At 42.4% G+C, this 61,416-nt stretch overlaps 3 protein-coding genes across 4 annotated transcripts; 2 read left to right on the top strand and 1 right to left on the bottom strand.

Annotated features, from left to right (window-relative positions):
- Positions 1–3,079: 3,079 nt before the first annotated feature.
- Positions 3,080–13,420, bottom strand: nap1l4a (nucleosome assembly protein 1-like 4a). Of its 2 annotated transcripts, none has more exons than XM_086208388.1 (14): positions 13,293–13,420; positions 12,340–12,377; positions 11,347–11,422; positions 10,324–10,468; positions 9,714–9,800; positions 9,322–9,456; positions 9,161–9,232; positions 8,500–8,639; positions 8,227–8,372; positions 7,108–7,127; positions 6,890–7,009; positions 6,693–6,728; positions 6,537–6,587; positions 3,080–4,733 (listed from the first exon to the last, which is right to left on the bottom strand). In XM_086208388.1, exons 2-14 carry the CDS (start codon positions 12,353–12,355, stop codon positions 4,695–4,697), a joined length of 1,083 nt encoding a protein of 360 aa, XP_086064514.1. In that variant the 5' UTR covers positions 12,356–12,377; positions 13,293–13,420; the 3' UTR covers positions 3,080–4,694. The 2 variants fall into 2 exon arrangements, with proteins under 2 accessions (XP_086064514.1, XP_086064515.1); XM_086208389.1 differs by lacking the exon at positions 3,080–4,733 and adding an exon at positions 5,088–5,122.
- A 15,156-nt stretch (positions 13,421–28,576) lies between these two features.
- th (tyrosine hydroxylase) lies at positions 28,577–34,334 on the top strand. Its single transcript, XM_086207709.1, has 13 exons — positions 28,577–28,721; positions 29,362–29,565; positions 29,638–29,812; positions 29,934–30,022; positions 30,111–30,178; positions 30,260–30,310; positions 30,920–31,065; positions 31,237–31,372; positions 31,984–32,053; positions 32,131–32,187; positions 32,276–32,371; positions 32,482–32,615; positions 33,691–34,334. Exons 1-13 carry the CDS (start codon positions 28,638–28,640, stop codon positions 33,848–33,850), a joined length of 1,470 nt encoding a protein of 489 aa, XP_086063835.1. The 5' UTR covers positions 28,577–28,637; the 3' UTR covers positions 33,851–34,334.
- A 1,443-nt stretch (positions 34,335–35,777) lies between these two features.
- Positions 35,778–43,505, top strand: igf2b (insulin-like growth factor 2b). Its single transcript, XM_086208387.1, has 4 exons — positions 35,778–35,987; positions 36,785–36,935; positions 38,500–38,681; positions 40,075–43,505. Exons 1-4 carry the CDS (start codon positions 35,913–35,915, stop codon positions 40,312–40,314), a joined length of 648 nt encoding a protein of 215 aa, XP_086064513.1. The 5' UTR covers positions 35,778–35,912; the 3' UTR covers positions 40,315–43,505.
- Positions 43,506–61,416: the final 17,911 nt, after the last annotated feature.

Genomic DNA, 61,416 nt, shown 5'->3' with positions numbered 1-61,416 from the left:
TGAGGCGATGGCGGACGGCTTCATTTAAGGATAATCCCGGCTGCCTGAATACTTGTCTTTGTCATGTGGACCCCCTTTGAGTGCAACACTGATATCTTTTTCCTCTCCTCTCTTTTGTTCATTAACATCCCCTCGGTGCCTCACACACAAATGTGCAGAGGACGCTGGTCACTTCTTCTGCTCGTCCTGCATTCAGTAACACTTTACATCATAAATGGTCCACATGATCTCACCTTCCAGCATCACACAGGAGGGCAGCCTGCAGTCGAAATGTCTCAAGTCAAAAGAACTTCTAATGATATAAACTGGATTCTATTCGAACTCAGGTAAAACATGGTGCCACAATCCCAATGTCCAGACACGTCATTTATTTACTATTATCTGTCAGAAGGAGCACAAGAAAAAAACCTCCTGCAAAAAAAGATTCAAAACCAAAGCTGTTAAAATGTTACTAATGAACTAATACAAAACAATTAATGCCACAAGTCCATGTTCCACGTTAAGCAGGATTACAGATTTGTGCACAGGAAACAAAGGATTTTGTCCTCCAGTTTTTCATCGGAGCTCAAGTTCTTCATCTCTGCCTCGAAGATTTAGAAAGTCTTGAGAGGTCAAAAAGAACCACGAAGAGGTTCTTTGGGACACCCCTAGCAGCACGGAAGAAAGAATAATTGAACTGACCTCCATGTTTGTTATGTTCTGGATTCACATATTTTCTTTTGTATTTCTGAACAAGGCTCCACTGCTGTCAGTATAGAGCAGGGCTGGGCAATTAATTTCCACATGGGGCCATGTGGAATAATCTAAACTGTGTTGGAGGGCCAAACGAACAGTAACTTGAACTTAATTCTGCCCAGTATTATACATTTTGATTAGCTGCTACCGGTAGTCACAAGTATAAGTATATACTTATACTTATATATAAGTATAAGTACATATATATAAGTATACAATATATATTCTGTAAATATTTATGTAAATTGTGGTGTAGGTCCAAAAGGAAAATAACCCTATGAAAGTATAAAAAAAAACAAAAAACAGTTTTAAACAAAAACAATCACTACATCGCTGTTTCATTTTATTTTTAACTCATCAGTCTTCACAAATGCTGAAAAGGTGTTTTGCAGTACGTTAAAGATAAGCAGCTGATCAACTTCATACAAACAGCAATAAGTGCTTCTGATGTTTGCAGTTCAGTTTACTTGTTCAGTGAGAAAAATCCAGACTGTGGCATGGCGGCGATTCATAACTCTCAGACTTGTGGATCACAAACTACTGTGAAGAAACATTTAGCAGTCCATGTCTTGTTGAAAACGGAGCATTCAGAATCAACTTTTCTTGTTTTGACGGGAGCCGACATTTTTAGGGGGCCAGGGTTAGCTGGCTAGCATCGCCTGTCGCTGTGCAGGCAGACTGACACAGACACGTGCCTCCATGTGGAAATGATAAAAACCCCAGGCTTTTCAAAAATAAAAGCAACACAGTTGTATTGCATACACAGCATAAATACTTGCTTGTTTGTGTTTATGACTGACATACCACAGGGATGCCCAAAGGGCCAAACGTAGCCCGCGGGCCGTACAATGCCTAGGTCTGGTAGAGAGCAACATTAGCTGGCAACTTATTTGTCAGTCATCAGTTTTTAGTATGAGCTGCAGCTCCATTTCCCCCTCGTCAGACACAATTAGACTCCTTGTTCCAGTGAGTCGCCCAACGAACCCCCACGCAGCAGCGTCAGCATGAATAGCGCGTTGTTCAAGTCGGCTGAATCCCCCTAATACCGCTCAGAGTCTGTAGTTTGCTTGCTGTGGGAATTCACCGTTTCCTACTGGTCCCACTCATAACTAGGCTTCACTGTGGCTTGGTGACGTCGGTGATCGGATCCAGATCTTTTCACATGTTGTCACCTCAGTTTCCACGAAGACAGAAGTGTCGCTGAAGGTTAGAGGATAAGAAAACCATCTCTCACCACACAGAGGAAAACCTGCAGGTTGCCAGGACACAGACTCGTCGCTCTCCTCCAAGAACTTTCCAGCCATTATCTTCCATAATGCATTACAAGGGTCACTCAGAGGAGCGTACATACTCTCCCTATCTGGGAAGCAGAATTCTTGACATTCTAACTGCCTCGCCTGGTATTTGGCCAGACCATGAGTGAATTCTTCCAGCCTGGATACCGCCGAGCTGTGTGTGGAAGACGCTCCCAGGAGAGTCATGGTTCGCTTTTGGCTCAAATCGTGATTGTTGATTCCTGATCGTACAGCTGGATAAAGATCTGGATTGTACCAGTTGAACTGGACAGTATTGATGTTTTGTGGGACAGTTTTTCTGTTGTTCACAGTCAGTAGCTATGGGTCATTATTAGCTTCAGGCTAAATCCACGTGTCTGTCTCTTCCTGCATTCTGGAGTCAAGAAGTATTGCAGAGGTGAAAAACTCATCTTTATGAGATGAAGACATTTATTTATACATACATATATATATATATACACATACACACACACACACACACACACAGACGGAGGGGGGGGGGGGTGTTTAACACGCGCAAGTAAAAACGAGCAAACTTATTAGGGCCTGAGCCTTGAAGGTACCCTAATAATACAATGAATGGAAAGGAAAACCCCAGGTTTTACTGACATTGGTGACATTGAGACGTCACCTTCCACCCAAATGTGGATCAGGATGTTATTTAAGAGCAGAAGGATGAAACATTTCATTTGTGCAGAGAACAAGCGCCACTAACATTTTTCGCATTCCTCGCACCGTTGACATACCACAGGCTTTAACGTACCAGCTCAGCATGCAAATCAAAGCAATTAAAATTAATTCTGGAGTCTTGCATCGCATCAATTTATTTGCGCTTGTTAGCGCTTTAATAAAAGGTCAGGCTCTCCTGAATGCTCTAAAACATGCAACACCTACAGTGGGGAATGGCAGCCGCCAGGTAATAATGGACACATTCCCTTGACTAAAACTGCCATTATGTTTTGTCCTCAGACAGACAGATACTCCCCTTCTGCTGACTTGGTCCTCCTTTCAAAATGACACAAAAAAAGACAGAAAACACAAAAGCACACTCATGTTGCACAACTTTAATAGAATATCTTAACTAACTCTGTACAAATTGCAAAGAAATATTGCCCAAGTAACAAATTGAGAATAAGAACCAGTTAAGGCCATTGCTAGCTCACGATCCAATATGGTGGCTTTGAAGACGCCAACCGTGGCTCTGAGATCTGTCCAACAGGATCTACAATCGTTCTTTCCAGAAGAGAGATGGGGATGGGTTGTCATCACTGCTGCAGACGACCGGTCACCGGGCCGACGGCAGACCAACATACATTGGCAACGAGTTGCATGTTTTTCACAAACATTCTATTGAATCAGTATACAATAACAGAAATATTTATATATTTTTTTAACAACTTGAAATTCTGAATTAGATTATATTGTGTTAATGAGAATTGGCAAACAATTCCAAAAGAGGACGGTGTGTTTTGTCATGTTGGCTTCTTGGCAACAGAAGTTTCAATTCCTCCTTGTTAACATTTGATCCAAAACCACCTGCACCCTGTCACATAACGGAATCTGACATTAGAGGAGAACTGCACCAACACCTGAGGGGATTATTAACAACACGAGGTTACGGGTCACACGGCGTCAGCTTCAATCGGTCATCACCGGGGATCCAATGTGATGACTGGGCTACAAATGTCTCCATTTTACAGACAATTGTCGTTACGCTTGTTAGCAGTTGAAAGAGCATTCAAGAGGGTGATGGAGAAAAGAGGGAAGAGCCACACGTGACAGATGTATGCCTCTGCACACGGCTGTCACACGGCGGGAATAAGCGTTACACGTGTCCACTCAAGTGCTCAGTTTAAATGCTTGTTGAGCCCAATACACTTGGACAGAAGTAGGCAGAATCACGGAGAACAAATTCTTCAAGGTTCAAATGGCATTTAACAATTAAATAAAAACTTGGCAGTATACAGGTTTTGTTGGCCAGCAAAGCCAAACCAAGTTTTGAGCCTATGAGGAAGGAGCCTCCGACAGTGGCTGGGACTCGAGAGAGTTCCCCAAAATGCACCACTTCCTACAGCTGCATGACACCAGAATAAATAGTCCAATGACATGACAATGAATATTAAAAAAAAAAAAAAAAGTAAATTAAAGTCAAAATGATACAATGTATGTCTTAAAAAAAAACAACAAAAACAAAACACCATAACAAAAGAAAAACACTTCAGCAACCCCAGTGACAGATTAGGTCAAATTTGTTCAGCAGTTTCCTGTAAGCTAACGTCTCTCTTGTTGGCATTAAAAAACCCTGAGTAACAGATTTATCTCCATGGAAACTAAAGTTGGAATCCATTGCTTTCCTACCCTTTCCCTATGATGATGATGGATGTTCTGAGGTGCTTGGCGGTAGGAACCTACTCCACCTTACCAAAGACGACAGCGCCTGTGTGAGGAGGCTACGGTATTTTTATTACAGTCACTTCTGCTGTGAGTTTGAATGGAACCAAACAAGAGAGGGTGAGATGGGCGCAAGACAAAAGAAAGAAGGTCATGCACATAGTAAAAACGCAGTTTGATTTGCGTCCTATTGCGTTCGGATGAAAGTTCGTAACTGCAAGAGTAGAACTGATTTGATGGACAGCAAGTCTCCACGTCCAATGATCGCCATGGTTACTGCTGTTTGCATTCGGCAGGCTGAGGTTGTTCTTTCTGTGGGTTGGGGGGGAGCAGAGAGACACCACTTTAGAACAGGACACCACAGGGCATCTACACACAAGAAGAGGCTGACAGGAAAGCAGATGCTGGAAAAGGAAAGGAAACTAGTTTAACCCCCGTTTGGTACAGCCTTAGAAGCCTGGGAGAGGGACTACAACTAGATGACGAGAGAAGAAACAGGGAAGGGCGGGGGGTCATAGGCCACATCTACCCAGGATGTGAGAGGTTCCTAAACAGCTTGGACTACAGGAAGACTTAAAGATGCAGGCACAGAGAGAGAGACAGCCATAACCATGATATAAAGCCAGTGTATGTTGCAAGGGGACGCCGCCCTCATTTCTCCCTTACCTAGAAATGCATGAGATGAGAATGAGTGATTATGCCTGAAATGGGGAGGGGGGGATCCGGGGGGAGGAGAGACAACGTTATGCACAAGTTTAACGTCACATACAGACACGGCATGATGAGCACAAGGAATCATTGGTGAATGAGAAACCTGAACTCTGACGAGCTGGAGTGCCACAACAGGCTTTTCATCTTAACCAAGAGCCCAAATACAAAGAGAATGAACGGCTTTGTCAATGTTTTGACAATAATTTAAGCATGTTTGAACAGAAAAGCAAAGACCTTTTGAGAAGACTGATTAAAAACAGAATGATTGACAGAGATGGACACAGAAATTAATGCCAGAAACTTTTTTTTATGGTTCTTTTCCAACTAATGTTTATATTAGTTTCCAGATTTTGACTGACGCCTGTGCACTCTTTTTTTTTTTTTAAACCAAATTTACCAAGGGTTCAATCTAATATGGTACCGAAGGCTCGACATAGTCGCACTCGTCTTAGGGCAGCACATGAACATTCAGTAGTTTGATCGATAGAGAAACAAACAAACAAACATTGTACATCTGTTGTGAATTCAACAGTGTCCACAATTTACCCATGGATGGAGTTTTACAAAGGTGGCAAAAGCTGGAGAAAATAAATGTCCATAAACATATTCATGGCTATTTCAGATGCAGTAAGTGATTTATGTTATGATTTCCGTTATACATTAGTAACAGCAGTCTTTCACATACTTGAACATTAAAATGTATTATTCAAACCTCTCACAGCATCTCAAATACTTTGAGTTTTGTTTTTTTGTTTTTTAAACAAAAGGTTCATATCTTGTCCATGAGGGGGTCCTCTGGCTTTACTTTTGTAGCATGCAGGGATGGCTATGGCTGCACCTCTGGAGTTTTAGATGTTTACTAGTAAAGTAGGTTGCGCAACTCAAGTTTAAAGTCTAGTCGTTTTTTTCGGGATGAAACTGAAAGTGATGTTAACTTTGCTTGCATTGCCTGGAGAGCCACCAGCAAGCAGCGGCCAGAGAAATGTTACAAAAAAAGAAACCCACCAAAAACCCCTGTGTTTCAGGGAGAGTCACATGAAGGCAGTGGCCCAGTCACATGAAGGCAGTGGCCCAGTCACATGAAGGCAGTGGCCCAGTCACATGAAGGCAGTGGCCCAGTCACATGAAGGCAGTGGCCCAGTCACATGAAGGCAGTGGCCCAGTGACACAGAGGGAGTGGCAACCCACCTTTGGCTTGGGTAACTAAGGAAAATCCCAGAGTTGAAAATTCCTTACACTTCTCTGAACTCTCCCTACTTCCCTGAAACTTGTTCTTTCAGTTTTGCTGGATGCTATGAGAGGTAGTGCTTTGAGTTCACCACTGAGGTCATAAAGCATTGCGCTAGCTGAGCTGTGTGATCACTTTACAAACTTGGTTGACATGACAAATGAACTTATACAGACCCTTGGGTCAACGTCTCCCTCATCATCGTCCTCCTCCTCTTCATCCTGCTCCTAAGACAGAACAACAAAAGCGTTGTTCGATGTTCAAGCAGCCACGTGTTGGCAGTGATTGACTGATGTGTCATAGTGGAGTGACAAACATGTGCAGATACACACCTCTTCATCTCCCTCTTCTAATTCCTCCTCGTCAAACTGCAATTGGAAAAAAAAAAAAACAATGGTGCAAGCAAATTCTGACGACAAGTTAAGCTTTCGCTTCAGTCGGAAAACGTCACATTTTGTGGTGTGTGTGTAAGAACTTTTCTGTGTGTAAATGTAACAAGTGTGCGTGCGCAGCAGGAAAAAGCACTCACGCTTTCATCATCCTCCAGGGCCTCTCCGGTGAAATACAGGACTGCTCTGGGAACTATTCTCTCACGGAAGAAATGACCGATCTCAAAGTCTGTGGCTAGGGTGAACTCAGACTCCTCATCCTGTAACAAAGAAGACAAAGAGTCAATGAAACGTGCAGCTGTGAAGGAAAACTCTCATTTTCGGTGCTTTATTCATAGACAAGTCACATGTTACTCACCATTTGTCCATCAGGTGAAGCTGTGAGTGGAAAAAAAAAAAAAAAAAAAAATCAAGGACACATTCATTCATGAATAATCAGTTAAGCCTTAATACTGACACAGGTCGACTTCATGCTTTTGTTTTGTTTTTATTTCACATTTAAAAATGAACATAATAAACACAGTGGAAAAGGATTCTCTCAAGTTTTTTCGAAGACATCAAGGTTCTGTTCACGTGTTTTACTTAACATGCTTTCAATAATACGTCCTCACGTATGTCGATTGCACAAAAACGCACTTCTGAGGGCAAATGTGAAGAATGTCTATTAATGATTGTTTTAATGGCAAAGACTCGACCAGGTCACCATGTTTTCATGTTGTTTCACTCAAAGCAACATTTCAACAAAACACACGACAAACCGGTACATATTTCAGGAGCAAATTCAAATTCTTTGGTCACGTTTAAATGACGGGTGGGTGATGCTCAACAAGTAACAGACAACCACACCCCAAAGATACACACACGCCACACCTGATAACACAAAGCGAAGTGCTATTAATATTCACCGGTCTCAACCTCGGACTGCGACTGCACTAACAAGACAAAGGCTTGATCAGCCGATGAGGTCAGTTCAGAGTAAATCCAGGAATGTCTGCCAAGGAGAGGCTGACTGTATACTGAAGGTGCACGCTGACTAACTAATCCTTAATGGATAGCAGTCGTTAGCTGTCTGCTGCTCTCACATGTCTGCCCTTCAGTCAGTTGATCATATGTGAGTCATTAACTGACTCTTTGGCACCGCTAACACACCAAAATACCTAGAGCTAATGTGGAAAACCTGTTTTGGAAAGTAATGGTAAAGCCGGTGTCGAGTGAGCGCAGCTTTGAGGAGCAAAGTTCAACTTCAGTGAACTACAGACATTCTGACACTTCCGTCCACGCGCCAGGAAAGAGCAACTCTTGGAGAAGAAGTTTGGCGACACCTGCTGTTGATTTCAGCTCAGTGCAGTGGCCACAGTGTGTGTTCACACATGCTTCATGGAGCTACAAGGAGTTCCAACACCATGGGGTGCAGCCACGTTTCTACTCTATCAGGGGGAGACAACTGAGGTGTGCATCCATTTATGTGATTTCTTACCTTTTACAGGGTTAAAGAAGTTGAAGAAGGAGTCATTAGGAACCTGCTTGGTAACTGTGCGGACAGTGCCACGGCCTTTATGCTTCTGCTTCTTCTTGATAGTTTTCACCGTCACGTCCTTCCCCTTGTGCCAATCTATCTGACAGCTGGAGAGAGGAGGCGTGTGGAAAAATAGGAGGGAACACAAGAAATGAAATAGGAAAATCTAAGAAGTTGAGAGAAGTGTCACGAGGAGGCCGATTCGTGTGGCGTGATGTGCCAGGGATTTCTCACCCTTCACAGTCGATGATCTCTGGTCCCTCGAAGGAGAAGGGGTCCGAGGTTTCAGGCTCCGACTTCATCTTGTAGACTTTAGTGAGGACTGCGTTGTTAAAGAAACCATTGGGCTCAAAATGGAACTCTAATGTGAAACTCTGCAAAAGAAGCCGAGACAGATCATTAAAATATTGTTTTGATGTTTAGAATTAAAAAATTGTGAACAGGATGTGTGAGATGCATGAGTGCGTTCATGAGTGTGGGGGGGGGGTTTGCATCTGAGAGGAATCCATGCTGAAATGTATCATTTTTATTTTACTAAGACTAATGACGTTATGTTTCATAAAGCATAAACATGGATCAAAGTAATTCCATATTAACCAAAAGAGATTTCTTGGTCGATGTTAACTGAACTACTTTAGTGCTCAGGTATTTGTGATTTCCATCGCTTTTCTAAAATATCTGGCCTTTATTTATTTTGCAAAAACTTCTCCAGGACTGGAAGTTGATAGTTTCAATATCCATGACTTCCACAGGCTCTTTTATGGATCCTTTTGAATGGACATTCACTGGTTGTTTGAAAAGAAAAGGGCTGTTTTACAAGCACTAATTTTACTTAACTTATGATTAAATTTTTGTCCGGTGGATCATCAGTTTGATAACAGACGTTGATACTGACCATAGGCTGCCCAGGCTCTGAAAACTTGACTTGAATATCTTTCAGGTGCTTTAGGATTGGCTCATCATGTTCCTAACAGGAGACAAAACAGTCGGGTTTAATAGACAACGGTCAAACATGTGATGACATGCCTGAGCCGGAGATGAGTCACCGAGGCATACCTGTAACATGTCGCTGAGCATGTCCACACTCTTGAATATGGTGAGCCAGAACTCAGGGATGCCTTTTGGGTCTTCTGCCGGTGCTGGCTCCTCTCTCTTTGTATCTTCAATAGCAGCTTTTTCCTTCACTTCCTCCTACAAAACACCAGACACAGCACTCCTAGGAATTCATTGTTCATTGATATCCATGTTTATTTTGTTAAACCTGAGGGGAAGTTCTATTGAAATCTAGAGTTCTACAAAACCAAAACGAATGTAAACACAATCTCAGTTTGGTACCGAAAGGGTTTCAGGTCTCTAGCATGGTTGAAGATAATGTGTTTTCCTTCAGTGAGGAAAAAAATTGGGGGTTGTAGAATGCGGCAAACTGATCAGATTGACGCTGTACTCACAGCTAGCTCCTCCTCTTCCTCTCTGTCACTGTGCCACTCACACTCCTCATCTGTGGGTTCCACTGTGCCTGTGACAATGTCTCGCCGCTTTGACAAACACCCAACACACACAGTCACAGATAATTAATCATTTCAACTAAGTATTCACAAGTGAAAATGACTGCACATAAACACATTTCATTTTTCTCAGATATTTTAGCTTGCACACTGAAATCGGGGGCATGTGTTAGAGACAGGGACACAGACACAGACACACACACGCGGTCCAACGTACAGACAGGTGCTGCAGGATATCAGCTGCCAGTATAGTGCAACTATGAAATGCTGGCTTCTTGTCACTAACGCTGGAAATAGCCTTGACTGACAAAAGGACAGTTGGCTACTCGTCGTGGTAGTTTTCAATGTTGCACCAAGGATTTGTCCTCGCTGAGCTCAGTTTGAGCAAGAAAGACACACATTAGTGCAGGGAACGCCACAGTGGATTGAAGATCTTTTCGTTGCATCTTTTGCATGACCGTGATATCAAAAAAAAAAAAAAAACTTTAAAAAGTTTCTCAGCCGAGTAAAGTAGTGATTTCATGACATTTTGTCAAAGAAACATTTAAATTACCTTGTCAAAATGTGGCTGATAGAGGGCAGCATACTTCCTCTCAAGCTCATGGACCTCCTCATAAAATTTGGCCTCGATGTTGGCACACTGCACCTGTAGCCTCTTCAAGGCATGCACTCGCCTTTTCACTGCTTTGGGGAGCATGCTGTCGAAGACAAAAATACATGGGAATCAATAGAAAAACAGCAAAGGCTCCAACAGAACTGCAACTATAATGAAGCGTTTCGTGGTATAATACTTTGAACAGGCAAATCTTCAACATAAAACTGGAAACAACCAAAGCATCACATCATGTACTTTTTTTTTTTTTTTTTGCAATTAGAAAACTTACTTGCATGGTTGTGACAGTTGTCTTATAGCAATCCTGTACCAGTTACCAACAATGCCTTTGGTTAAATGACGGCAATATTGTGATACGAATCACTTCAAGCACTTCTAATCCGAATAATTGCTAATTAACTGTTGATCGACAAATCAATGACAACATGCAACATCATGCCTAATCTAAGATTAGGTGAGGTGATTAAAAATAAAGACGATTGACTTTGTGACCTTGAGAAGTGAAAATCAAAATTAAGACGACTGAAGATATTTATGATCTGTGGGATCCCTGGGTCTAGGTGTTTTGTCTATCTGGTCTGAAGAAACCGCCACTCAAGACAAAGTCGGCGGCCTTGCTGATGCTGCTGAATCATGCTGTTTTATGATTAATAGAACCAGACCAAATATGGCAAGGTACGCCGCTTGTTGCTTCCCCATGTGAAACTGTTCTCCATCTCAGAGAGAATAAGGTTTTAAAAATGGATCATGATTTTGATGAATTGTTTTTTGGAAACAGTGTGAATAGCAAACCCTGGGTTTAAACTTCTGAATGAGAAATGGAATGCTAAATAGTGAGTGAAATTGGTGTGAAGCCTTGCTTGTAAGGATGACAATCTTTCCGCTGTTATACAGTTTCAACCAACTCGCTCTTCTGCTGAGAGCTCTCCTGACTCGAAGGATGCCGGCTTTGCTGCTACTAACCTCTCCATGAAGTGGAAGCTGACAGGTCTGTCCGTCTGCCCGCCTGGATTTGGCATTGCGTGATCCCCTTTACCTACTGAGGTGACATGGAACTTAAATGAACCTGCAAACACTTTATATGATCATGACAAAAATGCCACTTCCATTTCTTTACGTTGCAGCTGAACTTGCCTCACTACAATAAATTCCAAAATCATACCCAAAAAAAACCTCTTCTGAAAATGTGTCCATTTCTTAGGGGTGCAATGGTACACGTATACTTAACAGATCATTTTGGAACAGCGCAGATGCATACTGAAGAAATGCAACTCTAATTTCTTTAACACAAGCTCCCGCATGAACATATTGACTGAAACACTCTGGGTCCATCCACAACTCACAATGTGATTCAAGTGATGTTTGGCAATTTTTCCCCTTCAGCCTCAAACACACTGGAGAAGTTTTGAATCAGGGGTGCTGAGCGAGGTTTATAACCACCTACATTGCATCAGCTTGCTCTGAACACACACACACACATATGTCTACAGCCAAATAGCAGCAGAGCTGTTTTGATGGAGACTGTCATTTTAATTGCCCGGAGGACCTTGCCATCAGAGGATGAGGAAACAAAAATAGACCTATTCTGAAAAAACAAAAAAACAGATGTCTTCCAAATGATAATGATTTGTGACTGAAGCGGCAGTCACTATGCTCTCACCACACGTCACAGCTGAACCCGCAGTATTTCAGGCTTAACTGTACGTAAAATAAACAGAGGTGTGGCGGTAAAGAAAGAGATTTTAGTACATACCAAAACACATAATAGTGTAACATTGCAGCCCTAACATATAGTCTTAACAGCTTATGAAGATAATTGAATGTTCCACCTGAGATGTACAAGACACACAAGTATAGAAAAGCCAAGTTCTAACTAACGAGATAAAGCAACTTTTCCCTTGTATCTTCAATGTAGTGAAGTATCGAATGCAGTAAAGTAAGCAAATATACATTTACCTTTAGTGACCTCCATGACCAAGTGGCAGCTCCTTCCTCTGATAAAAACATATATTAGAGTTAGTCATCAATATCATCATTGCCACCACCAGTGAACAGATAAAAAAAAGTCAAATAACCCTCAATTGCACCTGAGTTTATTTTTTCAAACACACAACAAATTAGTGAGGTTTTTCATGATTACAGCGGCTCCAAACGACTTCATTCGGGGTTAAAGTCTCAAAGGTAAGACCAACTAATTCACCAGCAGTAAGAACTGGGACAAGCCTGATCAGAGCACTCCAGAGTGACTGGCAGACCAGCTGAGCCAACAACTGATCAACACTGGTGTTGAGCAAGCGCAGGCCGATGACGCATTGACATGCTCGAGGCAGCTGGGCTGGGCTACGAAGACCAAAGTTAGCATATCTCTATCTAAAATGGGCATTATTACTCGTGACAGGAACAACTGACAACACGAACAATCTAACTGAATAATTAATCTAGCATCGGCTCACCAACTAACTCACATTAGCGGCCACGAAGTAAGGGCGGTGTCACTAATGTGACAGGGGCTAACCGGGCTAGCTATTTAGCAACAAGCTATGATTCAACGTGCTGTGGATCATGCCTAAGTTAAGAACAAGTACGAAGGTTAACACCTTACATGACCTAATTTGCCCTACTCCTAATGTGTTTAGGACAAACTGTGAGCCAATGTGGTGGAATAACGACGACGATACCTGATATTAATCAAGATAATACTGCGTGCTAACGCTATGGGTGCTAGCCAACGGCTAGCTACATTGACAAGCTAATATCAGATAGCCATCTCGCTCGCGGGATAATTCAAGCCCGAGTGTCTGCAAAGTGTCTAACGAAAGTTCACAAGCGGTTTGTCACATCAGGGTGATTTCTCATAAACTGCTGGCAAATGCTGGTAGTGACTTATCAATCTGTTTCAGCAGTCTTACCTTTTATCCAGCAGGGGCTAGCTCAAATCGTGGCAGCGGGTGCTAGCAGCGGCACTTCCGGTGGCAGCCTCAACTGCCCAATCATGGATGTAAAACGAGAATCGAACACAGGAAGTTCGCTGCCAGTTTTACATGCTTGCCAAACAATAATACAATTTTGTTTGCAGAATATTTCTCGCACAAATATTTTGTGTATAAATTGCTAAAAGTCGATCCAGTTGTTAGCTTTTACATGTATGCTGATAATACAGTGATGTTTGTCCATAATATAAAGAGGGGCCTGTGACCAAACTAACAGCTACAAGGAGTCTGGTCCTTGACTCTCCATTTAAGCAAAACGGTTTGCATGTTTATCGCAGTGAGAATCAACCATTCAATGAATTGTGATATTAAGGATTTTAGGTTCCTTTAAATACTTCAGCATTATAATTGATGCCAATTTCTTTCAAAATTCAAGTCAGCCAAATAAAATGTTTAATTTAATCTGAATAATTTTAGCATCATGCACCAGTTAACTCCCATTCGCTGCAAAACTGTTTGTACATACATAAATACTGATTTTGTGCCATCTCTTTTACTGTTTAACAAACTGTTACATGTCTGTGTGAAAACGCTCACCTGTGCATACTGATTTTATAATCAAATCTTAAAGGTCTGAGATCAAATCTCATGGATCATCGTCACCGAAACATCCTGAAAAAATGTGATTTTCTCAACTTGGCTACCTAATGTTTAAAAATAATTCATAATTTGGCGGCAGTGGCGATTATAGGGGGTGGCCTGGGGTGGCCACGCTCACAACCGAAACCTCTTTGGCCACCCCTTTGGCCACACCAGACCTGATTGGTCATTCATTCAAGTCCATCAACACAAGACAATTCATTGAATACTTGCACAAGTCTAAGGACTTAATTAGTACCGGTGTGTAGATGCTGGCACAGAACAATGTGATATTTACATATTTTGATCGTATGCCGTTCATAAAAGTTCCCCCCGCATGGCCACCCCACACTAGCTCCCATCTTGGCCACCCCTGTGAAAATGTCCTGGATACGCCACTGTTTGGCAGCCCCTCTTGGATGTCTGGTCGATCCCATAATGCAGATCAGACTGGAGCATCTGCCGGGGGTGACTGGGTACCGCTGTTTCGAAAGACAAAGGGAAGTTGAATTTGATTCGGACAAACCTTTGATACTCAGAAAGCTTAAAAGTATTCCAAACCAGCCTCAAGTTTTGGCTAAAGCCAGCACAAATGTGTCACCACTGATTGGTTGCCTTGTATTTATTAGTTGTGTTTATCATACTTATTTTATCACCTAACACTGATGATGTATTTTCTTGTCATGTTTTTAGTTGTTCTGATGTTGCTCTCTTTGTATACTTGCCCAGGGACATCAGATGTGAATTAGCTGCCAGCTCACTCTGTTGCAATTACTTTTAATTTTTTTTACTGTCCCTGTAAAAATAAACAATGAAATAAATAAAACAACTTGAAACAGAGTTAATCTGTTGTGCCTGTAGTGAGAGCTTCTTCAGACCGTGTGTAGACCAGTAGAGGGCTTCATACACCAATGCTTGGCTGCAGACAGTCTCTCAAATACTGACTCCTGCTTTGCGAGACAAAAATAAAGTCGAACGGGCTGATTGATGACGGCAGATCAGATTCAAATCCTTTAAAACATCGGGGCTAAAAATCCCTCCTCTCCTTTAACTATATCAAACTCGCAATTGCAGATTACGCAGCTGTGGTGTTGTTTGAATGTGAAGTGGAGCATAAATAAAAACTTCCTTCAATGATGCCGATCAGTTAAAAATAAAATGTGCTTATCATATACAGGACTCCCTCGTTGCCGTGAAATAACTCACCATTGCCGCACAAAACCCACAACCACAGCATGTTCTTTCAGGGAAGTAGTAAGCTGTTGGGGAGTAGGCTAGTCGGAGAAGAGAAAAGAAAAAGAAAAGAAAGAAAAGAAAAGATTCACCTGCTTTGTCAGAAGACATCATCGTGTTTCTCCGAGCCAAGAGAAGGCCTTTATGGAGATTTTAAACAGGATGTAGATTCTGAGCCTTTGATTCTCTGTGGACACTCACAAACTGACCGACCATCTCACTTTTATTATTTTATCATTTAAACTTAAATCTTGAATACACAAAATGTTTTCATGCCTCTTTGACTTAGAAATAAGGGAAGTTAATATAAGGTAAGAAAGACTTTATTGATCCCACATCGGGGAAATTCACCTTCTACAGCAGCACAGATGCTTGTTTTAACATGTTGAAAGAACAGGACAAAGTCACGAGGCCTCGGCCAATTAGCCATCTAAGTGGTGGTCATCTGCCCATATGCAGTATTCCAGTAATCCATCATTTTTAGCATATTCAGTAAAAGATACAAAGATACTAAAATCTGGTCTTCTTTCTGTTTGCTATCAACTGCTGCAAAGTCTATACACTTGAGAGGAAGTGACAGTACTGGGGCCCCTCAGGGTATGATTGTGGTGACCAGGCTTTGTGCCTGTCACACTGTGACATTTACCAGAAAGGATCTGTACTCGCAGAAGAAATCAAATGTGATTGTGTAGCATTTGGGATGAGCCAGGGATCTAGAAATAAATGTACAGTAAGTTCTAATTTTGGAAATGTTGGGTGATTATAATATGTTTCAAAAACTGTGGCTGTGTAGGGAGAAAGCACAGCTTTAGAGGGAATCTTTCCAAGTACAACACTGATAAATGGATTTCTTTGAGCTTCTTTTGTCGTCCTGTCTTTGCTGAAGGCCCTGTGATATTTGTAAGACAATAGCAACACCTGCAGCTTTTGTACACAAAGCTGTACTTTACCTTCATGAAGTCCCCAGAACACACCCCCACGAGATTTTCCGTTTGCTGGTATGTCTTCAGTTATGATGTGATGGCACATATTTCAATACGTCATTGGTGCAAATGTTTTCTCTGCACATATGGAGGATGCAAGGAAAACTCTTCATTCAATCATTGGGTTAACAGAATGACAGCTGAGTACTACATCCTTTGGCGCTGTCTGCGACTGTCTCCCGCTCTAACAGTGCTACCAAGTTGATGTTGCAAAAGTGAAATATACATTTCCGTGCACTCACCACACTTCTTTCTCTCAAGTCTCGAATAGCAGTGCAGATACCGTAATGCCACTAGACCAACATCTAGTGACTACGTGTGAGCATCTTGGTTTATGACTGCATCATAAATTATCTGTAAGATTAAATAAAGTGCATTGATTGTATTAGTATTTAATTTTAAGAGGGGACATTTTTTGTAAAATATGATACTTGTTTTGTGTTTGAAATACGTATTTCACATTTAAATGTGGGATTTGAAATGTTTGAGGTGTTAACTGTGGAAATGTAAATGAAGTACAGTTTTTTATGTGTACCATTTATAGTTTTCGCCGCGTGCAAGGCACGAGGATGAAAACACATTCTAAGCGCCTGTCTGAAGTGCTCAGGATCGGGTTCCTTATTGTGCCACAGCTATAAACAGATTAAGAAAATCTGTTCACAACTTTGATGGCATAGACACCTTAAAGACAGAAAAGTAGGCTTTTCAAAATAACCCTGAAGATGAATGCTTTAAAAATAATGCAGTCCCCTTGACCCCATGCATGGATTTCGCTTTTAGATGAAGAGCTGCAAATAGACAGTGGAGGGCAGCGCGACGCATCGCCGGCTTGTAGTTTGACGAAATATAAAGGAGCGAATTTTGACGACCTGTCCAGGGTGAACCCCGCCTCTCGCCTGTAGCTGCTGGGATAGGCTCCAGCCCCCCCGCGACCCTTAATAGGAACAAGTGGAAGAAAATGGATGGATGGATGGAGAGGATTTTGACCTTTGAGCTTAATCTATAATTTATTCACACATCTACAGAAATCTATTGGAATTGAAACATTCAAAACGCTTGTCACAGCCAAAATTGCTTTAAGTAATTAATTTAGATGAATTATGAAACATAAATATGTGGATTCATTTTTTAATCAATTGACAGCCCTGAAAATAAGACGAGAAGGTCCTTGCCCAGACGATAACTGCGCCTCTTCTTCAACGTTTACTTGGCCAAAAACAGTTTTACCTCTTTTTTGCCTTGGCACCAAAGCTTAAGAGCAAATTCAATTTTCATTGTCTCATATAGTTATTATTGATACAGTGAAGTAATTTTATTATTTACAGTAGAGTCACCCATCAAGAAGTGCCCTCGCCACACGTACTGTGCTGTAGCGCCGTATTGAGCTTGTCTCTAGCATTTTGCGCCACAGTCTTCACTTCTCGTCAACCCTGAAACAGCTGGGATGTCTCAACTGCAGTTCAAGGTCTCCACGATGCTCGGTGCTCAGTTTCTATACTGAGGTGAAGGTTTAGCTGAGGAACACCTGGCTCATTACCCCAGTACCACAGAGGAGTATCAACTCAATTTTACATAGTGAGAGACAAGGGACTCTGCTTCATTCAGTCATGTAAATTATTCATGAGAATAAATGCATATATGCAATACAGCCAGTTGATTAATTCTCTTTTTAGTTTCCCTCTTGAAAATTCTGGTCGTACTCAGCATTGAGTCTATGTGTCATTTAGAGGTCCATGAAGCAAATGTCACGTCTTTTAGTTCGTAGCTACGTTGTGTGAAAAAGGGCAACTGTGCCTCGATTTCTTTTTGCAGTTAAATTAGAAACTTTACAATTTTACTGAAAAATGAAAATAATTTGCATCTTGGATCGCATCCTGCGATTCAGATCTGCTCTGAAACTGAGCAGGTTCTTCTTTGGCCGGCACCCCAACCCAAGTTTAACTGAAAGTGGTACAGTTGTAACACGCTAACATGGAAACAGACGCACGTGTAAGAAAACGAGCGCAAAAGGAAGGATATAAGAACTCCACACAAACCGAATGACAAAAATAAATGCAGAGACATCACACCAAAAAAAAAAGATTCATCAAAGGCACAATCTTTGCAGCAATTGCCTCCTCATACACTGCTAGTGCAGACTGGGAAACATCTAAATATGGATTCATTGTAAACATCAATATTGACATAAATGGACGAAAGAACCAAAGGTACGTATCATCTTTGACCTCTTCCAGATCATTCAGGTGACACGTTCCATCATCCTCATGGTTTGAATGGGAATGTTTGGTTTCCATCACGGGAGCCATCGTACCACATCTCTGCCCGCCACATACAGACCTCTGCTTCGATTTAGGGTGCCATGGCATCAGACTCTATCTCACACTCAACCGTGACGTTTTATAATTTTCTAACGTTGTTATTTTTGATTTTACAAACATAATAAGACAATTTGTCTCTATTGTTTTGACTGATGTTTTTGCTGTAGTCCCCTTGCTGATGAATGATGATTAGAACAATCCCAATAGACATTGCTGTCAGGGTACCTGCTGTCAGGCATGTTGAGTCATCCATTCCAGTCCGGGTCACCGTTATGCTGTTATTCCCAACAGCTTTCCTCCTCCTGGTTTCTTTGTTTTGTTTCTATTTTTTTTTATCCAATTTGAAAAAGGTTATTTCAAGGTCTAAGGAAATGTTATTCGTGTTATCAAGATGGCAGTATTTCAATCTGTTTGTAATTCAGGGCTCTGTAGGCAAAATTGGCTTCCTACTTGAGTGTACGAAAGGAATGAAATAAGAAAAACAAATAAGAAAAAACAGTAGAAAGTACATTTGATCAAAACTTGAAAATATGAAAGAACAGTATTAAATAGACCTAATACTCTTATTAAATAGAATATGTCAGAAGGTTTTGATGATGCTGTCTTAGGTCTGATATACTGTATTGTGAGTTGTCTGAATTTATCTTGACTTTGGATTTGATTATTTTGATATATTTGTTGTTACAGGGATGATGTGTGTGACAACCTCAACAATTGGGAGGACACCAAACTTATCAGAAGCAAAGTGACGTTTATTCAAGTTAGAAATAATCATGGCGCTTTGATTTTTTTTGGATGGGTGATGTATGAGTTCCATATTTGCGCTGTGTGTTGCCTTTATATTTCTGTATTGTTGTTGTTTTTTTACTTCAGCACCTGCTGATCAGCTGAGACTTTGCGCTAAACTCAACACAGGACAGCAAGGAGTGTTGGAAAAGTACAGAGCTCAGCAGCACAACAGATGGTGAACATTCATCCCTCTGATGTCTCACATGCCATAGAAACCATATGTGTAAAAAAAAAAAAAAAAGCGAATGAAAAAGCTATTGATTGATTAAAAGATTTTTATGGAGTGTAAATGTAAGTTCAGGCAAGCCACGTAAGTCTGCTCGCATCAGCCAGTCAGCGCCGCCTCAAATCCACCCCAGCTGTGGATGGATATTCAACAGTTCACCTAGCGTTCATGCTGAGGCGTCCACCTCCTCCACCACTTGAACTGCTAAAACTGTCTTTACAATTTCCCCAAAATCCTTTTTGCGAAAGTAAACGTATCCCAGTGTCTGGGGTGAGAGTGCTCGTGACTGAAATTACACTGATTAAAATAATCACATTCAAACATTCTAGTAACAAACAGTTTCTTAAACCAAATGTAAAACCCGAGTCCATATATTTTTAAGCGCCGTTGCACCAACCCATTTGGCTGCAATCCAATGCGGGTTCCAAATTCAGGTTTTCTTTGTATGAATGGGATTCCCAACTGATCATAGCCTCAACTGTATGTATATTTTGACCTATAGAAGAATTCGTTCGTAGGACGTCTCTCTCTGTGAGACGAGGTCTCAACTTTTTTATGTAAGTGAAATCATTTTAAATGTGTCTTCGTCACTCAGGTCACTCACGTTTTGTCTTCCTCTGCCTTCCCTTCCTTGCCTCCACTCATCTCCCGCTTTCATTCCAATGTAGCTCAAGAAACTCACTTTCTAAGAAAGATTTTTTTCTTTTAGAAAACCCCTCGAGGGAAATTTGTCCCTCGTGCCAGACACACAGATGACTATACCTAGAACTTTTTTGGCTTCATTTACCATCGCAGCCGGGTTCATCCTCTGGCCAGGAGGGCTTGCTGCTGATACTCACTTCCTGCTCTCTGCGGCCTGGTGCCGACACACTGCTTGAGGCCCAGGCTGTAGTCTACTGCTGCGCCCTCTGAACAGATGGAGCTCTTGCTCTAGATCTGAGCAGTCAGATTGTCGGACACTCCTTCAGTAAAATCGCGCACTTTCTGAAGTCTAAATGCCATGCGGCTAAAGTAGGCACATGGTGCCACTATGACGACCAGCCATACTGATGTGAACAAAAGTGCAATGGAAATAAACGTCCTGGAACCAAAAGCAAGTTAAGCTGAGCTGAGTCGAGCTGATGTCATGTAAGGAAAAGAAATACACAGAGCTAAAGCGATGTGTTTATACTCCCACCGTAAAATCTAAGTCTTGATCATGTTGTACGTTATTTTTCCTGGTCCGATTTGTTCCGACAATCCAAAACACACAAGTTAGCTGAACGGAAACTCAAAATCACTGACAGGTGCAAATCTGTTTGTCATTTTCTGTGTTGACAGTGAATATAAATAAGTGGATAAAAAGCAATGACAGAACCTTCGCGTGTAATTGCTTTCACATTTCCAGTCATTGATCAGTCAATTCCTCAGCAATGAATGGGAAAATGTGCAGGGCAGATCAAGCCGGAGAAGGAGCGATTTACAAGTTCGATTAATACTTCTCCTGTTAGAAAGGGATGAGAAGTACACATGTTCTTGCCTATTCTGGTCACGGTGTAGAATAAAATGGGTCTGGAGCAGTTACGTCTATGTTCTTGATGTGATCATCTTTTACAGACACATGGACACACAAGAGAAAAAAAATGAAATCCTCACGATGACCTTTTTTCCATTGATTGAAAACGTAGCACCAACGTGTATGTCAGCCCACCTCATTCCACCGGGGTATTGGTTTTGTGAATGAAGTGGCCAAACTCCCAGATGGCACCATTGGTATTATTGATACGGCTGGGAGGATGGGGTGGTGTTTACCAGCCATCCTGCCCTTGCATCCTGTGTCCTCCATTAAGCTCCTCTCCTCCTAACACATGGATAATTGCCTATTTGTTCACCATAATCAGACAGACACACATATACACACCGACTGTAAAAAGCTATCAAAAAAAAAAAGAATGGCACACAATCACACACGCACTCACAGCTAACAGCCATATTGACACAGCTGCAGTCATTATTTACAGGGGGAGGTTTTGGATGGGGATTGAAAAGGAAAAATGGCAAACGGAACTGCTATATTTCCTCCGAAGGGCTGCGTCAGACGGCCCTGTGCATAACAAATCCAGGAGCGTCATCGATCCGACTTATGGCAGACTGAGTTCTCTGCTCACACTTTTTGACGATTTTGAGTGTGATCTACTTTCATCTGCACCAATAAGCAATTTTAATCATGACATCTTGTTTGTTTTTAGCGATTTGTTGTCCTCTATACTCTCGGTCATTCTGATTCTGCTACAACAACTAAACCTTTTAGCCATAAAAAATAATAACCCCAACACGATTTTATCTGTTTCCCTCTCTGACAAACACACACACACACACACACACACACACACACACACACACACACACACACACACACACACACACACACACACAAGAAACTATGTGTCGACTACCAACAACATGCAAACAATCAAGGACAGTTTCTTCCCCTACAATTTTATCATCCCAACTTTGACAGCAAAGCTGGGTTAATTCAAACTCTGACAGTTAAGGATTTTCCACAAAGGGCAAATAAGATTTTTATGTTGCATCAGTCTCATTGAAATTTATCTGAAAATATGTAAAAGCATGTATTAAAAATACCTGTCATTGGCTTTTGTATCTATATAAACAGATGTGAGGTCAGAGTGGAGGTTATTCTCTGTTTGCATCCTTTTCCCTTTTTGTGCCATAAGATTTGCATTTGAGTAGATATTCCCTTGCAGTGAGTGGGGATGTGCAGAGGCTCCGGTATTTGTACCTGTACTTGTTGCGGCAGCCAGTTATTTATATTTTTATTTGAATACAAGCCTGTTTTTGGCACTAAACAACAGCTCCATTCCACCATTCACGCACATGCACTCCTGCTGTCAACTGAAGAGTCCCCAGTTAACCTAACAAGCATGATTTGGCATGTGGGAGGAAGCCGGTGTGCCCAGAGAGAACTCACGCACACACGGGGAGAACATATAAACTCCGCACAAAAAGGCTCTGGTTGGCTTCTGGATTTGAACTCATACACTCCTTGTTGTGTGGCCACAGTGCTAACCACCACGCCTATATGTGATATAAATTATGTAATATTTGTATGTAGTTTTCACAATCCCAGTGAAACACATCCAAAAAAACTTCTCTAAGAAAAAATTGGGTTCCAATTCCACTCCAAGGAATGAAAGGAGAGATATTTACCATCCTCGACTCTCTGGAATATTGTTTGGCTTGTAGGAGTGCATACACTCCATGATGTAAATGTTCGCTCTGTACAGAATCCAAGACGGACGCTTGTCAGACGTCTGTGCATGAATATAATGCAGACTTGCAATCATTTATTCTGTCTTAACAGTCTTTGACATACAGCTGAAACACTAAAAGTGGGATGCTAAAAAGTGAGATTTACTGATCCATGCACTCACCATTCAGGCCTCTTTGTCTTGCAGCTATGCTTCAGTACAACCCAATTCTATTCATAAAACAGGTAGTAACCCTAGAAATTACCGCGATCACATCTGTTGGTGCAGAAACCAACAGTTTTGACAAAACTGAATGCAGTTGCGGCATAACACTGCTTGGCCTGTGTGATATGCAAGTCTTGAAAAGTTCTTTTACCTGTGAGGAGTGTGTGAGAATTTTTCGACAAAATCTGTTTTTCAAACCGAGTAACACACGAAAAGCCCGCCTCTAGCCAGCTCTAGTGTGTAAGATGTGATCACACCATGTGCGTACCTCAACATATCCTTTTTGGGAATTATGGATCAAGAAGATGTTGCGTGCACCATTCCCAATATATTTTTCAGTGTGTTTTGATACAATCTTAACCTCATTCATTAGAATTATGTTCTGTCCTTCCTGGAATTCTGCACAATTAACTGTTAAAATGCCGTACAAGTGATCTAGCAACAGGTCGGTTGTCTCTGAGGCATCAGCTGCTTGATTTCCATCACGCTGTAGCTCCAGGTTGGCGGATGACAGGGGCCCATTAACGAAAGGTAAATTTGATTAGGAGTCACCCAGTCACAGAGCTGCGTGTGTCACTGCTGGAGGGTGAATGGCCAATATTACAACACCATTATGGTGCTTCTGTGTCCCCGACACCTGGCGCATGGTTGGATAAGACTTTAACTTGGTGCTTAGCCCACTTATTGTAGAACAACTTAATGTGTCTGGATACTGAGGTAGATCAGAGATTAGAAGTGCTGACTTGTCTCAACAGTGCACTATAGCGTTTAGATCATGCACAGGCGTGTGTATGCACGCGTGCGTGTTTGCCATATGAGCTGTTTCATAATTGCATCAGTTCTGACATAACATCTGGATTTTCCTTGAAGCCCTTAATCTACAAATAGCCCTGTTTCTGACCACCGAGCTGGTGACGCTGGCGATTGATCATTGCTGAGTGACTTATAACTCATCATGTGATTTTTAAATCCTGCTGGGCACATCCAACATGACACACATAGTCGATATAGAGATGCATCGGGACCACAATCAGACTTATCTGGTGTGACATTTTGCTTCCTCGTGAAACAAATCAATGTCGATAATGTGTGGTAGCAAAAGACCACAGGACCACTTAAGAAGTTTAGCCACTGCTACCCTTTCACTGCTCTGGCAACACCTTTTTATTCTCCCTTTAATTTGATGTCATGAATGATGCTACGATTGTTCAGATGCCCCTTTTTCTTTCATTTTCTAACCTTTTGTTTCCCTTCTAAATGTGCAATGCTTGATGGCATTGAATTTGCTCAAGGTTTAGAAACATTTACTGCACATGACGTGTTCATTCGTGATGCAACCTCATGAGCATTTTGTGTCTATGTTTGTAAAATAAATTCATTTTCACGCAATGGCAGACTCCCTATCCTCTTAGGACAGTCTGAACTGTGATGGGGTCATGCCAGCCTGCTGGTAATGTGTGTGGTCATGACACAAACACACACTTACACACACACACACACACACACAAACAGAGAGAGAGAGAGAGAGAGAGAGAGAGAGAGAGAGAGAGAGAGAGAGAGAGCTGTAGTGATCACGATAGTCGACATGGACCATTGAGCATCAGTCCCTCAACCACTCGCCCACCCCAAGAACACTTTATGCCACCGCTGTCAAATCACACATGTAGACAGAGGCAGTGGCGGTGCACTCTGTGTGATTAGTCATCCCACTTGGCAGCTGTATTTTGACACGTTCAAAAACAATCCCGGTCATCGTCGCTCACAGAGGCTCAGATGCTCGCTTAAAAAGCAAGCATGTGTGAGACGAAAACATCAGTAAAGATACCTGAAACACAAGCATGTTACACAGAGTACTTTGAGATGCTTTGATTAGATGTCAAATGTCAATAATTGTGCAATTATTATGCATTTACAATCCTTAAAATGAAATTCACCAACAAAAAAATGGTGGCAAACGAGAGAAAAATCCGATATGATTTATCTCAGTAAGTTGCTGGACCATCACAAATCATGAAGTGCAGCTTCAGTGTGTGCAATTTATAACTCTAGAACCGTCCATCAGCAAACAGTGAGGATGATATCGAGAAACTATGATGGCAAAAGCTTGTTACACATTATTTACATGCCAATCAAGCACCTCAATATATTAATCTTCTATTTCTATTCAGATTTTTCCTTCGTCACTTGTGTTTATCGATCAATGAAAGCTGTAATCATTTATACATTATACAATCAAATACATGGCATGAAAAACAATATGATAGCAAGAAGAACACCATATATGTTAATGACAGTTGGGAAAGAAACAAACCTCAAGCAATTGGATATCAGGTACCTTTTCTTTGTGAATCTTTGAATTTGTCTTTGAGGTTTTAATATGAAATATCATCATAGTAGACATCTTGGGGCAGTTGTAGTCTGCAGTCATCTGGACTATATACATGTATATATGGGTGTGTATAGGGTGGTGCAGTGGTCAGCACTGTCGCCTCACAGCAGGAAGGTTCCGGGTTCGCGTCCTGGCTCCAGCACAGGATCTTTCTGTGTGGAGTCTGCATGTTCTCCCTGTTCCTGTGTGGGTTCTCTCTGGTACTCCAGCTTCCTCCCACCGTCCAAAGACATCAAGAGGGGACGAGGCTGATTGATACTCTAAATTGACTGTAGGTGTGAGTGTGAATGGTTGTCTGTCTCTATGTGTTGGCCCTGTGATGGACTGGTGACCCGTCTAGGCTGAACCCCGCCTCTCACCCGAAAGCTGCTGGGATAGGCTCCAGCCCCCCCCGCCACCCCCCCCACGACCCTTAACAGGATAAGCAGAAGAAAACGGATGGATGGATGGGGTATCTATATATATCTATATACACACATATATACATATGTGTATGTATATATATATATATATATATATATATATATATATATATACACATATATACATATAGAAATATGTATGTGTATATATGTATATATATATATTTACACACACACACACACACACACACACACACACACACACACACACACACACACACATAAAAGAAGTGTATGACTATCATGCACCAAGCACCACAAGATGATATGCTCACTCTGAATCTGTTTACCCAACATTTATAGCGAGTAATAGGACAGTTGTTCTGTATTTCCTCTTCTCTTCATCAATTGGATGAGCCTAATGACCCCACAAGGGTGCCTAGCACTGTTCAGCAGCTAGTGAGAGAAAGAATTGTGGAGGATGATGAATAATAGCCCAGCTGGTCTTGTTAGCTGCAATTATCCCGATTGAAGTCCCACAATTATGCAGGAAAAAGCTGACACTCACAATAACACAATGCAGCCACTGAAACAATGCATAATTGTAATAATTATCATTCTGGTGTCATTTGTAGTCACGACGGAAACTTCCAGAAAAGAAGGTAGAATTGGATAAACACAGAGGGGTGAATAGCAGAAAGGTGCCACCTCTTCAAGTGCAATGTCTCAAACAAAAGGGAGCCTTTTACCTGTGTGAGCAGTCATGGGTATCAATGCGCCAGCGATGAGTCAGACTGGGCTGTAGACCACACAACAGCCTAACTACCGCGTGCACACACACACACACACACACACACACACACACACACACACACACACACACACACACACACATACCATATCGCCCTCTTCATAAGTCGAATGATTCTGAATGTTCGTCAACATTGTCTCAAACCTCTCTGATTAGCACAGATCAGACATTTGGAAAAGTGAACGGTGTAAAGTGTAACTTGTGTACTGAGACGAGGCTAATGTGAAAGCCTCAATTTCTTTTTTCAGTAACAACTCAGAAAAGAAAGACGCCATCCTGTGTGAAATCAAACCACTGGACACCAGTAGGTGGGCTTGGCCTCTCACAGAACAAAGCAAAAAGTAGACGTTCGAAAACACGTGGCAATAATGTATAGACTTCCATATGTCTTTACACGGCTTAGATAGAAAGTACAAATGTGAAGGGCTGGAAAGATCAATAACGCTGCCTCTCTGAGCGCTCTGCGGCAGTAATAGGCAGACACAGAAACACAGACATTTAGAGGGAGGACAAGAAGGGATATCAGTTTATCTTGATGCTGTTTCTGCCTGTAGCTCCACTGTTCTTCCTCAGACACTCCAAATCTGGTTGAAGCTGGTCGCTCTGTGTTCATTACGTCCCCTGTGGTTTGGAATACAATTATTTTGTGTATTGTTTGTGTTGATTATTTTCTCCTGGGTTCACTTGATACAACATTTACAACAAATTGAGCCTTTTTTTAATATTTTGAGCGATGTTTTTAATTTCTACTTTTGCAACTTTCCCCTTTGTCATGTTTCAATATCTATCTTATTATTCATCACCCAGAGGCGTATTTTCTAATGTTTTAGAAATCAAAACACACTTGAAAACCATAAAAAATGGATAATTGGTCCGATGTCTGAATAAATGTCAAGCTGTTGGTCACTAGAGGAAGACATTTCTTCTTTTATAAAAACCAATTTATGTAGTTCTCATGCAGAAAATTGTCTGGAACAAGGCAGAAAGGTGGTTCCTTTCATGTTGTCTGATAATCTTGTCATCCCCGTCTAAAAGAAGGGGCCACACTTGTGTGTGCCTGAGGCTACAACAGTGCTCTAGCATTTCCAGCCTGTGTGTTCAGGTTGGAGGGAAGTGTCACACTGTGGCCCATTTGCCTTCCCTGCACCCTTGCAAGGTTGCTGTTGTGGCAGCGTGTGACCAGAGGTCCACAGATAATCCTTTTAGCCCTGCTCGCCTGTGGGCACCGTACATCACTTCACAATCATGTTACCCACCAAAGTCCTCAGCCGAAAGCGGTACAGGCTACACTCTTTCTTGATGTGCTTGTTGCTGTGCAAAGAAATAGACTCAAACGGGAAAATGTGTTGTTCCTCTTTTTATTTGGTGTGTGTGTGTGTGTGTGTGTGTGTGTGTGTGTGTGTGTGTGTGAGTGTGTGCGCGCGCGTTTTACACAATCAAATCTAATGCTGCCGAGATTGAACTGACCTGATGAAGTGACTTAATTTTCCACAGTTGACTTTTCTTTCTGGTCTAACCTTTATGTAAAGGTCTGGGGTGAAGACTTTGATCATGTCTGAAGATGACTACTCGACTCTGCTCCCATGATGTTAATTATGACGTCAGTAGCGATATCAGAATTATCAACAAAAAAAAAGATAAGAAAACGTTTTTTTTGTCAATTGGAAAGTATAAAAATGTAAAAAAAAAACAAAACAAAACAATTGTCAGGTGCACTTCGTTTTAAAAAAAAATCAAATCATATTTAAAATGACCCACAATGCAGGCGAGATTATCACACTGACTATATCATACGATCTTTCTTGAAAATGGAAGATATTGGCAACCCTTTGCATTTTTAAGCCCGCAGAAAATGTTCCGACAAAAACTTCTCTCGCCTTAGGGTATGGAGAAGTCGTCAGACTGTATGTTGAAGACGTGTGTTTTGATTGATTAGAGTGGAATTAACGTGTTTGACGTCAGAAACTGCAAACAAATCACCCTATAAAGAGAGGAACCTGTCTGAAAAAAAGAGAAAAGCTCTGGATGCACAGCGCAACCTGGGAGGTCTGAAGAGCGCCACAGATCCACAGTCACTAAAGAAACACGCAGAGGAAAGATGCCCCTCTCCAGCAGCTCCACGTCCTCCACGAAGAGCATCCGCAGAGCAGCGTCCGAGCTGGAGAGGTCTGACTCCATAACGGTGAGAAACTTTTGCAACCTTTTAAACTGTGACAAGCGTCATTTGTAGTCAGTGAACCACTCAATCACTCGCGCTACGCGAGGTGACAATTACGCAGCGACAGTGCGCAAAAGAACTTGGACATATAAAAACCTGATGGAGAAATTGTAAGGTGAATACATTTCTAAACGTATACAGACGTTTCTGTAACACTTTGTTTGCTCCTATTTGTACAGAGACCGAATTAAGACCACTGCCCTTCTAAAAAAAAACATGTTCCAATGGATCCGGACTTTACGCTAGGAGGGATGTCACATAGAGGTCCCTGTGATAATTCCTGGTGTTGTTAATCAAATCTAGCACTTAATCAGTGTCTCGCTGTATTGAAGAAATTGGGAGTGAAATTCTTGGATTTGTCAAAAAAAGTATATTCCTTGGCCCGCGCGCCTCCAAGTTTTTGTCGTTTTTTTTTTTTTTTAAATTCCTGAGAACAGACAGGGCACTTGGGAATTAATACAGCCAAGTTATTGAGTGTTATTAATATGAAACAAGGATGCATTCATCCTGACCGCACTGATGCTCGAATATTTTCGAGATGTCATTTGCCCCCCGGGTCCTCTGAGTTCAGTCTAAACATTTAACTTGAATTCCTCCTCTACAGTCTCCGAGGTTCGTCGGTAGACGGCAAAGCTTGATCGAGGACGCTCGGAAGGAGAGGGAAGCCGCCGCAGCAGCAGCAGAGGCTGCAGAGGCCAGTGAGCAGATCGTCTTCGAGGAGGACGACGGGAAAGCGCTTCTCAACCTCTTCTTCACCCTGAGAAGTTCCAAGACACCTGTGCTGTCGCGGACTCTCAAGGTTTTCGAGGTATTACACGAGTTTTCTACATTCTGTCTCATCCGTCATCCTCTACATCTCAATGTGTTTATTGCCTTTCAGACATTTGAAGCTAAGATTCACCATCTGGAAACAAGACCGTGCCGGAAGCTGAAGGACAGTCTGGGAGGCTTGGAGTACTTTGTCCGCTGTGAGGTGCACCTCTCAGACGTCAGCACTCTTATCAGCTCCATCAAAAGAAACGCCGAAGATGTGAAAACTACCAAAGAAGTCAAATGTAACGCCTGTGGCCGCTGTTATATAACGAATCTGAAACATGTTGAATATTTGGCAGCAGTCCTCACAGAAACAGCCCTGAACTTAATTCCCCCCCCCCCCTCCCTTGTTTTCTCTCCTAGTTCATTGGTTCCCAAAGAAAATAGCAGATTTGGACAGATGTCACCATCTGGTCACTAAATTTGACCCAGACTTAGATCAAGACCATCCTGTAAGTAAAAAAAACAAAAACTAGAACTGAACAAAGACGACATGGCAGAGAAAATGTGATCAGTGTGTGATGTATCTGATTTCAACAGGGCTACACAGACCCCATGTACAGACAGAGGAGGAAACTGATCGGAGACATCGCCTTCAGATACAGACAGTAAGATCCACCGTCCTCTCATCCATGAATCATGTAATAGACCGACCTATTCCTGATACATTTGTACGTGTGTGTCCGCAGTGGAGATTCCATTCCCAGAGTGGATTATACAGAGGAGGAGATTGGCACATGGTGAGGGGTGCAGTCAAAAGACCACCTGATACACAAACATTTGACCTCCCTGACGTTTTTCTTTTTTTTTTTGGTTTTGTTTTGTTTTTTTTAATTAATATCAGCGCTTCAGTTCATCCATTCTCTGACAGTTTGATAGGATTTGTCTTTCATGCATATTTTGGTATATTAGTTGCAGATGAATGACTCCATCAAAGCAGTTTACACACAGCAGCTCGAGCTGATGTCAGTGGGCTGAAAATGTGTCATTTGACTGCAATAGTTAACAAGTAAAGACAGGCGAAAAACCCAGTAAAGCTCCTTTTCTTTGTTTTTGTTTTTTTATTCATTCCTACGGCCCAAGTTTATTTTCAAGTCCTTTTTATTTTCAAATAAAATGTATTTAATCGGATTTAAAATGCATCAAACAAGATGTACATTGACCACCCTGTGATGTCGGCGGGGAAAAAATATGATGAGGTTCGTTGGAAGATAATGGAATAAAAGTTGAAGGACTAAATTATACTAAATAAACTAGAGATTCAGAGTTGTCCTTTATTTTATTCTGTTAGAGAACAAAATAGAAATCAACATTTACTGCTATTTTTCTGCTCTAATGTCTGATTTCAGGCGGGAAGTCTACTCAACCCTCAGGGACTTGTACAGCACCCACGCTTGCAGTGAGTACCTGGAAGCTTTCCGTCTCCTGGAAAGGCATTGTGGGTACAGTCCAGACAACATTCCCCAGTTAGAAGATGTGTCTTGCTTCCTCAAAGGTAAAGACGGCGGAAGAAAGAATGAAAGTGTAGACATACACACAGTGATGCACAGGGAATACACTCGTAACACTTTCTCTTTGTCTCTTGTGGACACACACACACACACACACACACACACACACACACACACACACACACACACACACACACACACACACACACAAACAGAGCGTACGGGCTTCGTGCTGCGACCAGTGGCGGGTCTGCTGTCAGCCAGAGATTTCCTGGCCAGTTTGGCATTCCGGGTGTTCCAGTGTACCCAGTACATCCGACACGCCTCTTCTCCTATGCACTCCCCAGAACCGTGAGTACACCTGTCACACACTCTTATCAGGACCATCAAAGTACAAGACTTTACTAGGATGTTTACTCTGTAAAGTGTAGTAAACCAGAAGATGGTTTTAGGTGCAGTTTCTCTCTCACGCTGCGAGCTTGTGAAACGATTCTGATGGCGAGAAGAGCAAAATCTGGGAAATTAGGAAGCAGCACAGAAAAGTAATATCAAGATAGATGAATAGAATTGAAATAGAAGTGCTAAGACATAATTGTTCTGTTGTTATATTGTTATAATTGCCTTGCGAGACAGAAATCCTTAAAAAAAATACGAACGTATATTCATGTTTTTGTAACAATTTAAGTTTTTAAAAAAAAATAAAAACAAGGAATTTTCCCTATTTTGAGGGACGTTGGGGGAAAATGTGTTTTCTTTCCAATTTGTTTTCACATTTCAGGGTTGTAAGGAACATAAACATCCTCTCTACTTCTGTATCAAACCAAATTATTTATTTTTTTTTACTGTTATATTCCCAGTATAAATTCCCAGCTCACGAGCACAAAAAAAAATTAAACGTATTTTTTTTGTGTGTGTTTTGATCTTTTTTCACGTCACACACGGCTCTTCCTCCCTCCATCCAGTGACTGCGTCCATGAACTTTTGGGCCACGTCCCCATGCTGGCAGACCGCACTTTTGCCCAGTTTTCACAGGTAGGTGGGAGAAGTGTGATGTCATGACTCCCCGTCTCTGCCGCCGCCGTGTTTTGACCCGCTCTGTTCTGCTGCAGAACCTCGGTCTGGCTTCTCTTGGAGCTTCAGATGAAGATATCGAGAAACTGTCCACAGTAAGACCAGCAGCACTTGTGTAAAAATGTTTAACATACATAATGAATGGAAGATCCACACCGGTGTTCTCTCTGGCTCTCCACTCAGCTGTACTGGTTCACCGTGGAATACGGCTTGTGCAAACAGAACGGAGAGGTGAAGGCTTATGGCGCTGGTCTGCTTTCTTCTTATGGGGAACTTGTGGTGCGTTCCAGCCTGTTTCCTCTGCTTTTGACTTCTAGGATTTGCCTGAATCAGGACGCTCACACCCGCCTCTGCTTGATTCACTGTCCATTTGTTTCATTTCAATCCAGCACTCTCTGTCCGATGAGCCGGAGACGAGAGAGTTTGACCCCGAGGCTGCAGCCATGCAGCCCTATCAAGACCAGACGTACCAGCCTGTGTACTTTGTCTCTGAGAGTTTTTCAGACGCCAAGGAGAAATTCAGGTACTGCCCCTTTTCTTCGTTTTATTTTGACTATCATGCAAATACACATACAATGAATGTAAGAGGAAGAAGAAAAAAACTGATGAGCGAGGGGTTATGTAAGGACAAGGTCAGAGAACAGCCAGCCAAACCCTGAGGCCACAAACTTTTGTAGGTCAGCCATAGCAGGGAGAACACAGCTGGTACTAATGTAGTCTTTCTTAGCGAGGAAAAACGCTGCAGTTTTATCTGGCGAACAGATCAAATGTTGCCCTGCAAAACAAGTAGCTTTAGTGAGTGTTTTGACAGTATTTGGTCTCTAGTCGAATACAGCACGTGACCCGCCTGCCACGCTGCATGAGAAGGTATCAGCATGGGAATGTTTAGAAAAAGGGGAATATGAAAAAAAAGAAGAAGCTCATAATGAATATTATATAGAGAGTATTTCTTCCTCTGTGGTGCAGATTCAAAAAGAAGAATAAAGCGGATATGTGAAGCAGCTCTAACTACAAGGGGGAGAAACTTTTCGTCTCTGGCTAAGTTGAAAATGCTCTGCTTTAAAGACCACCTCATCTTTCAGTTATTTAGGGCAATGGTTCCCAACCAGGGGATGAGGACCCCTAGAGGGCTCGCAAAATCATTTCTGGGGGTCTCCAAAGAGTTGTATGGGAAAAAAAAACAAAAAAAAAAACATTTTTAGACTGGAAACTTTTTTTTTTGTGCATTTTTCTTGACACTGAGGATTTTATTGAGTGTGTGAAAGTCAAAGTGTGCCAACACAACTATGACAACTAGTATAAACTATAAAAACTATAAAAACTATGTAAACAGTTCTTCTAAAATGAAGGCCTGTTAAACAGTTACTGAAGTAACATAAGAATGCATTTATTTTTGATATTTTGTCATTTAGCCTTAAAATCCCTGTGTCAACTGCGAGGGTATTTAAACATATCTGAAATACTAAAGCCAAGTTGTTTTTTCTTCTGTGCAGGGTTTGGGCCTACGAGAGGTCACAGAGACCAACCTGATTGTTCAAATAGGTCGTGACTTCAGACTGTTAATTCTCTCTGCGTTGTGTTTTGTTTTTTTTGACTAGGACGTACGTTGGCGGGATAAACCGCCCGTTTTCCGTGAGGTACGATCCATACACCAGCAGCGTGGAGGTGCTGGACAACCCGCTGAAGATCCAAGGAGGCTTGGAGGGAGTGAAGGATGAGCTCAAGGTGCTGACAGATGCCCTCAGTGTGTTGTCATGAGAACGTCCCAATCCGGCTGTTGTCTGCTTCCTCCCCGCCGTGCTCCGATGTGTGATGAGACCAGTGTGCCACCTCTCTGTGCTGTACCTTCTCTATGATGCTTGTTTATCATTGTTGCTTGTTGCTCAACAATGTCGCAACCGTTAAAACCTCAATTTCCACAGTAAAGTTTCCAAAGATGTTCGTTGCCTCTCTGGTCTGCGGATCCAAAAGTGAAATGATGGGAGTTTTGTGCTTTTGAAGAAAAGTTGTGTTGTTTGAGAAATATGGGAACTATGAAGATGAATGTAATAAAAGATAAGTAAAGTATTAAGATTTTAAAATAAAATAAAAAGATGCTATGGAGATAAAAGTGTATATTTAAATCATATATATTTTATTTAGAGAAACATGTCTGCTGTGGTAAAGGTGTTATTTTCCATATAAGTGAATTTGGTATTTGGGTAGTATGTGTATATCCGCTGAATTGTTGGTTTTATGTATTGCAGTGTACAGTAAATGCACGATTAGGAATACTTTCCATGTAATTTACTTGTGATTATCGCTTCAGTAAATAGAAACAAATAAAAAAAAAACAATCACACTTGAACATGAAGCTGTCATTGTTGAGTTTTTATCCCTTCAAAATGAATTTTATCCATTTGTCTCTTATTAAATTAACAATTATATAAATAAAGCATCTTTTATCAAAGCTTGTTAATCATAGTGGTTCTACAATTTCCTACCACAAGAGGGCTCAGTCAGGTTTACCTGCGTGACCTTCCAGCGAGCAGATTCCTGCTGAAGCTGCAAAAGAAATCAGTGCGCTCCTCTGTCTCCAGCCGTAACGATGGATTATTTTACATTATCAAGCAAACTAGTCAATGTTTGAAAGACAAATTTACCTCCTGGTGGAAGGGAAGGAAGGAAATTAAGAAATACAGATACTAAAATCAGAATAAGCATTGCAGAAAGATACACAGTGTCTTTTGTGTGAAATGTGCTGCAGATTTCATGATGTTTGGATGTGTGAACCATAGTGGAAATAATGTAACTCTCTTTCACTCTCTGTCTTTGTGTGTGTGTGTGTGTGTGTGTGTGTGTGTGTGTGTGTGTGTGTGTGTGTGTTCTTGAACCAGTGTGAAAGAGGAGGAAGAAGAAGAAAAAGAGCTCTTTCTGGTCAGGTAAAAGTCAGATTTTTGGACCAGCATCGTGAAAACTGAGACAAACAATGGAAGTTCCACTACATGACCACTAGATGTCAGTCTGAGTCAGAGAACGTGTCTCGATCGTCACCTTCGACAGAAGCAACCCTTATATAAGGGAACCCTCACACAAACAGTATCAAGGGAAAAATATGATCTAATATAGAAAATCACACATAACGGCTCGTTGTATGCAAACACTGGATGGTACTGTAAACATCTGAGGTTCTTTATAGCAATTTGGACATGTATGCCTGTGATATATTCATGTCATGCTATAGATTTTGCTCTTCATGACTTTGTTCTACCTCTCCGTTCTATGAGGCTGCCCTCACGGTGATCCAAAACTCTGACATCACCAATTCCAGCATCAGTCTGTCCCCAAGAGCCACTGCAGCCGCTGCATCCTCCACCTCCTCCGCATCCGTCACGCTCAAGTTGCACACCCTCACTCATCAGCATTCACACACGTTTGACCTCATCTTCATCTTCAGTGGGTTTCATACTCAGTCTGTGCGTAAACGTAGTGATTGTGTGCGTAATTGCCAATGGAATCGCTCCATTTTCAGTGACTCTCACTCTCCCTTCTCTGGTTGCTTTTTTCTCCCCTTTAAGCACTTTCCCATAAAACGTCTCTGGACCGTGTTTTTTTTTTTTTTTTTAAACCAGCCATTGAGAGGAGGAGCGAGGGGTGTGGTGTGGGTGTAAGGGGCGTGTTTTGGTATATAATAGTTCTCCCTGAGAAGTTTTGCCTGTCGCCTCTGGTCTTTGGGACAGCCTCTCACACATCATCTCAATAGCCTAACCAACTGGGAAACTAACTCACCTGCAATCCTCCAACCAAAAAACCCCCAACGTTTTGACTACTGCCGTCTGACATGGAGACCCAGCGAAGACACGGACACCACTCACTTTGCCACACCTGCAGGAGAACGGAGAACAGCAGAATGAAGGTAACCAATGGAGATCACTAGTCTTAAACCCTCGGGGCGCTGAAAGACCTCTTGCAGGTTCATGTTGTCCTGGCTTTCTACCTGAGAGAGCCGCCTTGTGCACATGCATTGCTCGCATCTTTTCCTTACAATCGAACGGACATCTCTTAATGTGCATGCAGCAGGGGAAGTTCAAGGTGCATAGCTGATGCCTGGAGCGCCTGAAGCTTTTTATTTTTTTTTTGTGGTGGTGGTGGTGGGGCATTTGTGCAACAGGTTACCTGAAGTTTAGGGTCATTGTGTTCTTACGTCGGCTGGATGGTGCGCGGTGTTCGCAGGACTCGCAGCAAACAGCTGGTCTTGTTGCCGGCAGCGAGGGGGCGGTAGGTCTGAGGGTCAGTGAGCGCACTACAGGGTTAGCGAGGGGAAAATATATGCTGAGTCTGGCTTTTCTGATAGTTAACTCTCGAGCAGCCGGTCTTGCAACTTTTAGGGGAGTTGTGTAAGAGTGTGGAAGTCGGAGTGTCTCCTTTTTTTTTTTTCCTCCAGAATAAGCACTTCTCTCAGGTGCGGCGCCTTATAACATTCGGGAATAAAAGTGCAGATCTGGCATCATTTATCACACGCAGGTTCTGAGTTACTAGGTTAATACAATAGAAGCCATATGTCTTGTACAAGCGTGCAAACCTGAATGCGAAGAGAGCCAAAGGCAACATCTGGCTGTCATCAGAGATTTTTTTTCTAAAAAAAAGACACTTTTATGCCATCACGTCTGAAATGTTCGCCTGCTTCACTGTGCCGTGTGTGTTTGTCTGCAGGTCAAGAAGATGTCCTCGTCCAGTCGTGCGCTGCTGTTTGCACTCACCCTGACTCTCTACGTTGTGGAAATGGCCTCGGCAGAGACGCTGTGTGGGGGGGAGCTGGTAGATGCGCTGCAGTTCGTCTGTGAAGACAGAGGCTTCTATTTCAGTAAGTGTTCACAATGAGCTGCGTAATTGGTGCGTTCTATTCTTCTCTCTGTTCGTGCGCAAACATCTGTTTGGATAGCTGTCGCTTAGTTTGTGGCTGTTTGGCATTTTTCTAACACACACACACACACAGACACACACGCACACAAACATATATACACACACTGACTGAGAGAGGAAAGAGAGAGATTACAGCCAGCTGTGTGTCTCAAGACCTCATCCAGGCTGCTGAATGTGCGCATTCTGCCTTCAGCCCTTACTGTACCTCTCATTGCATATGAAAGCCCGGCGAGCTGTGAAGGCACACACGACTCAGCGCCACACAATGGTCCGCTTGTTTACCAGTAAAGTAATAGCACCCTAAGAGGCATACCAGTCACCTCAACACCAGTGTTCCCAGGCTGGGCGACCACCACACTGATGAGTGGGAGCTTGTTTTTGATGTCAGGTTAAGAGGGCGGATCATTAACGCCAGCTCTGATCGTTGCCTCCATTGTAGTGACGATGGGAAGAGCTGTAAGTATTATGGGAAAGCATTGTGGTAGCTGTTAATCCTCAAATGGATAAGCTTCTGCTTCAGAGGCTGTTTGCGACACACATACCTTAGATATTGCTCTCTCTCTCTCTCTCTCTCTCTCTCTCTCTCTCTCTCACACACACACCACACACACACACACACACACACACACACACACACACACACACACACACACACACACACACACACACACACACAGATGATAGCTATGTCCCTGCCACTGTTTTTCACCTTTTACAGACAGGCAATTTCTTTGTGTGCTGCTTTCTACAGATCATTATACAATTTGGGCCAACATAGATGGGCGCCATTCTCCTCCTCCTCTGTGCCTTCTCCTTCCCCCAGGATCTCTCTCTCTCTCTCTCTCTCTCTCTCTCTCTCTCGCTCTCTCTCTCTGTCTCTCTCTCTCTCTCTCTGTGCAATTAAATCTAGTTTTCCCTCTCATGAGGTTTATACAACATTGTGTGGGTCCTTCAAATGAGCCCTATATTGATCATAGTGTTCCCATGTGCAACATTCTAGCCCTCCACTCCCTCACCTTATTCTTCCAAGCCCTCCCCTCCACTGTCATTTCTCTCTTCTGATCTGCAGTTTCAACCCTCACATACCCTCTCTCGGCACTGATCCCTTCTCCCCTGTTTTCCCTTGCCTCTTGGCCCCTCCTCATCCTCTTTATCTCTGCTGACTTGACAAAGGACAAGGTCAAAGAAGCGTTTCCATTTTATGTATTTGCTCATCGAAAGGTCTCTGAGAGCTTATGTCTGTCTCCTTTTGCTGTCTGAAGGGCAGGGTGTTTACATGTGTATTTGCTCATTATGGGACTTCATCAGCTTATCCTTTACAAACAAAAAGATTTGTTGCACTTGGTCATAGATTTCCTTTTATCCTCTTTGCCCAGTGGACTGCTATGATTGTGGAAGTAATCCTGCAAAAACAACCTAGATTAATTTCTGATGAGAGTGTTGTGTTCACAGGCCTCCACACTCCCCCATCGCCTTTCTTCATCCCTTGCTGTGTTTCTCTTCAGGTAGGCCCACCAGTAGGAGTATGAACCGGCGCACCCAGAACCGTGGGATAGTAGAGGAGTGTTGTTTCCGTAGCTGTGACCTCAACCTGCTGGAGCAGTACTGTGCCAAACCCGCCAAGTCCGAAAGGGACGTGTCGGCCACCTCTCTACAGGTCATACCCGTGATGCCTCCATTAAAACCGGTATGTCAAATAAACACCAACAACACACCAGTATGGGAAACAATGAGATCCCTCTTTCTATCTGTTCTGGGATCTCGACACCTCTATTCACCCTTATATCCCTGACGCAGAGGACAGGCTGAACTGTACGCAAAGACTGGTTTATCTTGTTCAATGGTCAATGGTAAGCAATTACCTTCCATGCAAAGTGCTGACCACCGTGGAAATATCAAGACAGTCACAGCACATTATATTCAGGAAAAGGCAGAGCACACACACACACACACGCACACACACACAAACATGCACACACAAACACAAACACACGCACACACATTTGACTGTGTGTGTGAGAGACAGAGACAGATAGCAAGAAACAGAGAGCGACAGTTTGTGTGAGACTGCTGGTCCATAACAACACAGTGTGTTCTGAGTGTGTGATTATTAGTCACGGAACAGAAAGCGCTCAGAAACTGGCTTGTATCTGTGTGGTCAAAAACACCTGACCTGGCCCACAGAGTCCCTCCAAACAGTCATAGAACTGTCAAGAGTCTTTTCACTGTGGTCATAAGACAACGCTGTGGTTCTCTTCCAGACATCTTATACACCCGTCAGCCTTCCATTAGACAGGAAAGATGTTATTTCAGTGGCAAGAGATTCCTAGAGATGTAAACAAAGTAAGATTAATACATATTGCAACGTAACAGGACCCAAATGCTAAAAAGAGACGCTGTGAGGGAATTAGTTGGGACATGTCCTTGGTTTGTCCGGGCAGGGAGAGTTGATGGGTACAGCCTGCTCCAAGGGCCAGCTGTTCTTAGGCTATTGAGTAGGCCTGAAGTGAATGAAGGGGGATAAACACTCTTCAAGTGGCAGGACCAAAACAAGCCATTCAGATGGAGCACTGGCTACTCACGCATAAATTCTGGCTCTGTTGCTACCACTCCCACTCTTTCTCAATCCTCGGTGCTCAGCAAAACACCTAACACCATTTAGGAGAGTTTGCTGGGTAAGAATAGAGTTTTCGTGTTACAATGTCTTTATATATTGTCATTCAGTCTGCGGCGAGTCGTTTGGTGAGCGACGACGTGCTCCTCATATGTGTATGAGGCAAGTGACCACCCTTCCCTTTGACAGTATGTTAAAGAGGCTGAGCTAAGCACTTGTTGACAGCTTCTCTCAGTCAAGGAAGCCAAAACAAGAGCCATTTGGAGGCGAGCTGAGTCTGTTATGACGCTCAGCGCTTTGAGAATTATATTTGATTTCCTTTTGACTGGCACAACAATGACTGAATGCTTTCACAAGAAAAACAAAGCCTTCCTCTATTTTGATTGCACAGTGCTTTATCACCCCTAATGACCTAACTGCATTTTTTTCTTTTTTTTCCTCTATTTTTGCCTGCACGCCACAATAGGAAGTCCCAAGGAAGCCGCATGTGACCGTCAAGTATTCCAAATACGAGGTGTGGCAGAGGAAGGCGGCCCAGCGGCTCCGGAGGGGTGTCCCCGCCATCCTGAGGGCCAAAAAGTTTCGGAGGCAGGCAGAGAAGATCAAAGCCCAGGAGCAAGCAATCTTCCACAGGCCCCTGATCAGCCTCCCCAGTAAACTGCCCCCCGTCTTGCTCGCCACGGACAACTACGTCAACCACAAATGAGCCCGCTGCCAGCCCTTTGCACAGACAAGAGTTTGGAGGGAGAAAAAAAGACTAGGGGATTATAGCTTTGTCTCTGACGTCATTTCTGTGGCAGTCCTCTTTGACCTCCCCTGCCCTGTCCGAGCCTACCAAGCCCCCCCTGCTCTCATCCACCACTACTTGACCCCGCACCCCTTTTCTAATACCCCCCCGAACCCCACCCGCCCTCCTCCGGAACACAAACATGCCTTCACATTCTTCCTATCTGAACTTCTTCGCTCCCTCTCTCTTTCAGTCACTGACACAAAAGGCACAAACACAAATGATGAACAAAAAGTTAACAATTCGGCTGAATGCAATTCAGGTGGATCCTTCAGCAAAAGCGTAAAGGGAGAAAAGAAGATGAAAGAGATCTGTGGTTCGCAAGTGTCAAGAGGACACCCAGCGGAATGTTTTTTTTGGCCTTGTGGAAAACAACTGAAAGTGAAGAGCAGCTTGCATGAAAGAATCCATTCCACATAATTGTTCCTGAGGCAAAAAGAAAATCTCTGGTAGTTCTTTTTCCTATTAGTTTGCACCTCTACCTATAAAGGGACTTCCACACTGTAAGGAATTATTTTGTAAAATTAGATTCCTGTTCCAGCACCTTTTGATCACAAACAAAAAGCAGAAAAGAGTCTGCAAAATTGCACATTGCCACGGATTACGTCAAAGTAAAGAAAAAAATGGCACTATTTTTTTATGAACAATGAACGTGTAGCTTAAAAAAATGTCATGGTGCTAGCTTTGGGAATGGACTCAAAGAAGAGGTTGAAAAGCACGTTTTTTTTTTCTTTGAATGAATATTAAAACTTTCCGTTTTAAGGAAAGTGTGACTTTTAAAAAATAGGAAATTAAGGATATGGGGGAGCTCCTGGCAGTGGCAATGTCAAGGGGGAAGTGTCACTGAGAAAATACACGGGCATCTAGGCTCACAGCGAGTGCTAGCGGCTGCTCATCACTAGCTTGCCAGTACAAGTGGCAAGGGGGACGTGAGATCCAGTCCCTGTTCCTCCTGTCCCTCTGAGGCGGTTGGACACTGGGAGCGGTGTGGGGACATATGTGGGACACCGTGGACTGCCTGGATTGGGACAGTACTACAGTTCTGGGACAGTACTTCCTGTTTGCCATGGCTTTGCAGACTGCTCTGACAAGAAGTAACATGGCATGGACGAGTGGGATAATGATTATATTTTATTTTGTCTTTTTTTTCCTGTTTTCTTTTCATATCAATGTTTCAATGAAAAAAAAAAAGGAAAACCCCGTCAGTTTCTGGTACCGTGACATTCCTGTTTTTCCAAGTTAGGCATTTTTTTTTGGTTTCCTTGGTTATGTTATAATGTTATTTTACAGTTCTAAAGAAAGGCACAAACATTTTGATTCAAAGGGAAAAAAGCAGCAATAATGTCAACTAACATTTTATTTTTATTGTATATCAGTAGTATTCACATGCTTTTGCCTGAAAACAAATACTTGAATATATATATATATATACATCTATATATATATAAAATATATACAAATATAGATATATAATTAGTTTCCAGGGACGTTGTGTTATTTTCCTTTAGTCTGAGCTGTATCTTGCGTAATGAGCCGCCAAGCTTTTTTGTTTGTTTGTTGAAATACAAATAAGGGCACTGTATAAAGGCATTATTTATTTTGTTATAAAATATATTTGAAAAATTGGTCCAAATAATATGCGTAGCACTGATGCTCAACTGACGGATTTATTTTGTATGATCTCTGTTTTCCAATTGGAATTGTAAGGCTTTTTTGTAGATGCTTTGTACCAAAAATAATGTCTTTTTTCCCTTTTTTCATTTGCCATAGTTACTTTTAAATTAATATTTTAACAGCAGCATAGTCTGGATTGCTTAGGCATGTTACGTCACAGAAATAGGCACATACTCTGAATACGTAGGTCTGCATGGATTTCCAGAAACCTGTCAGGGTTATCTGAGAAACAGAAAGTATCAATGAATGACTTTATTATTGGAAAAATAACTGTTCAACATTGATTGTACTCAACCCACTATGTTTGAAGCCACTTTAGTATTGATGGCGAGGGAATGATGAGTCCTTCATTAAATCATGTCTTTGTAATTGTGCATGGTGTCCGATGATCTTCTAAAGAGCATCTCGCTGGTGTTGCGTCAGTCTTAAATGTTTGCTCAGTGGTAGATTTACGGTTCAGATTCAAGCAGATTTACACAAGTTGTTGTCACAAGCCTCATTGTGCTATGACAGCAATATTAAAGGTCACAGAGAGGCCATTGTCTATCTGTCTGTCTGTTTGTCTATCTTTTATCTATCTAGACAATGGCCCCGATCATATGCATCAAACCTATATATCTGTATGTCAGTATGGGGGGGCAGGATTCTTACACTCCCATTCACCCCTGACCATCCTCCAATCATCCATTCATTATGCATTTGATGAAGGGCTATCAGGCTGAACCATTTCAGAAGCAGTCAAAGCACTCAGGAAAAAAAAGGCGCTCTGCCGGAGAAGTGGAGTGAATACAAGTGATAATCTTGCTGAGGTTGTTAGCCATATCTGGCCACATGATACAGCTCTCTGTGACAAACCACTGAAGCCCATGTCAGAAACAAGGTAATTCTGTACCACATGACAGTTTCCTCCTCTACTGTGTCATGCATCACCAACTGAAACGGAGACATAATCAATACTCACCATACTGAGTCAGGCCAAGACGTAATATATATTGTTTCTGTCAGAGAGATCTCAATAATCAAGGCTATGTCCTGTTTCGAATTATATCTTACTTCCATTGTGCAACAAAGCAGGCAGTGCAATTATTATTATTATTATTATTATTATTATTATTATTATTATTATTATTATTATTATTATTATTATTATTATTATTATTATTATTATTATATTCCAGATTTTCCTGCTAGGACTGCATTCATTCACTATTGCAATGTTCAAACAGGCTACTCTAGTGTTGCAATGAATGGCGTGAAAGACAACCACTTCTTTTTGCTGAATATGAAGAGATATCTTGCCGAGCAATGGCAACTTTTCCTGTTTCAGTAGCTCACTCAGCCTGTGTGTATTTTATTGATTTAACCTCTGCACGCTAGAACGTCCGAAATGCACAATTCATGTACTTTCATTTTTAATATCAATAAAAAAAACATTTTATCAAACATACAATGTCTAAAACAGTCACTGCTTCATTCAGTATGATTTTTCCAGACTTGAATGCTCCTTTATGTTCTTGCTGCATGTGTAATAACACTTGAGGGCCATTTTGAAATCTTTCAATATCAGTTATGTGCCTTGTAAATGATTTATTGCATCTTGAGGCCGCTATGAACAATCTCCAGCTGCTTTTAGCAACCTCTCTCTTCATTCCACCATTTCTCCCCCTCTCTCCATCTCTGCCTGGCTCCATGTCTGCCTGTCTTCTGTTCTGTGATAGGGCAAAGTGTGCAAATCACCACTCACAAGCTCACAGGCGAGCCGCAAGTCCTCAGTCCTTCCTCTGCTGCATGCCGTACTAAACTTGACCTGTTCTCACTGCCTCTGACACACCCTCGTGTACATCCATCCCTCCATCCTCTAGCGGCTTGCTAACTACTGGAGCAAGCTCCACTTCAGTGGCTAAGTTTGGAAACCAACATGTCTCAAATTATCACATGCATATTCTGAAAATGGCATGACCTTTTATTGTTGACATGCATGCACAAACCCACCCATGAGACGTCTGTTACCAGGCAGATTGACAGCCAAGTGTCTTTGTTCCCAGGATGATATGGGGTTATGTCGGTGCAGCCAATTTGTGTGCACTCAATGTTGTTTCATGTTGGCATCACAGTTTGAATCTTACAGCCAGAAGTGGAGAAATACGACTTCTTTCCCACATGAAGTTGGTAAAAACTGAACATGTGCAGTCAAACTAAAATAGTTCATTCTGAGAGCTGGCCTGAGGCACAACTTCATGCATGTACTGTTGCCATCTTGCATGCACATACATGCAGTCACTTCTTTCTGAAACTGATTTCTGCACTTATAAAATGTGTTCCTGCATGGTAGCATGTATATTATTAATAATATTCATTCTTGCAGGTGTATATGTGTGTGTGTGTGTGTGTGCGTATGCGTGTGTGCATGTTGAGTATGTGTGTTCCTCCCTGAGACTCCACAGCTCGTTGATGTGATCAGGGACTCCATAGTACTCTAGGCTTGTCAGGTCCCAGCTGTGGCATAAGTCCACCAAAACAAGCCTAACCAGTGTGCTGAGAAATTAACTGTTAATTTTGATGGTTATGCTAGTTAGATCTTGCCATAAAGATCAACCACGGAGGTGTTGTTTAGTCAAAGAGAGGAACGGAACGACTGATTGAAACCATGAAGATAAAAAGATATCATATTTATCCTGTGTCAGAGGTCATTCGAGTAGGTGTATTCACATTCAAATTTACATCTGCATCTAAATCTGATACCTAGACATAGATTCAATATAACATTATCCTAAATAAGAAAACAATAGAAAGAGCATATAATGCCACCTCAACCTAAACTGGTGGAGCCAAATAAACCATAATCTCAAACCCACGCATCCATCCCCACTGGAGAGGCCTCCTGAATTGTGGAGTGGAGTGTAGATGTGGGTGGCACAACTCTCCCAGGCCTGACATTGGAAACTGCCAAAGAGCACACTAGAGTTAGTTGTGGTTGGCCGGATGCACGGGATGCATGTAAGGCCAGGCCAACTATTGAGGGACAGGGTTTGGCAAGCCCAGACCATCACAGCCCAGTGTGGCCACACAGGCCAATTAAGACAGGCCTTCTCCTCTCCTTTCTTCTCCTCCCCTCTGCTGTCTCTCTCTCATCATTCCTTCTCTCTTTATCTCTCACTTTCATTCTTGTACTCCCTCTCTCAATCCTCACAAAGCGTGCTAACACATTCCTCTTTTACCACTTTGCCTCTCTAATTGCTGTGGACTGAAAAGAGGGATGGAGAGAGGGGAATGAGATTGAGAGAAAGCGACAGAGAGAAGAAGAAAGGGGGTCATAGCACAGAACCTCTATGGTCAGGACAAACTGTACTGGCCCCTGGTACAGTCAAAACCCCCTGTGTGCTTGGGGCCACGCATGCAACATTTTATCTCTCATTAATTGCACAAATATCTAAGGAGTTGGCAAATTTTCCCCAAACAGCTTAATCCCAAAATGAGAAATATAATTCAATCTACAAGGGCTCAGATGGTTACAGCGGAGTATAAAGAGGGGATTGTGTTTCTTCAGTGCCCCACAAAACTATCTAATTGTTGATTCCTAATCAACCAGGAGCTGCGAGGAGGCTTCCTAATTATGTAACTGCAGGTTCTGACATATTCACAATGAAGTGGAAGTTTTCATTAATTTTGTACAAAGTTAAACTTTGTGACAAGGAGAGAAGACCGTAGTGAGTTTTCTACTTCGTTAAATGTGCTTTAACCATATTGACATGCATTAATTTGTCAGTGATCGTCAATTTGATTTATGTAAAATAAAAAAAGACAAAGCGTTTGTGTTTAAAATACAGGGTATGACAGAGCAACTATTTGGGTTTGTAAAAACAACTCTATGTCAGTGTTTGTCTTGGTTTGTGTCTGATCGTCTTCTAGAAAGCGTGAAAAGGATCCATACAACCCACTCACACACTAAACATAGAGTGCTTTGGATGCTACATTTGTGAAGTATTGTAATTTTGAGGCTTTTGGTGTCTTTGTCAACACACCATTGAAAGGTCGGGGATGGCAACAGAGGAGTAGATGTGACAGGATGTGTGGGGTAGACTGTATTCTGGAGGGCCCGAACATGGGAAATGAGGTGGTTAAGCCATACAAAATCATAACAATAGGGGAAGTGGTTTCCAGTGTGGTCACTCGGTCACTGCATGACAATTTCCTCTTACGGGAAAACAAGGGGGTCACAGCTTAACACCGAAATATGCTCTGTGTGTGGTGCAGAGACTGGCTGGGTTAGTTACTCACAGGGGTCAAATGTTGCCCTCTGTGACCACCCAGTTTTAAGATGTTAAGTGGTCAACATTTTGGGACAAAACAATATTCAAACACCCAAGATACACAATCTACACAATGTTAACCTTTAATGCTTTATGGAGAGGGGAAAAAAATCATGGATTTCTTGAAGGGAAAATGGAATAGAAGGTGTTGCAGGAAGACTGAAGTGGGTGGCAGTAAATTTTTAAAAGCAAAACGCTGCACTTAATTAAACAAGGAGGTCAGCATCTTGTAACGTTTAAGGTTTCTGAGTTTGTAACTTTAACATTATGCAGGTGGGTCCTTACTCCACTCTCTCAGGGCATTCATCATTGTTACACGTCAGTGTCACTATGTGGGGGTCACCGGGGTACTATCTGGGACACACACACACACACACACACACACACACACACACGCACGCACGCACGCACGCACGCACGCACGCACACACACACACACACACACACACACACATTTAAAGGGTGCAAAACTGTGGCTGAATTTCCTGGAAACAAGCATTTTATTGTTAATTTTAAAAAAAGAGAGACTTTTTTTTTAGCAGAGGCAGACAATCAGTTGTTATGGCGATAGAAGCAGAATAAAGCAGGCTGCACAATAACCAGGGACACTCCCCTCTGTGTTTGAACAACATATAATTACAGATCAGGATAGGAGAGCCCATTCTGAGGGGAAAATAGCAATCTCTTTTAATTACAAGGCAGGCCATGATCCATACCTATCCGTCACTTCAAATAACTCTGGGTTGGAGAGGCTGGCAATATTATTTTGTTTAGGTAGAGATAAACAACCCCCAGCAGCACCAAAAAGCTGCCAGTTAAAGTGAAATCTATACAGGGTAACCCCACTCAAGTTGGCTGGCAAAACTACGCTCATAATTAGTGTGTTTCTACAATATAACTTTGTAATATTCGATGGATTTAAAAGCAAAAAAAAAACAGCCATGTGGGAACAACATTCTCTACTCTGTGTATCTTGCCATTTTTATAAACCATACATAGATCCCTGCGGATGTTATTACGTGCTTTTGAATGACAAGTGTTGAGTTGAACAGTGGCAGGGGGTGTATAACCAGCTGTCATGCTCTCACACACACATAAACAGGCTCTCCAGTTTCCTGAACAGTGTCAGCATACAGCTATGGTGGAGGTTCCTCTCTTCTCAGCCAGATGAGAATTCTAGTTATCGTCCACACATAAACAAGATAAGCTCCATCTTCAGCCCTCGCCAGGGCCCCGGGGTTACAGAGTTCTTTCTTTCTGCTGAATTTCTCTTCCTCTCCTTGATCCGTTTCCTTGTTTTTGTGCAACTTCTGTTTTCTGTGATGAAGAAATGTTTGCATGATTCAGAATGCATTTTTTTTCATCCAAGATGTCAATAAATGTATGCAATTCCTTCTTGTTTCACCATGTGTTTTTTTAACATGCTGAAATGCCTTTGATTTGTATGCATGCAGATATCATTAAAAGGCGTGCACTAACACATTGACACAGACAAAAAAATGGTACAGGACCGCAAATATTTTTCAGGAAATTGCTTAAGAAGCACATTGCAACTGTGCCATTTGGCTGCCCCAAACCATTGTCTGCTGAGAGCTGCCATGGAAGCTGGCAGCAGTTGTTTGTGTCTGCTGTGCCGTCCCTCAGCCCAAGACTGTCAATTTCATTCTCATGGTTCAGTAATGTGGATGGGAAGACGTCCAGAAATGCCACAAGTGAGAGACTATGTATGTAGGTGTGTATGTGTGTGAGCGTGTGTGTGTGTGTGAGCATGTGTGTGTGTGTGTGTGTGTGTGTGAGCATGTGTGTGTGTGTGTGTGTGTGTGTGAGTGTGTGTGTGTGTGTGTGTGTGAGCATGTGTGTGTGTGTGTGTGTGTGTGTGTGTGTGTGTGTGTATGCGCGTGCACACTTAAATGTAATGGCAGTGATACCAGTCTGGTGCACAACTCTTGACAATGTTTTCTCTGTGAAAACCCACACATTAACATGAACAACAAACAGGCGTGCATCCACTAACACACATATATATGCACTTATGCACACACACACACACACACACACACACACACACACACACACACACACACACACACACACACACACATTTGTGTTCAGCCCTGCTAATGATGGGTGGCAGTATGATGTTTGTGTGTGTTCCAAAAGAATTGGCATTACCACTAGGGCCAAATCAGCAGCCAACAGCAGCAGGCTATTAACAAAACGTTTTCTTTGTTTGCTTTTTCCATTTTTTTTTTCTTGAGAGGCGCCAAGCAATTAATGGCCTGCCTATGGGAGAGCAGTAAACTGTGCCACAGTGGAGAACATACACACAATGATGCAAGACATGACGGAAAAGAAGAGATGATATTATGATTGGCCGGCATTCATCATTCTTTATTATGGGACCTATTGAAGAAAGACAATGTTCTGGAGCAAGCCAAGGGGTGAGATGCACCTTTAACCACCCGGGCTTGTGTTACCACAGCCTCCAGGCATTTGTGTGTGTATGTGTGTGGTCGAGGATATCCTATCACCATGTTGAATGGATCCTCAGTCAGATTTATTTGGGGCAACACTGATTTTTAATCTTATTGGTGCAAAAAGGTTTTCATCCATCCATCCATCCATCCATCCATCCATCCATCCATCCATCCATCCATTTTCTTCCACTTATTCCTGTTAAGGGTTGCAGGGGGGCTGGAGCCTATCCCAGCAGCCTTTGGGTGAGAGGAGGGGTTCACCCTGGACAGGTCACCAGTCCATCACAGGACCAACACATAGAGACAAACAACCATTCACACTCACAGTCACACCTACAGTCAATTTAGAGTATCAATCAGCCTCGTCCCCTCTTGATGTCTTTGGACTGTGGGAGGAAGCTGGAGTACCAGAGAGAACCCCCACAGGAACAGGGAGAGCATGCAGACTCACACAGGAAGATTCCGTGCCTGAGCTGGGACTCGAACCCAGACCCTTCTTGCTGTGAGGCGACAGTGCTGACCACTGCACCACCGTGCTGCCGGTTTTCATACAGCTGAGATAAAAGACTATGACAGAAGGGTTGGACAACATCTACAACTGACTTAATTGAAGTGGCTCAAGTAAACTGAATTCAAATGTAAACAACTTCTGTGGATGATATATTATCTGCTGCATTATTGTACCACTTAAACAAAGCTGATAAGCACTATAGATATGGGGACCAGAGTAGCTGCCCTTCGCTCACAGCAGTAAGTTGCTGACAACCTTTTTTTTTTCTTCTGGTGAGCAACATGACCAGCATCACATGTATAATTGTTAAAAAACTAAAAATAAACATAAATTCCTGGTAACTAAGAGAAGTGTAAAGTTGTAGCAATGTATCTATTTGCCTCCTTAACATTGCATTGCTTTCATGGATGTGATGTAAATTAACCCTATTTACATTAACATTTATAATGGTGCTAAGTGCTAGGTTTTGCGCAGAGACAATGCGTTAAGCTAGCAGCACTACACCTGTAGGCAGCAAGTCTTTATACTAGACCTGTCAGTCGATTAAAAAAAAAAAATCTGATTAATCGCATGGTTGTCCATAGTTAACTCACGATTAATCACATATTTTTTTTATCTGCTTTAAATCTACCTTAAACTGATATTTTCATTTTTTTTAATTAACCATATTAACATGGGAGTAGGCAAATAGTTGCTTTCTGCACATGCATCATGTTTATTAGTGTTGGATGTACTGTCCAGAAGTACAAACAAAACAAAAGATCCATTCATCCATCCATCCATTTTCTCCCTCTTATCCTGTTAAGGGTCGCAGGGGCTGGAGCCTATCCCAGCAGCTTAGGGTGAGAGGCGGGGTTCACCCTGGACAGGTCTCCAGTTCATCACAGGACCAAAACATATAGACAGACAACCATTCACACTCACAGTCACACCTACAGTCAATTTAGAGTATCAATCAGCCTCGTCCCCTCTTGATGTCTTTGGACTGTGGGAGGAAGCTGGAGTACCAGAGAGAACCCACACAGGAACAGGGAGAACATGCAGACTCCTTACTAGTACTAACTGAAGTACTTGAACTATTAAGCCATTAACACAAAAGGATGACCCTTATGCATTGCATCAAAATGTGATGCACAGAATAAATTAAATTAAGTAAAAACAACGAATAAAGTGCGCATTAAACAGGAGGCAGTGCAACACAGAACAGGACTCAAAAGATAGTGGGGATATTGTGGGTGCTGGACACGTCCAATGGTCTCCGTTGTGCCAAACAATCCAGCGTGGAGCGGAGGGCTCTCTGGATCAGCTGTATGCTTCACGGACAAGTGATACATCGGACTGCTGTACTCCGGTGGAAACTAAATTCAGCTTTACAGTATATGCATAATACTTTTTTCCTGTCGAGACTGCCATCTGGCAGGACTTTGAAGATGAACTTTCCATTTAAAACTTACGTATTCTTTTCCATGTTAGTCCTACCTTAACGCTCATTTGCTCGCAGTATTTTTGTTTATTTTGTTTACAAGCTGCAACCGGCTGCATCTCACGTGTGTGACGGGTGGTGCGTTCACCTCTGGTTTTCCGCGAACTACGGTATGGTGAAAGGTTCAAGAAGCACCTTGTGCCTTAATCACGATAAAAAAATTATCGGCGATAAAGGGAGGTTGGATTAACTAGTTAATAACGCGTTAACACTGACACCTATCCTCTATACTTATTTTTTGTACTTTTAGTATTGCAGTAATCAGAGTGAGTTATGCATGATTAATCTCTGTAAAAGAATCAGGATTTTAAAAGCTACAAAAAGCATAGAGCACATTTAAATTTCTTAAAAGTTATTGTTATCTGTAACCTGAAGTTGCTCATGCTAACTGAGCTTAAGCCTGACTAGTACTGGATTTTTAATAACAAGTGAAATTCTTCAAAAAAATTGCCCCTTTTAGAATTTTAGGATACATTTCGAACATGTATATTTATACCTATATTAATAATGACCTGTATAATGATGTCATAGTGGGGCTGCACGGTGGTGCAGTGGTCAGCACTGTTGCCTCACAGCCAGAGGGTTCCGTGTTCGAGCCCCAGGTCAGGCACAAGATCTTTCTGGGTGGAGTCTCCATGTTCTCCCTGTGCCTGCGTGGGTTCTCTCTGGTACTCCAGCTTCCTCCCACAGTCCAAAAAAGTGCAAGTTAGGTTAATCAGCGACTCAAAATTGACTGTAGGTGTGACTGTGAGTGTGAATGGTTGTCTGTCTCTATGTTGGACCTGCGATGGACTGGTGACCTGTCCAGGGTGAACCCCACCTCTTGCCCGAAGGCTGCTGGGATAGGCTCCAGCCCCCCGCGACCCTTAATGGATAAGCAGTACAGAAAATGGATGATGTTATAGTAGAGTTCATCAGTAGAGTAGATTTTTGATTAATACTAATATTTTTGCCTTCTAATTTGAGCTCTGCTCATTTACATTCTGTCCTTGTACATGTTTGTCGTTTTCGACTGTGACATGAAACACTACGCGATACATGGAGGTTTCACAAGGTGAATGGTAGTGATTGAAACATTCTTAAAACATTCAAATTAAGAATGAATGAACACGCTAGGAATCATTTAGAGAAAAAAAACATTTGATTGTGAATATACATCAGATATAGAGCCGCTCATTTAAATATTTATTTTCTGTTTGAAGAGGTTTTGAAGAGGTTTGATAGTGATGTGACAGCCTCAACCTGGAGAAGTCACAGATCTGCTTGTAAATTTGGTTATTTTAGAAATACAGCCAGCTGAGAGCAGTTGATGGTTTGATATTAAACCAATCCGATAGGACAAAAATCACCTCCTGTGGCTGACGTGCAGAAAAAGCAAAATGACTCTGAAAGATAAGTGGCAAATGTGCACTGAGGAAGGGCCTGATTAATGTTCAGCCAGATAATGCGGAGCGAGAGGATGTGACTGTTCCATAAAAGTGAGCTGATGATGGGAATTTCTAGCACTTTGGTGGCACAGAGTACACAGACTCACGTGAGTATTAGATAAGTTGCAGTGTTTTGGAACTCACAAGAGCACTTTAGAGGGAAGTCCATGTGTCCGCGGGAGTGTAGTGGTGTGTTTGTGCGTGTGTGTATGTGTGTGCGTGTGTTACCGGGGGGCTCAGTGGAAGAGGACCCTCAAAAAACATGGGATGAAAGTTCGTTTCACAATCAAGGTCCTCAGAGAATGCGTTTGTGTAGGGCCCCCCGAGGAAACCCTCAAGGTATTTAGGGAAAATTCAACAGTTTCATCAATGTGATGTCACCCAAGAAAAGAAAAGGAAGAAGAAAATCAGGATGCATGTCATTTAAAGATACATTCAGTGATTTTAATCAAATAAAAATTTTGGTCAATTCGGGGTATTTCCTCCTGTCTGTTTGTACTGGCTCTGTAAACAGGAAACAAGTCCCCACGCTACACTATTCCACCCCATCAGCAGCAGGCGGCGTTCATGGTTGAGCACTGTGTTTGTTGGCTGCTCTCCTTCTTCCACTTTTTCACCAGAACCAACACCATGATAGTGATTAATCATCAGTACTTAACTTGCTGGCAGATTTTTTTGTTGTTGTTGTCATTTGTCAAGACATTTTCTGTCTTTTGGAATTACGCATCTTCACCCCAAGTTACGCTACATGATTATGATGGTGGTGCACACAAATGCAACAGTTTGATGCTGCCAGAAAAGTTCTTCCATTTATGTTTATTTTACAACAGTTTGTTTTGGACTGTAAAGATATGATGAATTGATGATAAATATGACAGTTGCCTTGTGTCTGACTGCAAGCAGATGTCATCAGATCAACAGGAGCGTTTTGGGATAACTGTCATTGTTAGTAATAAAAACAGAACTGTGCTGATTGGCTATGGTATCACAGATGTGGTGGCTTTGGCAGTGTTAAAAGATTCAAAATCATGTGCTTTTCCATTTTAGGAAGAGCCAGGGTCTCCCACTCCCCTACCTCATTCAACCTATGTGCTCTTTTTCCACTCACACTTGAAATGACAACATCTCTTTTATCAGGACAGTGTATGATTTTTAATACCCCATGTGCAACTGCTGTTGTTGTCATTGTCTGTTGTTACTTGTCTTATTCTTCCATCCATCCATCCATCCATCCATCCATCTTCTTCCGCTTATCCTGTTCAGGGTCGCACGGGGGGGTGGGAGGGGGTGGCTGTAGCCTATCCCAGCAGCCTCCTGGCGAGAGGCGGGGTTCACCCTGGACAGGTCACCAGTCCATCACAGGACCAACACATAGAGACAGACAACCATTCACACTCACAGTCACACCTACGGTCAATTTAGAGTATCAATCAGCCTCGTCCCCTCTTGATGTCTTTGGACTGTGGGAGGAAGCTGGAGTACCAGAGAGAACCCACACAGGAACAGGGAGAACATGCACACGATAAGCCGGGACGGTGCTAACCACGGTGCTAACCACTGCACTACCGTACCACCCTGTTTTATTCTTGAATAATATATATATATATATATATATATATATATATATATATATATATATATATATATATACACACACACACACACTGTATATATACTGTATATATACACTGTTTATACTTTTTCCACTTTTTGAGAGGATCACTTTCTTCCCACCGATTTTTTTTCTCCTTCCATCAAGCGCCCCGATTGACCATAAGAGGGGCATGTTTTTATATAGGGGTTCTGTATAGGAAATCCTTGGGGACATGGGGAGAACATGCAGACTACACACAGAAAGGCTCTTTTGCCAAGTCTACCTAAAGTGTGTGCACCGTGACATGGAGGAGAGGACACACCCCACAGCATCCTCTGCGGGAAACAAATCCAGCACCTTTTAGCTGTGAGGCGACAGCACTACCACTGCACCACTGTGCCCCTATGTTTATAACTATGCTGTTACTCTATCCACTTTGCTGCAGCAACATTGTGTACTTCCCTGTCGTAAGACTAATAAAGGACTATCTATCTATGACCAACTGTATTAGTGACTTCAGTGATTTTTTTCCACCATATTTCATTTCGTTGATGCTGACACTGACTCAAAAAAATCTCTCTCCTCCTCTAAAATGATTTATTTCTATGCACTCTCACTACTTGTTTTCTTTTTCAAAAAAGCATAAATAGTTAGTTTATGAATGAGCTTACAGATCCGAAGAATCATTCAAAACTCCTTCAAAAAACACAGGATGTTTCACAAGAGACTGTGAAACTTGACATTCTCACTTCCCTGACAGGGATTCATGACCCACTCAGCACGGGACTTGCCTTTACATTGAGGTGTCTCTCATGTATTACAAGGGAGTAATGATGATAAAAAAAACAACGCTACAAAAACAACCCAAATTGCCTTTGATTTATTGGCAATTAACACAGAACAGCAGCGAGCAGACATGCTCGGAGAGGTGAGGTAACAGCGCTGGTTTCGCCTCAAATATACGTTTTCAGGCATGAAAATTAGCTGCTAATCCACATTTGGCTTCCTTGAGCAAACTGTATGAGCAAAGTGTACATGTTCCTTGATGCATTAGTGTTCATATTAAGTATGTGCTCATAACCCACATACACGTTTTTTCTGGCATTTGTATGGTAAGTGTGTTTGTGAGAAGTGGCTGTGACAGGTAACCAGGAATTATCCAGTGGCTTGCTCCCCAGACAGACTGTGTGCGTACGCTGTGTGCCAGGCTAGTAATTGTGGGCTCAGAGGGAGAGAGGCCGTACAAGGTTAGCCTTATTATTATCATTAAAGTGAGAGTTTGCTCACTGTCTGATGTCAGCTCGAGTTGGGAGATGTTCCTCCAGACTAACTGATGCCTGCAGGACTTTATCCCACATGTGCTCAATGAATCAGCTGCTGCCTGTAGTAGCAATTACTGCCAGGACATCTCTGCAAATAACCATTTGTCTTTATTTGACCTCCATGCTGCAGCTAATTTCTAAAACTTGAAAATGAAGGGTTGTGCTGATCGTTGCACCCTCCCCTCCCTCTCTCTCTCTCTCTCTCTCTCTCTCTCTCTCTCTCTCTCTCTCTCTCGTGGCAGCATGCTGTGTGTTGATGAATAATGTTGGCCCTGTAGGTTTGGCCACCTGCTTCCCTCAGTGGGGTAAACAATGAACGCTCCTCAGCTCTCATGTGTGAGAGTTTCGATGTGTGACAAACAGTACCTGTGCATCTCCTCTGGACTCTGTTAACACCTGTAACTGCTGTGACATCTGCTCTGACTGTATGAGGAGCAAGAGAGGGAGGGAAGTTGGTCAGGTAATTACATGGAGTGTTTTTTATGAATGAAATGGAAATAAAAACAAAAAATGAAAGTGTTAACCACATCCAGTATATGTTCTGCTTTCACTTTCAAGATTGTCTCCTCACAAACAAAAATTCATGTCTTCCAACACAAAAACAATATAATTCTAAAAATGATGTATCTTTTACGAGGCAAACAGTGTTCTTGCCATGGACAAAGCAAGTAAAAAAGCAAGCAAAACAGTCTCGGACAACAGATAAGTTTATCAATAAAGATGTTTTTCTACAGGAAAAAAATCCCTGTGGCCAAATAAAACATGCTGCAGGATCCAGAGTTGTTGTCGGAGCTTTGGCAGCAGATGCTCTCGCAGGAATCTGAGCAGGGATGATGCCACAGGGCCTTGTCCTTAAAAATTCCCCCTCCACCTGTCCCAGTTCACATTCCAGCACTATCACCTGCTCATCTGTATCCCCCGCAGGTAGAATCCAAAGGGTCCAGGGGTCCTGGGCTCTCCAGCAGCCTGATCATGTAATAAGGGATGATGTGCCTCCCGGCACAGCTTGGGTGACGTTTTTTCAAGTGGGGGAAGGGTGAGGGGGACAAAAGCAGAAAAACAGGGAGATTAAAGAACACAATAACACTTTCTTGCATCGTCTACGATGTCCATTCTGCACGTCTCTTTCTCCCTAGATGCAATGGAAATGCCTTGACGGACAAAAACAACCCTTACGAGGAGAATAACACGCAGAGATCACGCTGCACGTCCCCTGTGCCTGAGGATTCCTCTCCCCCACGTCATTTTCATAAGCAGCGCTGCTATGAAATAGAGAGAAAGATCACCTCCACATTTCGGATTATTACCTGTGAGCATTTTAGCGTGTGTTAACAAAGCTAAAGGCAATCTGCTGATGTAAAGAAGAGGCATGAGTAACAAATATTCTCAATAAAGGAAACTGAGGGGAATTATAAGTTGAGAGAGAAGCGAGAAGATGACTTAGATTCAAAACGTTGAATTTTTAAAAGGAAAAAGAATTTGATTTCTTCAATTTATTAATAGCACAAACCAAAGAAATACTATGTAAGACTTTGTGAGAGTGATATGTTTGTGTGTGTGTGTGTGTGTGTGTGTGTGTGTGTGTGTGTGTGTGTGTGTTTTGAGCACACAACAGATGCCAAACAAAACAAAAGAGACGAGAAAAACACGGTGGGGTTAGCTCACAGCCGGGCTTCCCGCTAACGCAGTGTCACAAACAAAAATGAGACTAAGTTTCAGTGTGTGTGTGTTTGATAGATAGTGCCTGAGAGGATGCACGTGTATGTGTCTGTGTGTGTGTGCTAATGTGTGTGTGTGTGTGTGTGTGTGTGTGTGTGTGTGTGTGTGTGTATGTGTGTGTGAGATGGTGTCAGTGTCTGCAGCTGGACGTGTGCAATGAGTGAAAACAGTCCAGGGAAATTAATGAGGTATGTGTAATGGCTTGCTGCTCTGCTATGTTCATTAGGCCAACAGTGTGTGTGTGTGTGTGTGTGTGTGTGTGTGTGTGTGTGTGTGTGTGTGTACGTGTGTGCGTGTATGTGACTGCATCTGTCTGAGTGCGCCTTAGTGTGTTTGCTTTGCTTAAACACAAATTCCTGGGAAACAGTAGGAGGTATGGAAAGTGTTCCCTGCACAGCTTTTGAGGTTTGGTTGTCAATATTGTCAGTATAACATCACGGACAGTCACACATGAGACAGATGCTGACAAGGCAGCAGATTATCCTACATTTGTTTGGCACGATCGACACATAGATCATATTTCTCATTTCTCTGTGGAGAGTGACATAAATTTTGGGCCTCGCATGTTTTGTGGCGAGAGGAGGAGGAAAGAGCCAGCATGTCCTTTCAAAATGTCCTCGCTCTCGTGCAGTGGCGTGCTACAACACCATATATATTCAGCGGTTGGGCCAGTTTTTCCAATATTAAGGCAATGTTCTTTTCCTGGTATCTGCCTAACTAAGTAACTGGAGAAGAACACTTTGCATAAACCTATTTTCTACCTCCTCGTATATCACCTCGCTCCCATCCTATTACCTGCTCTTTCACACGTAATCATTAAGTGGTTCTTGTGGTTACTAAGGCAACTGGGAAATATTGTCCGTATGCACTATATAGTTCAAAAGAGCAGGGAAACTTTGCGGCAGAACAATGTATAAAATATCCCTCATAACGGGGTCCGATTTTTCCCACAGGATTAAGTGGATATAAATAAGATCCTAATGTGCCGTGACATATTTGGCAAGCCTTGTTATATATACAACACATACATTTCCATAGAATATGCAGAGACACACTGTCAAAGATCCTGTGTGCCAGATCATATAATAAACACTCATTTTACAGCCTCAAAGCCAGGTTGTCCCGACATCATTAAATGTATGGCCCTTGTTAGAGAAGCCATTATGTTGACGTCCTTGAAGTTGTTTTCCATATGAGGCTTTACCTCTCCCAATATACCCTTGGCTGTCCTCATATGGCTGGACTGAGCTGGCTGACCCCCAGCACACTTTATTGGAAGTTTCACTTCTACAGCCGTTCCCAAAAAGCTTTCCGACACAGTCTGCAGTACAGCTGGCCGCCCTATCGCTGACACTTACAACAAGCTCTGATCTGACAGCGATTCATGGTGCACACACTAAAGCTGTACATATCGTATCATATGCACTGGCGGTGGAACTGTACAAAAACAACCAAGACATTCGTGATGAAATATGTCATGCTGAGCAGGTGAATAGGTCATGTAGCCAGAAGTGTTGTGGGAAAAATCTGCTTGTGCTTGTCCTCTACATCTATGCCTACAGCATCGTCCAAACACAGTCAAATAGGGGGTCCTGTCAGACCAGCAAATGGCAAGTAATTCATTTTGACTGCAGCTCAGGTTGTGTATAAGTTCAGCAGGTTAAGCCTGCAGAATATCAAAGCTGCTTTTTTTGGTCCTGCCATTGCGCTGCTGCAAATATTACCACATTTAGAGTTTAAATTTGGTGCATAACAAAGGCTTCTCAGCCGCTGAACAATGTTATCAATAGCTTTTTTAGCATGCAGCCTGACATTCGCATCATACTTGGCATGAAAGAACTTGTCCTTCTTTATCTGATACTGCTGTATTAGTATGTATGATTCCAGAGAGCTTTTTGCCAGCAGCAAATTCCTTTTAACCAGTTGTACCATATGAATAAATACTTCAAGTAAAGAAGCCATTTCCTTCCACTAACCAGTGAAGATCAGTGAGTGTATGTGTGTGTGTGTGTTTTGGGGAATAGCGCAAGGTGGGATTGCAAATAAAAGTCCTGACCCCAGGCCGTTAAATTCCAGGGTCGGTATTCGAGGAACATGCCCAGCCCTAAGAGCAGGCGTGCCCAAACCCCCCTCCAGGCAACTTCAACCTTATACAACATGTCTGCAACACACACACACACACACACACACACACACACACACACACACACACACACACACACACACACACACACACACACAAACACACACACACACACACGCACACACACGCACACAAAACACATACACAACAATAAGCAGACAGTCCCCTACCCCCTTCCTTTTGTTGTTGTTGTTTTCTCTTCTCCCCCTTTCACAATAGAAAGGCATCTCCTCTCTCTAAGAGGCCACAGTGAGATATTTGCTCAGTAGCAGAACAATAAACAGAATCCATACTGGCTACACTCTGCGCCTACCTTGGACTTTAGTCAGCCAACTGATTCTAGATACAAGGACTAGATAAGAACCAGGCATGAATACTCCAGCAGGAGTAGCCAAAACACACATAAACACTGCCTTTCTGTCAAAGAGAGTTATTGATAAAGCCACTCTTGACACAGCATCAACTTCTCAGGGCACAGACCATCCGTCCCTGAGGCCCCCGCGGCATCGAGGCATTCGGTGAGTCGCTGTCAATACAAAGCTCCTTTGAGCTTGAGCATTGTCTCCTCCCTGGCTTGCTCTCTATGATTAGTCAGCAATCTGCTATCATACAGGGCGCTGGCCTACTTCTGCACAGGAATTCGACCTATGACATCAGTCTGCTGCAAAGAGGCCAAAGTCTGTCCGGCGTAGGCCCTATAAAATCCAGGTGGAATGGCTTCAAGATTTTGGCTGTTCTGAATTTCCTATCATCCTTCTTTCATCTGATTCATTAACACATGAAGGTACATCACAAGCGACCAGTTTTCTTATTCAGACAAGCCTTTCAAACACAACTATTAACTTGAGCCAAACATCCAAACCAAAAGGTTTTGTTTTCTTAACCATTCTTCAACTGCCCCAAACCTCACATTAACCTTGACCGCTCAATCCATCTGTTCATGTGATTGACACGTTATTGTCAAATAATCAAATTAGTGGTGGGGGATTCTACATTTCATGCTATTAGTGTGTGTAACTTATACTTTGCATTGCAGACTTTACACTTATTTTCTGAAAGTTTATGAGGTCTTGAGTGTGCACACGCGCACTCATACACACACACGAACCAACACACACACAAGAATGAAAAAGATGGAGGAGGGGTTACAGAGAACAGAAAACGTGAGAACAGAAATGGGGAAGAAAGACTGATAAATCCCTTTGGTGGCGTTTTCAAGACGTTTGATTCAAGCACACACCCCCTGTCTCCTTCTCTGAGAGGTGGTTTGATGTTTCATTCTTTCTTATCAATAGCACCTTTGCATCAATTACCCAACAAAAACATCCTTCAGAGGGGAAGGGGATGGAGGAGTGTGGGGGGTGGATGTAGGAGGGGGGGGGGTCTCTGAGGGAGTGTGGGAGACAACCTCCTTGTAGCACATTCCAGGCTTTTGTCGTCCATGGGAATTTGTTTCCTGTCAACGTCTTAAGCCAATAGATAATATGTTATCAGGGATGAGAGGGGTTTCGACTCCCCCCATGACGAGAGAAGAAAATATATATGAGGAAATACCTTTTAAGTGTGATGTCTTCTTTAGTGATAAATGTTTGCTGGTTAATGTCTGCGGCGGTCATCATTAAAACAGAATGGGGAGACTCAGTTGTTGGAGACATGATCTAAGGCACGGGAGAGTAGAGGAGAGGAAAGACTGAATGATCTTCCCGTGATCCCCCTCCTAAAATAATTATCAAGAGAGCTGATAAAGTCAAGAGGCTGCCAGGTTCTTACTTGAAGTGACATAAAAGATGTTTACAGATTTCTCTCTAATATGGATGTTTTGGGGTATTATTTCATAGCTATTTGGCCTAATTTATTAGGTGCTCCACACATGAGCTCGTTTGGTTTTATGGCCCTGTGTTTCCCAGTGTCTGCAAAGAGATGTGTGTGCCCTCTAGACGGCCAGCCTGGGGCCAGTAAACCTCTCTCTGTACAGGCAACCGCAACCATTCTCTCTAAATTACATCACCTTTCCAGATCCCACCAGTGAAACCCACATTCAGCTGCTGCTGCTGCTGCTGCTGCTGCTGCTGGATTCACCTTTTTTTGCACTTCTCTTTCCTTCTTCAGTTTCTTCTGCCATTTTTCAAACTACAAAATTCTAATGATCACTGATTTATGACCATGTAGATCATAACAATTCTTTAGACACTGGATTGTTTTCCAGCTAAATTTAATTGAGTCCCAGTCTGTGCCCAGCAGCATACTCTGTTACGCCCCAGTATCTCAGGGCTACTTGGAAGGAAGTGTGTGGATTGGCGGTATGTCTGCAGAGTAAACAGTGGCAAGCGGAGGCCTGGACCAGGCTTATCAGGTCGCGTC

The sequence above is a fragment of the Aulostomus chinensis genome, chromosome 7, assembly GCF_037954235.1.
Source record: "Aulostomus chinensis isolate RoL2024-O1b breed Wild chromosome 7, RoL_Achi_v1.0, whole genome shotgun sequence".
Taxonomy (NCBI): Eukaryota; Metazoa; Chordata; class Actinopteri; order Syngnathiformes; family Aulostomidae; genus Aulostomus; species Aulostomus chinensis.
Note: the sequence above shows the minus strand (reverse complement) of the source record. Positions and strands in the feature narration are given on the sequence as shown.

Bases quoted from the DNA above. Each gene is read 5' to 3' on its own strand.
- igf2b (XM_086208387.1), top strand. From the start codon at position 35,913: ATGGAGACCCAGCGAAGACACGGACACCACTCACTTTGCCACACCTGC. The intron at 36,936-38,499 runs GTAAGTGTTCAC...GTTTCTCTTCAG, and splicing joins AGACAGAGGCTTCTATTTCA to GTAGGCCCACCAGTAGGAGT. The intron at 38,682-40,074 runs GTATGTCAAATA...ACGCCACAATAG, and splicing joins TGATGCCTCCATTAAAACCG to GAAGTCCCAAGGAAGCCGCA.
- nap1l4a (XM_086208388.1), bottom strand. The intron at 7,010-7,107 runs GTGAGTAACATG...TCTTTGTTACAG, and splicing joins CTTCACCTGATGGACAAATG to GATGAGGAGTCTGAGTTCAC. The intron at 6,729-6,889 runs GTGAGTGCTTTT...TTCCAATTGCAG, and splicing joins CCCTGGAGGATGATGAAAGC to TTTGACGAGGAGGAATTAGA.
- th (XM_086207709.1), top strand. From the start codon at position 28,638: ATGCCCCTCTCCAGCAGCTCCACGTCCTCCACGAAGAGCATCCGCAGA. The intron at 31,066-31,236 runs GTAAAGACGGCG...ACACACAAACAG, and splicing joins TGTGTCTTGCTTCCTCAAAG to AGCGTACGGGCTTCGTGCTG. The intron at 32,054-32,130 runs GTAGGTGGGAGA...GTTCTGCTGCAG, and splicing joins CTTTTGCCCAGTTTTCACAG to AACCTCGGTCTGGCTTCTCT.